The 72089-nt window shown below is 38.3% G+C and overlaps 1 protein-coding gene and 2 long non-coding RNA genes across 3 annotated transcripts; 1 reads left to right on the forward strand and 2 right to left on the reverse strand.

Annotated features, from left to right (window-relative positions):
- The first annotated feature begins 1460 nt into the window (after window positions 1-1460).
- On the forward strand, window positions 1461-3761 carry LOC145803145 (uncharacterized). The gene is made up of 2 exons (XR_014345257.1): window positions 1461-1566; window positions 2699-3761. It is a non-coding gene; the product is annotated as an uncharacterized LOC145803145 (long non-coding RNA).
- Window positions 3762-21917: 18156 nt separating this feature from the next.
- LOC114282696 (kirola-like) lies at window positions 21918-25389 on the reverse strand. The gene is made up of 2 exons (XM_082896484.1): window positions 25139-25389; window positions 21918-22479 (listed from the first exon to the last, which is right to left on the reverse strand). Exons 1-2 carry the CDS (start codon window positions 25323-25325, stop codon window positions 22214-22216), a joined length of 453 nt encoding a protein of 150 aa, XP_082752610.1. The 5' UTR covers window positions 25326-25389; the 3' UTR covers window positions 21918-22213.
- Window positions 25390-26881: 1492 nt separating this feature from the next.
- On the reverse strand, window positions 26882-29338 carry LOC114282709 (uncharacterized). The gene is made up of 3 exons (XR_014345258.1): window positions 28537-29338; window positions 28233-28318; window positions 26882-27062 (listed from the first exon to the last, which is right to left on the reverse strand). It is a non-coding gene; the product is annotated as an uncharacterized LOC114282709 (long non-coding RNA).
- Between the last annotated feature and the right edge of the window lie 42751 nt (window positions 29339-72089).

Genomic DNA, 72089 nt, shown 5'->3' on the forward strand with positions numbered 1-72089 from the left:
TGTCTGATTACCAAGTCTCGTCAAGCACATTACTTACCCATTAATCATTGATGTAGGCGAGTTTTAGGTCATTATCATCCCACCATTCGCCTTCTTTAACCAAAAGGTAGTTATCAGTCTCTACTCGAATCATTCCCAGAGTATACTCTAAATGGCTTTCTAGTTCTTCTTTTTTCTCTCCGAAACCCTCTCCTTTACTACTATCATCAGCCTTTCTGGTGTTGATTTTCAGTTCATCCTCTTTTTCTGTAGTTTTCTCATCGGAAACTTTGCTACTGCTTGACCAACCATGACTGACATTGGAATTTCTTAGATCCCACCATCCTATCTGAACGGTCCCAAGGTCTAATTCTTCAAAGAACTAGAAATTGGACAAGTTTTCCTCTAGGTCGGCCAAGTCATCTAACCCCTGTTCAAGTACATCCTCTCTAACAACATTGATAGAAAATGAGTCAGGCAGAACAACCTCAGGCTTCAGTTGACCAATGGTTACAATATACTAGCTAGGATTATACTCTTCCTCCGATAGTTTGCCAGCCTCAAGCACTGGTACATCGGTTGTTTCCTTTAACACTACGACTATAGGGCTTTTGGGTTTTGGTTAGGTTAGAAGTCCATCAATCATGCACAGATCAGTGCTCTCAGGCATGTGTGCCTCGGGTTTTGGTAGATAAAAGGGTGTGATGTAGATGCTGTGGTCAAAAGTGGATGAAAGTGTATAGATAAAATTGAGGCGAGGTGGTGGTGGGGCTTTATCACGGGGTGGCAATAGGTTGGTAGTGACATTGGGTTTTGGCGGTTGTGGGGGAGCTATGAATTTGTTATCAATGAGATCTTGAATCTCATAACAACGATAGAAACACAGGTTGGTATCACGTCCTGGTTGTTGGTAGAAGGCACAGTATTTGGCAGGGTCATGTTCGGCTGGGAGAGGATCTGGAAGAGGTCAAGTGTCAAGAGGTTTGAGATACCCTCTTTTTACCAAGATCTTCATGGCCTTGGTAAGGGACATATGAAGTGGAGTGAATGTTCTATTTAAGGCTCAGGCTGAGTTTGTTGCTTATGGACCGACATTGACAAAGGGCACGACTATTTTGGTTGTGGTGGTAGCTGTGAGAACCCGAATATAAAAATTAAGTAAATAATTAAATAATAATATTACAATCTCAAATATTTTGGTGGTGAATTCTAAGGTGCAAATTAAATATTATTGGAGGATCCTTTAATTAATTTTTAAACCTAAAATAAGGTGAAATTCATTGATTTAGAAGCAAGATTTATTATTAAAAAAAAAAATAGAGAAGAGGGTGTGACTTGAACTCTAGACCACAAGGTTAATATATAAAACCCTTACCATTTGAGTTGCATATAACTTATATATATGTTTTGTATATTTATATATTTATTTGACCTTTGTTGCCCAACACTAGTATAAAATAAAAACAAAAAAAAACCCTACAATCTTATTTACTCACCCCAAGTAGCAGCAGCCGTTAGTCAAAAAGGGAGGGGAAGAGAGTGGCAAGCAGGCACACCATTAGGTTTCAAGTGAATTCATTGTCTTGGGTATGCATTTTCACCATCTTCCTTCCCTGTTTTCTTGATTCATTATTATCTATGATCATATTTTCTTTGATTGAGTAATGTCGTGAGGAAGCAGTGCAATAGTATGGTGGTTGATTGGGATTTTATTAATATTTTTAGTGCTCATACAAGTAGTGTTGATGGAATTTTAGAACAAGCAACACGTGGGGTATAGGTATTCCTTTTGTGAATTCTAGTGATGGGTTCTCCACTGTTGAAAGTGCTATAGTGGACATTAAATGGCTGTGCATAGTTAAGTGTTGTGTTTGAAGGTTGTACCAGTTGAGTTTCGGGAAATAGGAATCTAAGTGATAACTTAATAATGGAGTATTTCTTAGTACAAACAAAAAAATAAAATAAAATTCTGTTCAGAACAGCAAACTTTAAAAATCAAGAAACCATATCAAATGGATGAATTTTAAATTGAAATTTTTACAGTAGATTAATTACATACTGAATTGTATATCTGATTTTGTTCATAATTTTTGGGGGTCAAAATCCATATAAATTGAGGTATTCAAATCTGTCCAGAAAACCAGTCCAAAACAGGAAATTAGGGAGTGTTGTTCTCTTTGGGTATAAATCCAAAAATTATCAAATTAGTGTCATTAGAACCGGTTACGAGTCTAGTTTCGCACGTTTTTGGCCTTGCATTGATTGCTCGTGTATATTAAGAGAACCATCAATTTCTTTAAAGTGCTGCAGAAAACAACCTGTTTGGATATAATAAATTGTAGAAAATTATTTTGATAAGCAAATCAAGTGAAACCAATTGGGTTTGAAACTTAGGATGTATTAGATCACATCTGGAGGTTATTGGAATTTTTCGAACAACGTGGAGTGGGTTTTGTAATTTTCAAAGTTAGCGAATAGATTGGGAAAACTAGTTTAAAACACTGTTTTATCTTAAAGTTATTTTTAGTTAAGTTTCGATCGGAACCTATGTCTTGGGTGATTTTAGACCTTGAAGAACATGAACTTAGGTAATATTTAAGAGTAACGGTGAGTTGGGTTGAGCCGTGCTAGTGCGTTTTAGTTTGTGGTTACTTAGTTCCTATTTTTTTTAGTATTTTTAAATTAGTTGTGACGTGTAGTTTTTTTATACTTGGTTCAGGGCACTAGTTGGACTTTTACACTCTATTCGAGGGTTATATTATTTCGTTTTCAGGTGAGTAGTTTCATGCTACGTATTTTTATAAATGTTCCCCTACCCTGAACTGTTGGAAAAATTAAATTGTTGTTTTATGATTAAACTGTTTTGATAAATTATTATATTATCAATTGAATCAAATTATTTCTGAAACATGTGTGAACTTGGCATACTGTAAACTATTTGTTTTGGTCTCATGTTTATAATGATGAACTACCATGCTTTGCGAAACTGATGTGTATTGATTATTGGGACCATGTGTGTATTTAGTCCAGGGAAATTATTCCACTGTGTGTGGTGACTCTGGCCACTAGGGAACAGATCCGGGTTGGGCCGTGATGACTCTAGTGCTCAACGATTGTAAGGAACAGACCTTTAAAAACAACTAGGTGACCTTCAATCGGATCGTCTTTGAGAAAAGGCCCAGGTGCCACCCTGAGAATGACTCTTTGTTCGGTATTGGATCCAACGGGGCTTATAGCCTGAGAAATGTGTGGCAGATTATTTGTTTTTATTGGTACCCAGAAAAGTATTGGTGTTCATGTTATAATCTGTTTTAAGTGAAAAATGTCGTTTATCATGTTCTTGCGAGACATGAGTATTTTAAGTGTTGAACTGTGGAACCTTCTTTTTGAAACAGATTGTATTTACCAAACTGTATGCCAATCTAGTTTCTATGATATATAACTTATTTTGGAATTGAACCCTGTTTTCAAAACTGTATTTACTATCCATGTTGCTACTCACTGAGCTATCAGCTGACTTAGTTTTTATCACTTCCAGGTGTTAGAAGGACTTAGAGTGGACTCATGGCATAGCGGGGACTTAATTGCATGGACCTCTAGGGCATTCCTTTAGTTTAGAGTGTTATGTCAAGTTTGTGCATATTTATATTTATTCTTATCGAAGTTCATTTAGGATTATTTTTGATATGTGGGTTGTTTATATCCCATAAGTTTGGATGGTTTTTGATTACGGTTGATTTTGCCGTTTATAATTGTGACATGTCTGGATTGAGTTTTGGTTATTTATTATTGGACTATTGTTCCGTTGTTCAATATGATTGGATTCGTGTTTAGGCTTACGTGTGCCTTGGGCTAAGTCCCTGTGGGCCACGGCCGGTCATGCCCGGATTTGGGGTGTGACAATTGTGGTATCAGAGCTATAGATTTATCAAGTTACATACCTTGCATTTCATCATTTAGACGAGGTCCGAGTCCCTATAGTACTTAGTAGTGTTTGGTTAAGTTAGTTTTATTTAAACTCGTGTTGAATCGTTCTTGATTTCGTTTTGATGGTTAATAGTTGACACCTAGATATTTACACGGATTGTCTATTCTTTAAGAGCCTTTGATGTTTGTATTATTGTGTGTAATCCATTTGGAGAAATAGTAATATTGGGAGATGTCTGTAGATCTTGTCAGATAAAGATGGATGGTAGGATTTTTCTAGTGGATTTGATTTCTTTAGAGATGAAGGATTTTGATGTGATTTTGGAGATGGATTTGTTGACGAAGCATCATGCTTCTATTGATTGTTTTAGAATGGGGGTAGTTTTTGCTATGTTGGGACAACTTGAGTTTTTCTTCCAGGGGGATAGGAAAGGGTCTTCTATCTGTTTTACTTCTTCCTTTTAGGCTAATCGAATGTTGAGAAAAAAGGTGTCATGGTTATTTAACTTGTGTGGTGAGTATCAAACTACCAAAATAGAAGTTAGAGGAGTTGCCTGTAGTGGGTGATTGTGTTGATGTTTTTCCAAAGGATCTACTTGGACTTCCTCTAGATCGTGAGGTAGAATTTTCCATTAACTTGGTCCCTGACACAGCACTTATTTCTAAAGCGCCCTATAGAATGGCATCGTTAGAGTTAAGGGAGTTACAAACTCAGTTATAGGAGTTGTTAGACAAATGTTTAATTAAGGCTAGTGTTTTACCTTGGGGAGCACCTGTGTTGTTTGTGAAGAAGAATGATGGGTCTATGAGGTTGTGTATTGATTATAGAGAACCAAACAAAGTCAAAGTGAAGAATATGTATCCTTTGCCACGTATTGATGACCTATTTGACCAATTGTAGGGAGTTCAAGTATTCTCTAAGGTTGACTTGAGGTTAGGCTATCACTAGTTGAAAGTAAGGGATGAGGATTTTCCTAAGACTGCTTTTAGAACCCGTTATGGGCATTATGAGTTTTTGGCGATGCCTTTTGGTCTCACAAATGTACCGCCGCATTCATGGATTTAATGAATAGAGTATTTAAGACCCAACTGCATAAATTTGTGGTAGTGATTATTGATGACATCCTAATTTATTCGAGGAGTAAGGAGGAGCATGAGCAGCATTTGAGGGTAGTACTGCAGATCCTTAGGAAGAAGAGATTGTGTGCAAAATTTAAGAAGTGTGAATTCTGGTTGAGCAGTGTATCCTTTTTGGGTCATGTGGTGAGTAAAGATAGGGTATCTGTGGATAGCACAAAGGTGGTAGAAAATTGTTGATTGGCCACGACCTACTTCTGTGATAGAGGTACGTAGCTTTCTAGGGTTTGCTGGATATTATAGACAGTTTGTGGAAGGATTCTCCCGTATTGCTTTGCCATTTATAAACCTCACTAGGAAAGAGGTAAAGTTTGAGTGGAATGATGATTGTGAGTGTAGCTTCCAAGAGTTTAATCAGAGGTTGACATCAGCTCCAATCCTTACCTTATCTACTGATGGTAGTGGTTTTGTGATTTATAGTGATGCTTCACGACAGGGTTTAGGATGTGTGCTTATGTAGCATGGGAAGGTGATTACTTATACGTCACAACAGTTAAAAGTACATGAGAGAAATTATCCTACGCACGACTTGGAGTTAGTAGCAGTGATTTTCGCTCTTAAGATTTGGCGACATTATTTACGGAGAGTCATGTGAGATTTACATTGATCATAAGAGTTTGAAGTATATTTTCACACAGAAGGAATTAAATTTGAGGCAAAAATATATATATATATATATATATATATATATATATATATGGCATGAGTTGTTAAAAGATTACGATGTGAATATTTTGTATCATCCGGGAAAGGCAAATGTGGTGGTAGATGCCTTGAGTAGGAAAGTAGTAGTCGAAGATGTAGCTGCTTTGTCTATTGAGAGTTGTTTGGTGAAAGACATGAGATGTTTGAGGCTTGAGGTTGTTACGCCTGGTGATAGGGCTTATTGTAGTCAATTGAAAGTTCAGCTGACCTTGAGAGAACGGATTCGTATAGCATCGGAGATTGACCCCCAGTGTGAGCGTATTAAATGAGAGATGGTAGAGGGTAAGCATATAGACTTTGTGGTTAGTGATGATGGGTTGCTTAGATTCCGTGGCTGAATTTGTGTTCCTGCTGGTGGTGATTTGAGGAAGGAGATTATGGTAGAGGCACATAGTTCTAGTTATAGTTATAGCATTCATCTTGGAAGTACTAAGATGTATCGGGATCTTTATGAACATTTTTGGTGGAATGGTATGAAGGGAGATATTGCAGAATTTGTGGCTCAGTGTTTGGTGTGTCAACAGGTTAAAGTAGAACATCAGAAACCTGCGGGGAAACTACAACCCTTGCCTATACCGGAGTGGAAGTGGGATCATGTTACCATGGACTTCGTGTGCGGATTACCTCGTACTAGAAGTAATCACGATGCAGTTTGGGTAGTTGTTGATAGATTAACCAAGTCAGCACATTTTATTGCAGTACGGATGACCTATTCTCTAGCTCGATTTGCACAGTTGTATGTGAAGGAGATTGTTAGATTGCATGGTGCACCAGTGTCAATAGTGTCAGATCGGGACCCTCGTTTTGTGTCTAAGTTTTGGGGTGCGTTACAATCAGCTATGGGTACTCAGTTAAATTTTAGTTCAGCTTATCACCCTCAGACAGATGGGCAATCAGAGAGAACTATTCAAGCCCTTGAGGATATGTTGAGGGCTTGTGCCTTGGAGTGGAGAGGTAATTGGGATGATTATTTGCCGCTCATGGAGTTTGCCTATAATAATAGTTATCATTCTAGTTTGGGAGTAGCTCCTTATGAGGCTTTGTATGGAAGGAAGTGTAGGTCTCCTTTGTGTTGGTATGAGGTTGGTGAAAGACAAATGTTTGGACCTGATTTGGTGGAGGATGCTACACAGAAAATTATCACCATCAGAGAGAGATTATTGACTGCCCAGAGTAGACAAAAAAAAGTTATGCTGATCATCGTAGGAGAGACTTAGAGTTTCATGAGGGAGATATGGTATTCTTGAAAGTATCACCATGGAAAGGAGTGATCAGGTTTGGAAAGAAAGGAAAGTTGAGTCCTAGATACATTGGTCCATTTGAGGTATTGGAGAAGGTTGGTGAGGTTGCGTACCGTGTTGCTCTACCCCCTAGGTTGGCAGGAGTGCATAATGTGTTTCACGTGTCTATGCTGAGAAAATATGTGCACAGTCCGTCGCATTTGATAGATTATGAGCCGCTTCAGATTAGAGAGGATTTTTCATATGAAGAGATACCTGTTCAGATTTTGGATTCGAAAGAGAAAAGGTTGCGTACAAAGGTCATTAAATTGGTTAAGGTACTGTGGCGTAATCATCTAGTTGAAGAGGGGACTTGGGAATGCGAGGACGAGATGCGCGAGAAGTACCCACATCTATTCTCATAATTTATTCAGGTTAGTTTCGAGGACGAAACGTTTTTTTAGTGGGGGAGAATGTGAGAACCCGAATATAAAAATTAAGTAAATAATTAAATAATAATATTACAATCTCAAATATTTTGGTGGTGAATTCTAAGGTGCAAATTAAATATTATTGGAGGATCCTTTAATTAATTTTTAAACCTAAAATAAGGTGAAATTCATTGATTTAGAAGCAAGATTTATTATTAAAAAAAAAATAGAGAAGAGGGTGTGACTTGAACTCTAGATCACAAGGTTAATATATAAAACCCTTACCATTTGAGTTGCATATAACTTATATATATGTTTTGTATATTTATATATTTATTTGACCTTTGTTGCCCAACACTAGTATAAAATAAAAACAAAAAAAAACCCTACAATCTTATTTACTCACCCCAAGTAGCAGCAGCCGTTAGTCAAAAAGGGAGGGGAAGAGAGTGGCAAGCAGGCACACCATTAGGTTTCAAGTGAATTCATTGTCTTGGGTATGCATTTTCACCATCTTCCTTCCCTGTTTTCTTGATTCATTATTATCTATGATCATATTTTCTTTGATTGAGTAATGTCGTGAGGAAGCAGTGCAATAGTATGGTGGTTGATTGGGATTTTATTAATATTTTTAGTGCTCATACAAGTAGTGTTGATGGAATTTTAGAACAAGCAACACGTGGGGTATAGGTATTCCTTTTGTGAATTCTAGTGATGGGTTCTCCACTGTTGAAAGTGCTATAGTGGACATTAAATGGCTGTGCATAGTTAAGTGTTGTGTTTGAAGGTTGTACCAGTTGAGTTTCGGGAAATAGGAATCTAAGTGATAACTTAATAATGGAGTATTTCTTAGTACAAACAAAAAAATAAAATAAAATTCTGTTCAGAACAGCAAACTTTAAAAATCAAGAAACCATATCAAATGGATGAATTTTAAATTGAAATTTTTACAGTAGATTAATTACATACTGAATTGTATATCTGATTTTTTTCATAATTTTTGGGGGTCAAAATCCATATAAATTGAGGTATTCAAATCTGTCCAGAAAACCAGTCCAAAACAGGAAATTAGGGAGTGTTGTTCTCTTTGGGTATAAATCCAAAAATTATCAAATTAGTGTCATTAGAACCGGTTACGAGTCTAGTTTCGCACGTTTTTGGTCTTGCATTGATTGCTCGTGTATATTAAGAGAACCATCAATTTCTTTAAAGTGCTGCAGAAAACAACCTGTTTGGATATAATAAATTGTAGAAAATTATTTTGATAAGCAAATCAAGTGAAACCAATTGGGTTTGAAACTTAGGATGTATTAGATCACATCTGGAGGTTATTGAAATTTTTCGAACAACGTGGAGTGGGTTTTGTAATTTTCAAAGTTAGCGAATAGATTGGGAAAACTAGTTTAAAACACTGTTTTATCTTAAAGTTATTTTTAGTTAAGTTTCGATCGGAACCTATGTCTTGGGTGATTTTAGACCTTGAAGAACATGAACTTAGGTAATATTTAAGAGTAACGGTGAGTTGGGTTGAGCCGTGCTAGTGCGTTTTAGTTTGAGGTTACTTAGTTCCTATTTTTTTTAGTATTTTTAAATTAGTTGTGACGTGTAGTTTTTTTATACTTGGTTCAAGGCACTAGTTGGACTTTTACACTCTATTCGAGGGTTATATTATTTCGTTTTCAGGTGAGTAGTTTCATGCTACGTATTTTTATAAATGTTCCCCTACCCTGAACTGTTAGAAAAATTAAATTGTTGTTTTATGATTAAACTGTTTTGATAAATTATTATATTATCAATTGAATCAAATTATTTCTGAAACATGTGTGAACTTGGCATACTGTAAACTATTTGTTTTGGTCTCATGTTTATAATGATGAACTACCATGCTTTGCGAAACTGATGTGTATTGATTATTGGGACCATGTGTGTATTTAGTCCAGGGAAATTATTCCACTGTGTGTGGTGACTCTGGCCACTAGGGAACAGATCCGGGTTGGGCCATGATGACTCTAGTGCTCAACGATTGTAAGGAACAGACCTTTAAAAACAACTAGGTGACCTTCAATCGGATCGTCTTTGAGAAAAGGCCCAGGTGCCACCCTGAGAATGACTCTTAGTTCGGTATTGGATCCAACGGGGCTTATAGCCTGAGAAATGTGTGGCAGATTATTTGTTTTTATTGGTACCCAGAAAAGTATTGGTGTTCATGTTATAATCTGTTTTAAGTGAAAAATGTCGTTTATCATGTTCTTGCGAGACATGAGTATTTTAAGTGTTGAACTGTGGAACCTTCTTTTTGAAACAGATTGTATTTACCAAACTGTATGCCAATCTAGTTTCTATGATATATAACTTATTTTGGAATTGAACCCTGTTTTCAAAACTGTATTTACTATCCATGTTGCTACTCACTGAGCTATCAGCTGACTTAGTTTTTATCACTTCCAGGTGTTAGAAGGACTTAGAGTGGACTCATGGCGTAGCGGGGACTTAATTGCATGGACCTCTAGGGCATTCCTTTAGTTTAGAGTGTTATGTCAAGTTTGTGCATATTTATATTTATTCTTATCGAAGTTCATTTAGGATTATTTTTGATATGTGGGTTGTTTATATCCCATAAGTTTGGATGGTTTTTGATTACGGTTGATTTTGCCGTTTATAATTGTGACATGTCTAGATTGAGTTTTGGTTATTTATTATTGGACTATTGTTCAGTTGTTCAATATGATTGGATTCGTGTTTAGGCTTACGTGTGCCTTGGGCTAAGTCCCTGTGGGCCACGGCCGGTCATGCCCGGATTTGGGGTGTGACAGTAGCGACTGACTTAACCTCAAAAGGTTTTACAACTGTGCTTCTATTGGTTTAGCATTGGAACTGTGCCTGAAGGTTTTTCATACAGGTTCTTTGTCGTCGACAATGATTCCCTACTCGATAGCATCTTGTATCTAGATCTCTATTTTATATAGTTCTTTAAAAGTGAACACTGGGAGGACTTTCATCTTCTACAGCATTTTACCATGCAAATTTCTTACCACCAAGCGAATTTGATCTTTCTTTGGTGGTCTATTGGTCATCATTGTTGCCTTGGCCCTCCATCTGGTGATGAAGGCTACAAAACTTTCATTTCGCTCTTGGTAGGTTGCCTTTAACTCCCGAGTGGTTACTTCAATCTAAGTGTTATAGGCATACTTGGTAATAAAGGCCTCAACTAATTCTTCGACTAATTCTTCCCAACTTCATTTCACCAAGTCCTCTAACTTGGCATACCAGATGGCAGTTACACAAGATAAAGTTCTTCTAAGCAAGGAAAGTTTTTGAGGCTGAGTCAAGCCCATGGGTTTTAGGACATTTGAGAAGAGACGAATGTGCACCATAAGGTCACCAGCTCCATCAAACCTGTCAATATGTGGCATTTTAAACTATTCTGGCAATTTGATAGTCTTTTCTGTATACCCATCTTCAATGTCTGCGATAGAGTTGATTCCATGTGACCTTTTAAACAGTTTCTCCAACTTGGCCAGTTTCAGCATAGTCAGATCAAACTCATTTGTTTCCAAGGGAAAGAGCCCTCCCGTTGGTTGTGGAAAAGGAAAAGGTCCTCCCAATGATTGTGCAGGAACCCTCAAGTTTTCTGGTAAGTCGAGTTCAAGAAATTCTTCAGCTATTGGGGTGGGATTGGATGAGCCACCGGAGGTGGTTATGAAGCGAATACCCCAGATAGGCGTCGCAATTCAACAAGAGAATCACCATTGGTGGTCACTATATTGGCCATAGCATCCAAACTTCGTTAAAGGGTCAACAACATGTCCACAATATTTTCTAGAACATGAGCCATCACTGATGCCGATAAACTAAGTGGGAATGATCCAGCTGGTGAAGAAAGGGTACTCTGAACAGTTGATGTGACTTTTGCTCTTCCGTTTCATGTGATTGGTGGCAAAGAAACTAACACTGGCTATCCTTGAACCAAATCTATAATTTTACAGAGTCAACCAACGCTAGTCCATAGAACTTGGGGGATATTAGACTGTTCTGAAACTCTGGTGCCTACCTACCTTGCAAAAATAAAATAAAACCCTTAATCAAATTTCAGCAGCATGCTGACTCAACTGATTACTACTAAATCACATTGAAAACTTGAACTCAATACCGCTGAATCTGAGAAGCCCTATATAGATCTCATACATTGCACATAACACATAGCAGGAAAGAGAACAAACACCCCTACAGGGGTTAGGGTTGCCCTATCCTAGCTTTGAAATGATCTAGGTCTTCACTATTCAAATAAGCAGCATCATACATCTTAGAAATGGGAGAGCATTATGTCCTAATTTTGGAACGTACTATAACTCATTATATGTACAAGGTTGGCTTTACTCTAGGGGTTGAAGTCAAGGTGACGTTACCAAGGAGACCTTTGCGTCATAACCAATGAAGATCCCGGGAAATCAGAAGAGTCAATATAGCCTCTCTTCGAAGTCTGAGAATCTTAGATAGTAGAGCTACCTTTTTGATAGATCCTACAAGGTTATAACATAAGGCCTCAACAGTAATGTAAAGATAGGTATTTGTGTCAAAAGCTTGCATGTGCTCCCACTAGTATCTGGGCAACTCAAGGACTTTAAGTGCACCAATGCATCCAATGCAATAAACATTTAATTGAAAATAAAAGTCATATCATGGAGTTCGACTCTTCATAAAGTCCCCAGTGGAGTCACCAAAAATTGTAACACGCCCGGGGGGTACCCATGCGCGTTAAACAGTTCAAACCCTCAACTTCTTTGATCTAGTCTCACGAGTGCAATGTGAAACATAGATAAGAGTCCAGATTTGGCAGCTTTTATAGAAAATCTATGTTATTGCAAAATCCTTTGCCATAAATGAACTGCATCAGGGTCACCACCTAATATTTTAGAAAAGTTAGGAAACCCGTGACTCGTGCCAAGGCCACTATTCATCGTAACAAAAAATGCTTGGCTCAGAATCTTAGATATGAGAGGAGAAGGTCATTAATTGAGCCACCCCGCTCACCTGATCAAAGATCGGTCTCTACTAAACCACGATATGAGTTTTATTAACGTTATATGTTCATATTTCGATTATTAAATAAATCTTACAATTTACTATGTGAAGCATACAAGTATAGACCATGTCATTTATTTTGGAACAACGTGATTTCATGTATTTTGAAAGAGTTTTGAAGTTATAAAATCCAAAGAAATTGGGTTTACAAACATGAAAAAATCAATATCATTCCAAATTAAACGACACAGCCTCTATCCACTGGTATTCGTACAGTTATATCAAGTATGCACATAGCCTCATGATAGAATACTAAACATAGCAAGAAAAACACACACAAGCGGGATTCTAAAGCACAAAAACTTACATGTTTACCAACATCCCGCGAACACCTACAAAACAAAGTTAGAAAAATATGCATGATCTTACATACAAAATCCTAATGTAATTCACACATGAAATGCAACTAAAGATTCAGCTTCTAAGATATGACATGTAAATCATCTCCAGAACATGAGATAGCGCACATAACCATATAGGAATTGAATAAGTCCGCAAATGCAAACTTAGCCGAATCAAGATGCATGAAACATGAATGCAGAGCATAAATAGGATATAAGGAAAAACAAAAATTTGATGCATATGCTCAAATACAGAAAGCAAGGAAAAGAACAGGATAGAAATAAGCAGGGCGGGGAACTATTACAACACTTTGTATAAATAATTACAAACCAACTTAGAGAGGGAGGAGAAGAATATTACAACAAAATAAAAACCTCACAAAACACTCAAATAAAAAAACAAAAATAAAAGCTTCATGTGTCTTGAGGATTGCCGGAAACTAGTATGCTCAACGCCGAAAGGCCACTCCGTTTTGTATCAAAAGAAACTAACTAGCCGACCAAATAGGCCGCCCAGCCAACTAAGCCTAGCAAAACCGTTCTTGTCGTAACACTGAGAAAAAAACAAACAAGAAATTTATAGGTGTCTCAACTAACCACTTTCGGTTAGCTTACAACAAAACTAATATTCAACTTGAAACAAGAAAATCACTATAAGATTGAAAGCATAAGAAAATGAAAGAACTGAAAACTAACCGCTTCCAGTTAGATTCCAATAAAACAATATGAAACAAGAGCAAGAAAATAAGCAAGAAAATAAATATGAGCTAAACTAAACACTTGGATTACAACAAAACACTATGAAATAGAAAGCAAAAAAGATAATATGAGCTAAACTAAGCACTTGAATTACAACAAAATACTATGAAATAGAAAGGTAGAAAATAATTACGAGATATAAAGTATAAGAAAATCAAAGATATGAAATTCACCTCGTAAAGAAATATTGAACTTCTTGATTTCCAAACTTCCTCTTGATCACCCTCAAAGTTGTGAATTTTGTTCTTAATCCTCAATTCAAGAGCTCGGAATTTGAGCTTTAAAGGTAGCTTTGGACAAGGGTAGGAAATGATCACTTGGAACTTCACAAAGACTATTCTCTCTCTTTGATCAAAGCTCTAGAATTTGACTACAATAACATGACTTGGATAACTTTTGTAATAGAAGATGAGATATAGTGCATAGCTTGAGAAATGGAATGTCACAATTAACACTCAATTTTAGCTAACTCTTGAATTCAAAGCTTAAACTCTCTTCTTCTCTATCTCTAGCCTTCTCTCATTAATCTATCCTTCTCCTCCTCTCAACAATCTAATGTATACATATAGGTAATACAAGTGGAGAAATGATGAAAGACAAGAATGGAGCATTAATGAAGATAATGGAGCAAATGAAGCATTAATAAAGCTAATGGAAGACAAAAGTGGAGCATTAGCTTCAATGGATCAAGCGCTAGGCAATGGAGGATGAGTGTGCATGCATTCAATACATGAATGGGTCAGAAAAATGGGTTTGGGAAGTGTCCACCCAAACCACACAAAACTACTGCAAATCTGTTTGGGTTCGACCAGCCAGACAATCGGGTCGGTCAACTGGCTAGGAGAGAAAAAAAACGATTTGCTTCAGTTCAACTCCATTTCACTCTGGGTGCCTGATAGGACCTAAACACTAGGCCAAAATACGCTTAGGGTGGAGAGGAAACACATTTTGATTTTCATCATTTTTACGAGGATTATCCAAGAAACACATTCTAATTTTCATCATCGAGTAATCAAAAGAAAGCGCCCAAGTTTTTGGGCCCATCAAAATGAGGTGTCTACAATTACAAAATGACATTTATCAAAATTTGTAATCGATTTTATTAAAAACATTGATCGAGAGGCAATTCGGACTTACATAGGCTACAAGCAAGCCAAGGGCATAGGACCCCGCACTTGTGCATGTGTGGATGGCACACATACTGAGATAGGCTATGTGTACACACATGAGTTGTGCGTACACACATGGGTTGTGCGCACGCACATACTCTGTGCGAGTGCACATCCATTCGTGGCAGAGTTAGTTTTGGAAACTCAATCTTTTTGCAACTAACGGTGGAGAAGGCAAGGGAATACAATGGGAAGCCCTTCCTCTTTGCCTATAAAAGGAGCCCCTCCCCTTCCTTTGCAAGGGGTTAGCATTTTGAGAGATTTTTGTAAGTTTTTTAGAGTCCCTCACCCTATTTTCTCCCCTTCTGGCCTTGGCTCCAAAATTCCCACATATACAGGAACTAAAAACAACTAAAATCAACCTAAAGCTTGGAACTTGGACTATAATTCAAAAATCTTTGTTTGAGGGAGGTTTGCCAGCAAGGAAACCTTAGTTTTCTTACACTTCTCTTCGCGTGCCTTCGGTTTAATCAAACCAGCAGGTCAACTTGTTTCTCTCATTAATTTTAGTTCCTCTTGTGTCCTTTATTTCAATAGTTAATCATAGCTAGGGTGTAAGTCCATCATTCCATCATGTAGTTTGTCTATTTTGTTAGATTTCTCGCCTATTCTTGCATATTTTCTTTATGTTTATTAGAACAACATGTTTAGGCTTATTTAATCATATAGAAATCATGCATTAAGCCCGGTTTGATTATCATGTAGTTTAGCATATTTTCCTTTTTTTATTTGTTAGTTGCTTTATTTGCATGTTCATCACCCTAGTAACCTCAAATCGAGCTTAGGGATATCATTTGTATGCTTAGATATATGTTAGGTTCACATTTAATTTACGAATACATGTAAGGTGCTAGTGTAGGCATCCGAGTAAGTTTCCTCCAATCTCATAGCATATGCATTTTCTATATATTGTTCCTAAATAATCCAAGTTAAATGCTTTATTGTCTGTTTTGAATGATTTCTATAAATATTGCTTCTTTTAGTTTATATTTGTGGCCATGATAAAATCAAACCTATTTTCTTGAAAAACCAACATTTTCTATGAAAACCATGGCTTTATTTATTTAATCTAAAGTGAATTATATTTCTTTTATTCAAATCATTTGGTTTTGGGGTAGTAATAATTTTAAGCTTAAAATGGATTGAATATAATAATTATTCACTAAAATCATAAAATAGAGAATTAGTAGAGGGTTAAAAAACCTTAAAAATCCCGAGATAGTGATTTGCAATTAGAATTCAATTTTTAGCAATGAATAACAATCCACAATCAAATACAAGCAGATCTAATTCAATTAAACAAGAATTGAATTATATCTACAAAACAAAACATCAACAAATCAATACAACGATATAATATGGAAAAAACCACAATTGGAGAGTGATAAAAAAAACTATGGGCCAAAGTCACAAAACAATACAATAATAAGACAAAGGAATTACACACGAGAACCCTCAATTACCTAGCAAATCCACCCTCAAATTGAACCAAACCCGATGTGCCTCTTTCACCACTATCTTTACCTCAGAATTGCTTTGCCCAACTTTGAATCTATAACGCCGATGTCAAATTCATAACAATGAGCCACTTCGAAATCCATCAAAGCTTTAGGCTCAAGTTCCTAGAATTTGTAACGCCTTAGATTTTATTAATCGAATATCATTGTCCAATCCATGATTATAGTCCATTTCCAAAATAATAAAAGCGGAAGAAAGAATAAATAGCTAAGAAATAAATGTTCTCTCTCGTATGCACGGTGATGAACTATCTCTAGATCCATAACTTGAGCCCACTTCAAACCTTCTCTCAGGATAACTGCCTTCCAACCTGCAATAGTTGGGTGGCCTATCCTCATGCATAGGTCTCTTACCCTTAGAATGCATTTTAGTAGCTGATGGTCCAACCAAGAATGGTTGTTGTCTGGAACTAGTTGGGTATAGCCTCTTGTTATAGACACTGGTTGGTTTAGGGCGGCTCTGCACATCCCTGTAGTATTGTTTCCCATCAACTAGGAGGCCTTTCAACCTTTTGTAACTTAACCTGCATCTAGGACACATTCTTTGCATGACAGCCGCCTCTAGAGAATCATCATCCAGTGCATCTTCACTAGAGTCTTCCTTTTGATCCGCAAAGTTCTGTCCATTCGCTGGTGAACTTCTAATATCTTTTTTGACAGTAGTTTGGTTGGCAACATGCATCTACACATTTACCTCCTCCAATTCTTTCAAAGATAGGTTTTGGAAGTCAGGCATTCCAATATTGGCTGCAACTTTGCCAATCTCTGGGAATGGGTTAGTGTCGATGCCCATAGCCTTTTCTGCTTTAGTGGGGAACTTCAAACTCCCTTTTCGAATCTGTTCTTGGATCTCATCCCTAAAAGTAATATAGTTTTTAGCTGAATAAGACCAAGAATTGTGCCATTTACAATACATTTTTCCTTTAAGTTTTTCTGGGAAAGGAATTTTAGCTCGCTTTGGTAACTTTAGGAAATTTACAGCAAGCAAATGATCAAAAATGTCATCTGCCTTTGTTAAATCAAAAGAATATTTCATATGAAGGTCTTTCTTTTTAAACTGTTGGTCAATTGTAGTATCCTTTAATGTCTCACAGGCCATAGGCTCTTTCCCTACAATCTCTGCTACATCAATTTTGTAGTTAGGGTCTCTATAATAAGCCTTGTATGATGCATTACTTCGATCTTGTTCTTCCTCAAGTAATGATTCATATATAGACACTTCATAGGTTAATTCTACTAAGTCTCGAAACTCAATTGAGTTGAACTTCTTTCGAAACCTAAACTCTAGACCATTTTGAGCCAATCTCACAAATTTAGGCTCTGGTAGAATGACCCTACACTTGTTTCATGTTTTTTTAAATATGGCAATAAATTGAGCAGCCTTTTCATCAAGCCTTTGACTCAACCTTACCAAGTCTGCCACGGAGACCTCTAGCTCTATTTGGAAGAATTGGGCATGAAATGCCTCCTCCATTTGCTGCCAAGTTTGGATGCAGCCAGGTGTAAGGTTAATATACCATACAAAAGCTGCACCAGTTAGAGAATTTGGAAAAAGTCTTAACTTCATGTAATCATTATTAGTAAATTCACCACATTGGGCTGCAAACCTAGCAATGTGTTCTACTGTTGACTGGTTTCCATTCTCATAAAAGAGAGCAAAGTCTGGTATTCTAAACCCTCTTGGCTATTCATTCACCCTATCCGCCCATTTTGGATATGGATTCCTATACACAGGAGTTTGAACTCCCTGAGCCATAAGTCCACACATGTCTCTGACAATATCAATAATTTGGTCTGTAAGAACCATATTTTGTGGTTATTAGACTACCACTGGAGGAACAAACACAGGATTTGGTGGAATCCCATGTGCTTGATGTCCTCTTGGTCCATAGGGGGGCATATTTGGGACTGGATGTCCCTGTGGTACTTGCTGCTATTGAAGGTATGGTTGACTCCTCTGAACCTGTCCTGCGAAAGGTGTTGCAATAGGAGGAACAGGTATTGTTTCTCTCCTAGATGTAGGAAACCCTTTCAACCCCCCAGGTGTGAATTCGAACAAAGGATTAGCGAACCCTCTTATGCCAGGTATGGCTTTGAACATGGGATTTGGTAACATTCTCATGCCATTTTCTTATGTTGGCCCAGATCCACCAATTTGTATGGCTTTGCTGTTAGGTAATGGGACATTTTGATTTACCACAGGCCTCAAAAGAGGCACATACCATGACTGAGGTACAGGTGATGGTCTTTCATAATTTGGATTACTAGTTTGTCCATTACTTTGCATATGCTGTTTATCTCTTGCCAATCTTTACTGAGAAACATTTGAATTTTCCTCTATATACCTTGTGTTGGTTGGTCGATGGGAATTCATTCGATCCGTAAAGGATGTTGCCCATCTTTCCATTGTGTTCATTAATTGCTATCCCATGGCATCTACCAAGCCTCCCCATAGATTCATTAGCTGGGTAAATGGAACAGTGGATGGTCCAATTCCATGGCCTCATCCAATATTTTGAACATGTGGTACATGCTCCGAAGTGTTGGTCTGTTCGACCATAGGTTCGAATAAGACATGTACTTCCACGGGATGTGTTATCACATTATCCTCTAGATTAATATTTCTATCTCTCCCTCCACTACTTCTTCCAGGCGTTCATTTTCTCCTTGTCTCCTACGTCTAGCCATTTCAATTAGTCCCACCGGGCGTGCCAAAAAATATGTGTTGGCTTTTTTGGCTTTTAAAGGTTAGTATTGCAATTTTAAGCGTGCTAGCAATGATCAAACAGTCCTATAGAAGATCAATTGCCAACCAATTATCAGACGATTGTGTTTTAGTTTTTTCAGCCTCAATGAAGAAGACTTTTACTGGTGGCTTGTAGAAGCATTTAGTAAAAAACAATTAAGTGAAGAATAATTACAGAATTTTATTAAGTAAAATGAAAGACTTACAATAATCTGACCCAGCCTCATAGAGGTTTACAGCAACAAATTATTTGAAACTACTCCTATGAATGAAGTGTAATACGGGAATTTGAAGTACAAAAATGTAAAGAACTTTAAAAACTGGAAAGGAAAAATAATGTAGATAAAACTGATTTTTTTATCTGAGTCTGGATGCTTTACTCTGGAGCCTTCTCTGTTATTTATACTGTCTCATAGTAACCGTCGAAGTGGGCTTCCAACCGTCGAACAGTCCTCCCATGATTACTGAACATGCTACCTCATACTTAGTTCCACTACGCCACTCTTTACAGTTAGACTTCCCTCCTGATTTTGAATTTAAATGCATGAGTAACCGTTAGGGCACGTCATATTGCATCTCTTCGCTGATCCAGTGCTATGCATATCCACAATAACCAATGCTAACTGCCACATGTATGATTACGATTGGAGATTTGAATTAACTTCTCGTATTGCCCTCATCTTGCCACGTGTAAAACTGCGATTGGCCTGTACAAAATATGTAGCCAACACAAATATCATAAGTTAAAAGACTAAAAATATAAGATAGAGAGCCTCAAAGTGTAACATTTCAGCTCAAATCAATTACCTTCCCCTTTTGTATCTTAACTTCTAAACCAGCAATCTCTAGTTATGATGGATCAGATCCTTAACTTAGTTTTCATTGTTAAAATTTTTTTAATTTCTGATAAAATTAAATGGTGACTATTTCGATGTGGGATTAGCAAGTCAGCACAACATGAGTGAAAATGTGTCTTATACTCGAAAAAGGCATAGCGTCCACAGTTATTCTTCAATGATAAAAAATAAGCTCTTTCTTTGGATCCTCTCTTTCCTCTCTCGCTCTCTCCATCATCAACAGCAACCAAGGTATCTCTCTCTCTCTCTCGCTCCCCCCTCTGTTGGTGCTTCATTGAGAGGGGAAACAAATTTTTCCTGATTTTTGTTGTTTAAACAATAGATACAACATATCTATCTATCAACTGAAATTGAGGAAGTAGTTAGCGAGAAGAAAGGGATTGAAAAGGAGAAAAGTTTGGAAATGATAAAGAAAAAGAAGTTGGGAATCGTGTTGGCTGCACTCATTGAGTCTGCAGAAAGGGGAACAGAGGTTGCGAGCTATGTAGCCGATTTGGAGAAGTACCTGGAAAGTGTGGAGATGGAAAAGAAGACAGTGGAGAAGATTGATGTTTTAGTGAAAGAAATGAAGGAGAATGAAAGAAGCTTTGACAGCTTGATTGACGAAAAGGGTTTGATCAAGAAAGATTTGAACTAGACTTTGATAGATTTAGATGATCAGAAGCGAAAAATTGATGAAATAGTTTGAAAGAAAATTGAGATCGAGGAGGCAAAAGTCTGAACTGAGAATGAAATTGTTGAAATACAGAGAGAGAGAGAGAGATGGGTGAACTTAAGAATGATATATCAGCATTGGAAGCTTCATGTAGGAATCAAGCAGAGAAAACCAGACAATTGCAATCTGTAGTTAATCAATATAGAAATGAAATTACTCATTGTAATAAATAATTGAAAAATAAAATAAACATTTTATGCATTAAAACTAACAAACATGTTTTTGAGTTTTTATTTTAAATTTTTTTGAACATTTTGTTCAAACCAAACGTTTTTGCAATTTTTGTTTTTCTAAAAATAAATAAAAAATTAGTTTATAATTTTTTTATGAACATAAAAAAAACAAAACAAAACAAAAAAACAAAACAAAAACGTAGGTTGCGTTTGGCAGAGTTTAGAATTATAATTTGATAGTAGAGTTGTATTTTGAGTTTATGAGTTTTGAAATTATGATTTGAATAAAAAAAAATTTGTTTGGTAATGAGTTTTGAAAAGATTTTTGAGTTCAGTTTTGAATTTTTGATGTGACACATAAATTGAGAAAAATTGTTTAGTTACGAGTTTTGAAAAGAGTTTTCAGAAACTAATTCAAAAAGTTATTACTCATAACCAAACGAACAACTCAAAACTCTATTGCAAATTCTATTTAAAACTCATAACCAAACTCTTTTTAACATTCAATTCAAAAAAATAATTTGTCATTTTGGTGTAAAAAAATTAATTCTATATTTAAAAAATATCAAAAACAAAATTTTTTTTTCCCCCCAAATAACAGGTGGCGATTGGTAATTGCACACAAAAAAATATATATATATTGTTTCGGTCAACTGGCCGGACGACCGGCCGAACGTTGGGGGCGCATCCGGGAGGATGACCAAGTAGGTACAAAATTCAAAAACTTTCCTGCTTTTCAGAATGGTCAAAACGAAAGAAAGATATGCCAAACGTGGAAGAGAAATATATTTTGAAATGTGTGGTGAAATCACATTTTCAAAACTGCATCCAAACGGTGTGTGCAAATGGATGGTTAGAATTATGATATGAGAGCTTCACCAAACACAGTCGTAAACGGTACCAAACGCCATCTTAAAATACCAAAAGTATAGTTATCTATTGCTTTCCAATGATTATTTTTTGTTGAAAAAAATCCCTCATTCTAATAATGAATACAGTGTTGACTATAAAAAACACTTTAATACACAATTAATACTTAGGGATGAAATTAATAGAATATTTGGCACATTGACAAGTTGTATTTTGGCCCAAAAAGTTTGGCTACACTTTTAGCATTCAAAAACCAGTGCATGGAGCATTACAGATTTCAAAACTGCATATTATTTATCAGACAAGCTGAGCAAATAGTCACCACAATGGCTTCACAAACTTTATTATACATTTACTAGTTAACCAATACTTCCATAGCATATATATTTATATGCCCTTTGTTTGGTTGGTGATTCTCTATTTCACAAATTTTCTACTTCTCAGTCTTAATTCACTCACACTCTTCAGATCTTGTGAGAATCTTGAGATATAAGAATCTTCAAACATGATCAAATTAAACGACTGCAAATTAGTTAAGACAAGAGAACAAAGTTTTTAAGAAACAGAATCCTCAGTGGCTTTGTCTTAGGCCTTGAAGAGGTAAGCCTCTATATCCTTACTGATATTAGCCACAAATTCTAGGTACATGGTTGGAGGTGGAGTGTCCTCATGTTGCTTCTCATAAGCCAAAGTCACTTTTATCAAACATCCATCATCCATGTTTGTAACTTGGAGTGTGGACTTAAAGGTCTTGTAAACCTTCAAGACATCTCCCTCAAGTAGGTTGAAAGTAACTGACTTGTTATCCACATCAATGGCTTCTATTCTCTCCTTGGCAGATTCAGAACCCCCTATCAACGGTGTACAAGAAAAGAGTGATCATCAGTGACATAATAACGGCTTAAAGTTTTTGGCCCTAGACTAAAAATAATAAATTTGAGATTTTGAAAAATAAGAACCGTGGGCAATAAATTTTGGGTAAATTATGTAAATAGTCCTTGTAGTTTACACGATGTGTCAATTTCGTTCATGTTTTTTCAATTTGCTTGATTTTGCAACTTTATTTAACAAATTATGTCATTTTAGTCCAATAAATAAGGTTGTTAAGTTTGGTGGACGGAAAGTCTACGAATAGTTTGAAAAACTTGAAAAAGACACTTGAAAATTTGTTGTATGTAGTTCAGTATGAAATAAATTAGACACAGAGAGACAGCTGCCAACAAATTACCAGATCATTCAATTTGAATAGATAGACATGGATCTAAATATATAAGCAGTTTGGTCATTTTGCATAAACATATCTTTATGCACATACTATTTTTGCGGGTGAACTTTTAGACAAAAAGAATTCAAATTTAGATTTATGGCCTGACCACCCTAAATTAAATTCATCTCATAATTATACATATTTATTTTTTAAAAAATAATGATTTATTTTTAAAATTGAACTTGTCATCCAGTTATTTAAAAACATATACTATGCAATTATGTGATAATAATTATCTAATTAATCAAATTATTGATATTAATGATTTATACACAAACACTTGATCAAAATTGGCCTTGTAACTAATCTATTGAATCGAATTAAAGTGATCTACTCCTCTCTTCCAACTAGAGAATCTAACATTTTTACAAGTTGTCTAACCTTGGTAACTTAGAAATTCTCTTAGGCCTTATTTGGGTCTTGTATTAATGGTTGTTAAAGGGCAAAAAAAAATGTGTTTTTTTTTTTTCCATTTTTAGGTTGTTCTTTTCACTTTGCCCATCTAAAATCAAAATACAATTTTAATGGAATTTTCATAAGTATTGATTACTCATATGTAATGTGGACTTCCACTTCTTATCCCAACAAGTCTAAATAATTGTGACCCTTAAAGAGACATACGAGGTTCCCTAATTTTATGTTTACTCTCCGCGGTATTCGTCAACCCTCAAGTCTAGTTCTTGAATCTAGTTTTTCCTTTTCCTCTTTTCTTTCTTTTATTTTTTTTAAAGTATATATATATATAGTGTTCACCATTACCTATCACTACATAATCATATTGTTCGGCAAAGAACATGGCATCATTATTTAATTGTTGTCATGATTAAACTTTTACTTTTAGCAGTGTATATAATTCAAATCGAATCGTAAAAAAAACAAAAATAAATAAATTCGGATATGCAAAATTTTCACAACAAAGTGGCATAGCATTTTTATACACCATAGATTTGGCTATATATATATCCCTTCTAATTGTCTTTCTCATTGGTTCTGGAGTGATTTTTGTTCTATTTGGTTATTTTTAGTTCTTCTCAATTGTTCTGGAGTGATTTTTGTTCTATTTGGTTATTTTCAGTTCTTAGATTTTTAGTAAGAATTTGTAATATATATATATATATATAATAAACTAACCCATTGTAGTCTATTGTTTTTGGAGGTAGTATTTTGTAAAGGAGAGGTTAGGAATTCAACTTCTAGAAGGGTTAATCTAACAATAAATAACTAATTTTGGCCAAGAAAAAAAGCATTGTCGAAAAGTTCTAAGAAATAAACTAAAACAAACAGGAAGGGTAATTTAAGATAAATAAAACTAAATAACATCTAAACTGTGAAAAGCCACACAATCCTAGGATCACCAATCACTACAAGTTTTAGGAATCAAGCTTTTTTTTGTTTATAGAAGTAAAAATTTTGTTTAAAAAAATATTAAAAGATCAATTTCAATGGTTATGTGAGTCGTCATAAGAAGGTCATCTTGAAAAGTTAGAAAATGATTTTTAACAATAAAATTTTAAAAATATCACTAATAAATGTATCATTTAGGAAAAAACAATTCATGCCAAAAAGTTTACTTTATTAGATGAAAATTTTTGTTCTAAAAATTCATGCCAAGAGGTTTACTTTTTGAAATAAAAATTTTGGTAAAGAATAATAATTTATTACTAAATCTTTAATTTGTAATAAAAAAATTTGTCACAATGGCATTTTTAACAATTAAGATATTTCAACTCTAAAAAATATTTGTCTACAATTTTGTCTATAAAATTTGAAATTTTTGTAGTATCACTTCTTTTTTATCTCCTTTCAACTTGAGCAATTTGATCTCTACACTCTACGTCTGATTGCAATTTAGTTCTTTCATTTAAATTAGACGTTAAATTTAACGAGTGTCAGTCTTTCGAAGTGTACATGTGAAAATAATTCAAACTAATTTGGAGGAAGGACCAAGTTGATATTGAACTTAAAATGTACAAATCAAATTATTCAAATGAAAATAATAGGAACCAAAATAAAATTTGAATCAAACTACAAGAATGAAAATTGTAATTTATCCCTTTTTTTTTCGGCATACCTGTTGGAACCATCTTACTTTCAAAAATTGTTACATAGTAGTAGTATTTTGTGCTTTGTTTTGTTATTATATCATCTCTATTTTTGAGACTGCGTGATACATAATATTTATTACTGAGCAAACACACAATCAGCATAGTATTTTAAAAAGATTGAATAATTACTAATCTAACCTGGTACATAGTTCCAAACCTTGACAGAGCCTATAGTAGCCCAGTCACCTTCAAGAACTTGAACACTTTTTATTTTTTCAGGGCAGATCTTTGGGAAGAGGTAGGATTTACAGGTAAAGACCTCAAAAAACTTATCAGCTTTGCACTTGACCTCTGTTTGTCCCTCCAACTTAAAAATTTCAGCCATATTTCAATGCTATATCCGCTGCTAAAAAAATTTACTCAGAAAGGGGTAAGGGTTAGATGTGAAAACTAATACTCTAGCCTAAACTTTATATAGAAGAGTAGTGAAAAAAAAAGCTTTATGGGGATCAAATGGTGTTGATAAGAACAAAATATACTTGTTTCGGGGCCCATCACTACTCGCCCACGATCCTTTTTTTAGATAAACTTGGTCCCTATACGAACATAAAAAAATACCATATTTGTTGATGAAGAAATCTAACAAAGAAAATGACCAGATCCACCACACGATCATTATCTACAAGATAAAGCTCCCTCAGCCACTAAACGGTTGGGGGTCCTCCGACGCCCAAGTCAGTCCTCCAATATTATCAAAATATTTAATGGACAAATACATAAAGAGAAATCGCGTACCTCAACCCATAGAGGTATCGCCTATTTATAATATCTAGTGACTTGTCTAGCAAGTAGTTTGAATATTCCAGAAATCATATCCTAAACAATCTCCAGTTGTTTAGGACTCTGATATCAATAATATTTCATCTCTTAATGAGTTTTGCATAATATAAAACACTAATTCAGTATTTGATGAGGATTTGACAACTATCATAAACGTGATAATCCATAATTGTGCCACGTGGCAGTGCCAGGACCCACATAATTCCTGTGGTTGTTTTTATCCTCTCTCAATTGCCCCCAAACTTTCATTCTCTTTGAGCCTAGTAAAAGAGTAGAACCTTTCTGTTATTACTCCGATAAAAATAACCGTATAATGCTGCCTTGCTAGAACGATATATGGGTACTAGAGCTTATTCTAATAATGCCTAATCTTGCTTAAACTTATTCCAAAAATGCCTAACCCTGCTACGACTTATTCCAAAAATGTCTAACTTCGTTAGGACTTATTCTAAAAATGTCTAGCCTTGTTAGAACTTATTCAAAAAATGTCTAGCCTTACTAAGAACTACCCAAAAACAAATCTCAAAGCTGGACAAACCACTAACTTGCACTACAAAAAAAAAAAAAAAAAAAAAAAAAATTTAGCAACCTTTTTTTAGTCACCAAAAGTGTAATTTTGGTTGCTAAAAGTATCCGCGATATCAATAACATTGGTCGCCGAAGCCTTGTCACTAAATGGTTCGGCGACCAAATAAATTATGGTTGCCTTATAAATAAAACGGCAACCAAATATTTCAGTAAAATTTTGTCGCCATAAATTAACATTTAGTCACTAAAAGTAACCTCAAGCAGATGACATGTTATGCTTTAGCGACATATAAATGCATCGCTAAAAATATCTTTCAGCGAATAAATGAATTGCTTGTTGAATATTAAAACTTTTGGCGATCAATCAAGTTTTGGGTCGCTAAAAAAATTATTCACACAAACTTTCAGCAACATAAACAAATTGTCACCAAAAGTAAATTTACAACTAAAAAACCTGTCACCAAAAAGTTCATTAATTATATTTTTTTTTTTTCAATTTTCCTATTCAGTGTATATTACATAAACCTATAAACATAAAAAAATATATATATATAATTCAAATTAACACACTTGTTCAAATTATCAAATCCAAAACATCCAACATAAGCAAATCCATTACAATCCGAAACTTCAAACATGTACATAATGATTACAAAAAAATTTCCAAGGTACAAAATCCTATGACAAAATATATCCAAAAATTTAAAATGTAATCCTCTTATGCTCCCCGAACTGTGCTCCATCCATTGTCAATCTGTCAAACATATGAAAAAAATTACAATATTAAAATTTTAGTAATAAAATGTTTGGTCTAAAATTTTGATATACCAAGCACAACAGCCAACCCTAATTATATTTCCCAAATAATAAGAACAGTAGCAACAAATGTTTTTATAAAATATCATTCACCAAACATATGACCACCCATATGATAATTTTCTAAATTACAGAAGTTGAGATCAAGTTAATTCGAAAAAGGATCAAGTATGGTGGAAGTTAGCCCCTGTGTCTCCCTAATTGGAAAAAGAATTAATTTCATTAACACAAAATTAATCTCTCTAATTAAACAAATATTAACAGTCACTCCAACAGCATCCGTAAAGGGAATTAAGCAAGAATCACCAAAAAAATAATGGATAAAATAGAGCAACACATCAAAGTCACCATATATAGCACTTTGAGGAGACACTAGTTTCAGACACATGAGACACATAAATCCACTAAGAAAGCAACACAAGTAAACAGCAGTAGCAACACAGCAGCATCAAATAGAGTAAAGACTACAGCAGCAGCACAGCAGCATCAAATAGACTAATCGGGTCGTTGTTTGTTTCTACAAGTTTATTTGGACTTGAGTGACATGCTCATGTTGATGTTTGATTAATTTTGTGGTTGTTTTACAAGTTTGCCTCCTAAACGAACCATTTCAGCCTTAAGTTCTGCAAATTTCCTAACAAAAAGTTGTAACGAGGTGTTGTCTATTTCTACAAGTTCATTTAGACTTGAGTGACATGCTCTCGTGTTGACAATTCATTGTTGCTTGATTGTGTGAATTCGTGTGTGTGTGTGTGTGTGTGTGTGTGTGTGTGTGAGAGAGAGAGAGAGAGAGATAAGTAAATGAAGCATTACTTCCATATTGACTTTAGATAGATTGGTAAAATTAAAAAGAAGGAAATATATCATCCTATGACATTTGGCTATCTCAATTTCACACATGATTTGACTAGTAAATTCGTTATTGAGGGTTGAAACATGAATCTAACAAAGGTAGAGCCTTTGAAGCATAAATGTGTCTCTATGTCACTCTGCTTAGGCCGTTCCAGTTGTTGATCCTCTAGTTAAAGCATCAAAACCTCTAAATCCGTATTCATATTCTTTTATCTACCTAATAATTGCAGTTCTAAAATAGATATTTGAGCATCACCAGTCCCAACAGCGTATCCACCACGAGAATATCAAGCTTCCCCAATCAAGTCCCCTCCCCTTGACACATGTCCAAGAACTTTCACACTTGCAAGAACAAAATCAACATAAGTTTTGAATAAAGAATAAAAATTAATAGTAAAATACATTTAACAGGTTAACTTTAAAAAAAAAAAATAATCACTAAATCCTTCAAACGGAGTTACAATTTGAAGCCCAAATACTTCGAATCACATATGTATAATAACATAAGAAAGGAGAAGTAACATGTGAGGGAAGACAAGAAACCCCATTGATAAACACACCTGATTCCATAGTTTTCAAGAAGCAGTAGAAAATATCATAACATAATTCAAATGGTACCAACTATATCTAATCCAGCACCAATCTGACACAAGCAAAGAATATTCACATTAAAATGTGAGCAAGAAAGGGATATTAAATTAACTAGTAAAATATGAGCAATAAATTAAAAGCAAATCTATATGCATTTTAGTACATCACATCATTGACACCATATAATTTGGAACAAGTCAGGAAGGATTCAAATGATTAAAAAACTATATTTATTAACTTTAGGCCTGCCATTGAGTTTCGTCATGGTTGGAATAGATGACCCATACACATTAGCATCAAGCAGCCCAACATTAAATTGACACATATTGAAAAGTTCCATGGATAAATTAACAGCAAAAAACAAAAACAGAATCCTACTAAAAACATCCATGTCCAAATATTATTTGGTGGTTTAAATCTTGTTATTTTTTTGATAACCAATCACATCTAACCATTTATAATTTTAGTAAGATTGTTAGTATGTATAGAATTATTCATTAAAAACCAACAAGCTAAATTAGAAATCACAATCAATTAATACCCATAAATTAAGCTCCTAAATACATAAAACATGGTATGAAATTTATATTAACAATTCCACCTTCAAATGTACAGAATCACATTCCTACAATGACCAAATTATATGAATCAACTTCAACTATTCAAAGAAAAATAAATAAATTCAACTTTAGTCTTTTGGTGCACATGTGTAGAGATAGTCCCAAGAAATCATAGCAGGCCACCTTCTATTTGTATATTTATTATATATATATATATATATATATATATATTCCACTATGTAAGCCCCCTTCTCATGTGTAGACAATAAACAAATCAAGCAAACCTGGTAGTGTTTTCTCTACATTTCTTGGAGTGAATTTCCTATGCTTTGAAAACCAAAATCAACGAAACAAAAAATAAAATTAAAAATTTGCTAAAACAGGTGTTTTCAAAAATGTAATGAAACAATTCAGTACATCATAAATTGCAGGGCATAAATGTTTTCACATTATATAAACCCTAATTTTTCTTCATTGGCTTTCACTATAATTCTTTGAGCTCTAAACAAATCAAGCAAAATTTGGCACTATTTTCTCTAAATTTCTTGGATTGCAACCTATCTTTTTGTTTCAAAACCAAAACTCATAGAAGATAAAGTAATTACAGGATTGAGTTTGGTGGAGGAATATTTATTACCTAGGTGAGTAATATTTATCCACATTCTCAAATTATAAAAAAAACAAATCATAGTAACAAAAACAAAAACAAATCAATGTTAAACTCGAAAACAGAGCATAACCCATATATCATTTGAAACAAAAAGTACCATCCAATGATATTCACATCAATATACAGATCAATCGAATGAAAGATCCAAGCTTGCAATAACAAATTAAATTGAAAATTTTAAAAAGAAATAAATCAAAATTACCTTAAGAATGAGAGGCCGAGGAGAAGGCTTTTGGGTATCTTTCAGTGAGAGAGAAGAGGAAAAGATTCAACACAATCTGAATCTTCAGGGGCTTGATGGGTCTATTTAGAGTAGAAAATTATGGGTTTTTCTTAATTTAATTTTTTTATATATTATAAAAATCAATTGGTTTATTATAGAGATCTAAGAGATATAATTTATATCTTGTTTTTATTTCTAAATATACAAAATGGTTTTTTCGCAGGAAGCAGTGAACAAATATGGCCACATACGAGTACTTACCCACAACGAACACCAACCGATAAAACTTGTCTTCTCCAAAAAAAATATGAAGAACAATAACAGAGAGAGGGGAGATAGCAGCAACCATAGAGAGGGTCACGATCGGTGCTGCTCGCGATCGGCTATGCAAGAGACGGAGGGGCAGCACCGTTCGAGTGAGTGTAGTCAGCGGCACCCTCTCTGTGGTCGGCAACGAAATAGAGCGAGAGGGAGAAAGGGAGGGAGAGAGAGAGAAGAAGAAGAAGAAAAGAAAACATACCTTTTGTTGTTTGAGGGCTTGAGAGAGAGAGAGAGAGAGAGAGAGAGAGAGAGAGAGAGAGAGAGAGAATGAAATGGAGCTTCAGGGGTCAATTACTTCTTTATTCACAGAGACAACTACTTCTAACAATTAAAAATTAGGGCAAATACCAAACGGTGTAGTTTTGACAGATTAATTATTGGCGACTAAATTAATTAGGTCACCATAAATGTCGTTTACATTTTCCGTGACGAAGCAATGGGTGTCGCCAAAAACAATACAGTTGGCAACTAAATGTTTTGTTGCCATATATTAGTTTGGTCACAGAAACTTTTCCCTTGCTCCCGCGCATAAATTTCACTTCCCGCCAAACTCAACAACGACCAAATATTTAGTTCATCGCCAATAGTTTAGTTTTTTGCGACCAAAACATATATGGTCACCAATTATGTACATTTGGTAACTAATTTTTATTTTAGTTGCCAAAAAGCGTCTCCAAAATTGTTTTTTGTTGTAGTGTTGCTTCTTGCCAAGCAAAATCCCCTCAGTAAGGAATAATAGAGTTGGACCAACTACCAACTATGTTCTTTGCGAGCAAAATCCACTCAGCAAAGAATCCCAAAGTTGGACAAACTACCAACTTCCTTCTTGGCAAGAAAAAATTCACCAAGCAAGGAATCTCATAGTTGGACAAACCACTAACTTGCTTCTTAGCGAACAAAATCCACTCAACAAGGAATCACAAAGTTAGACAATCACCAGTTACCTTTTTGGCGAGCAAAATTGGCTCAGCAAGGAATTCCTAAGTTGATCAAAACCACCACTTAACTATAACCGAGCAAAATCAACTCGGCAAAGAATTCCTAAGTTGATCAAAACCATATATTAATTTACCTCTTGCTGAGAAAAATCTGCTCAGCAAGGAATTCCTAAGTTGATCAAAACCATCAACTTACCTCTTGCCGAGCAAAATTTGCTCAACAAGGAATTCCTAAGTTGGTCAAAACCACCAACTTACATCTTGTCAAGCAAAATCAACTTGGTAAGGAATTCCTAAGTTGATCAATACCATTATCTTACATCTTATTGATCAAAATCAACTTAGCAAGAAATTTCTAAGTTGATCAAAACCATCAACTTACCTCTTGCCGAACAAAATCTACTTGGCAAGAAATTCCTAAGTTGATCAATATCGTCAACTTACCTCCAACTAAGCAAGATCTGCTCTGCAATGAATTCCTAAGTTGATCAAAATCGTCAACTTACCTCTTACCGAGCAAAATTCGCTTGACAAAGAATCCTGAAATTGAACAAAACCTTCAACTTCTTTCTTGTCGAGCAAAATCAGCTCGATAAGGAATTCCTAAGTTGACCAAAACCATCAGCTTATCTCTTGTCAATCAAAATCTGCTTGGGAAGGAATTCCAAATTTGATCAAAACCATCAACTTACCTCTTGTCAAACAAAATCCGCTCAGTAAGGAATCCAAAATTTGAGAAAAACCCTAAACTTCCTTCTTGGTGAGCAAAATCAGCTCGGCAAAGAATCTCAAAGTTGAACAAATCCCTCAACTTAGTCCTCGGAGCAAAATCAGCTCGACAAGGAGATAAAATTTTCAACCAATGGGTAGCGCAATTCATCTTGCCTCCATGATCCGTAAAGCGTGGACTTCATCTCAATATACTATTCAGACATATTCTAGTTCATCTCATCTACTCCTTTGCCTCCAAATTTTTGGTGTAACCATGTCACGACAAAGATTTTCAAACCATATAACCAAGTTCGGATGCATACGGATGTAACTTCGTTCAACGATTAAACTGAGCTATAGAATGGTCCACCGAGCTACATGAGTTGACCGAGCTATCTCATAAGAAAACGTTGCCAAGCTTGTAGACTGGACTGGCTCTTAGTTGCTTTGGGAGGCAGTGCATGTAACTTTGTTGCAAAGTTGCCAACAACCCAACTGGGCTAAAGTTTTATTATTGGAATTTCAGTTTGGCTGGATTTAACCACAACATACCGTAGTAAGGAGGAGGTGTTGATAATGGTGCACCAACACCTCTAAAAACAAGATAATCACAACTTGGTTATCCGGAATGCAAAGATTATATGCCCGGTAGTTGAAATTATTTTATAGCAGTTTTTCATTGCCCTCAAGTTCACAACAATTTGATGCATGGTCCCTTAGCGTGGCAGTGACAAACTCCTTGCCCATCAACTATCCTTTGCATGCTTTGTGAATAAACTATTTGTTCACCCTCACAATCATTCTTGCTTAGGGCTTTTTTTTGTTCTTGCTTGGATTGCGACTAAAGACCAAATGACTAACCTACAGAATTGTCGAGATTTCTCTTTGCCCTGTCTTCTTCTAGTCGTTTGGTGTGACTCTATTGCTCATCAGTGACATTGAGGCTACCCAGTATCATCGTTGTGCAGTCAAGTTTTGCATGGTCGGTTGTTCAATCCTTTAGCCCAGTTCCGAAAATATGTCAAGGTTGAAACCATAGTTCTATGGGTTGAGGGACGCTGTTCTATTTTGCCAAGCAATTCTATTTTGTCGAGCAATAGAGATACCGTTCAACATGAATAGCCAAGGTACATGTGAATAAGATCGCACTAAGTGTTGTGTTGCCTCAAACTACCATTGACTGTTACTGTAAAATTATAGAAACTCGAACAGTGCTGTTGCAATATCTGTGTGTGTGAGAGAGAGAGAGAGAGAGAGAGAGAGAGAGAGAGAGAGAGAGAGTATTATATTATGTATGTATTCAATATTGTGTAGAATAATAATATAACAATATATACAAGACTCCTTTATATAGGATGAAAGAAACCTAAGTATGATAATGAATATAATATGGTATGTATGATAGACAGAATATATAATTATTATATTTAACACTCTCCATCAAACTCAAATAGGTTTGGAGAGAGAACCTAAAATATGAAATAAAACTAAAAAAAATAAAATAAAAAGCAAATAGATTGCAAATTCTGAATGGGAGCGTAAGAGCACTTGAGATAGATCAAGAGCGCTGGAGATAGATCAAAGGTCAGAGCTAATGCCGAGAGACAATTTATGGTCTTGTAGGATAATTATAGAATAAGAACGAGTGTTGAACCAATAAAACGTGGCACACACGTAACATATAACGCAGTGCTAAATGAGGATGTCAATAGATGAACCATGTCTGCCAAAAGGCGGCTTGGAAAGGAACCATGTTCGCCAAGAGGTGGCTTGAAAAGGAACAAAATGTACCAAGGGGGCAGCTTAGAGAGTGTACCAAGGAAGACAGCTTAGGGAATGCACCAAGGGGGTGGCTTGGGGAGTGCGCCAAAGAGGCAGCTTAGGGAGTGCACCAAGGGGACGGCTTGGGTGGCTTGCATAGTATATAACTATTCTCACCATGATATAAGTATAATATCCCCCTCAAACTCAAATAAGTTTGAAGACAAAAACTTATTTGAGGTTGAAGTAGTGGAAAAGACAAAGTGGGGCAATAGCACAAAAAATAAATAATAATAATAATAATAAAGGATTGCGAGTAAAGTATATATATATATATATATATAATAGCGATATTTGGGGTAGGAATAAACTAGCGGATAAAGGAAGATATCACCACGAAACAATACTGAAAGGAAAATATGGCAACGGAATTGGCTGAGGTCCGACAGACGGCCAACGTAAGTTTGCTGCTTGTTGAGAAAAGTGAAGAACACCAAGAACTTCATCTATAGTTCTGATATCATGTTATAATATTTAATAGCGAGAGAACATTATATCATATATATATTTAATATTGTGTGGAATAATGATGTAACAATATATACAAAATTCTTTTATATAAAAGAAAAAAAAACTAAATATAATATAATATATAATAAATAAAATATATAATTATTACATTTAACCAGGGTTATGCATGGCATATTTATTTTCCTGCCTTTCAGGGCTCTGACATCATTGCACAAATATTAAGCCCACTAAAACAGATAGTGAAAACTAATGAATTATTTGAGAAGTGTTAGATTAATATATTTTTTGACTTTTTATAAATAAAAAAAATATAAAATACGAATTGAGTTTAAAATGATGTGATATAGAGGTGATGTAACCTAAATAAGAGATTGTGACCCAAATAAGATAATGTGCTACAATAGCATACACTATTTTAACACATGCCAAGCAAGCACTAACTTTCAAAATGACCCAGAAAATTCCTATAATCTCTTCTAGCCACATAATTATAAAGCATTCGTTTGGAATGTGGGTTAGTTTTTTAGCTTTTTGACTTTTTAACTATTTTAGTTTGGGCCTAAAAAGTCTCATTTGGGATGGACTTTTTGATTTTTTTGACTTTTGTAAACAAAAAAAATGAAATAATTATAATTTAGATGTGAAATTTTGCCTTATTAAACTAAAAAGTCTATTTTTTTTTTATTAAAATAACCCTGACCCAACCCAAAATCAAAAAGCATGTTTCAAGATGGCCGTAGCGGGCCCAAAAAACACAATACGGAACATATAATTTTCAAAGTCTTTCCCTGCACAATTTGATTGTTAACATAAAGTAAAAAAAAAAAAAAATGAAGAACCAATCTTTAATGTCCATGCGTCACATATTAATATTTTTTATGTTGGATTCAGTCGTAGTCCAGATTGTCTCAATTGTACAGATATAAAATATATATATATATATATATATGTCGTATTTGTTGATGAAGAAATCCAACAGAAAAAAGATAATCAGATTTATCACATGATTACCATCTACAAGATAAAACTCTCCTAACCGTTAAACGGTCTCTGACACTAAAGTCAATCTTTCAATATTAATAAAATATTTAATTGACAAATTCATAAAGAGAAATCGCGTATCTCAACTCATGTAATATTACCTATTTATAAGATTCAATGACTTGCCTAGTAAGTATTTAAATATTTCAGAAGTCCTATTCCAAATTATTTAGGACTCCTATATCGATCATATTTTATCTCTTGATAAGTTTTGCATAAGATAAAACATTAATACAATATTTGATGATGATTTGACCACTGCTATACACGCGATAATCCATAATTATGCCACGTGACAATGTCAGTTTAAATTTTATTTTACTTTATTTATTTATTTTTTATATCAAAGTTCCGAGTCCGATACACTTACAAACATGAATAATCATATCTTTGACATTTTTATATTTGAATATTTTCACCGCATTACGTGACTTGGATTGCATTGGGATAAAGACAAACAATGTTGGGCACGAAGACAACTACTTGCACATGTCTTTATTTAGGTATTTTAAGACCTTCCATTGTTTTGTTGTCATTTTATTTATTTATTTATTTTAATCGGTGAAAAAAAGAATTTTTATTGATGGACGAAAAACAATTCATCCAAAATATCAATAAAAGAAGAGCAAGAGGAAAAATACTACTTGTTACTTGCTAGGTAACTACATACTAGTGAATCTAAGGGCCGTTTTGAAAATTGATTTTTTGAATGATTTTTTTTATAAAAAAACGTGTAAAAAAATAAGAAAAATAATAATTATTTTTTTTTATAGTGATATTTAGGCCTTTTGATTAAAATAGTAAGTTGTCAAAATAGGCCTAAGTGAATAAATTAAGGGTCCAGCTTGTCTTTAGCTGGAGATCAAGATTAGACCCTCCAATCCCCTCCGTGGGTTCACTTTTGGATTCCATTTTGATGATCTGAACTGTGATATTTTAGAGTTCATTGAGTACATTATCTCTGTAAAAAATCAAGTCAATCAGATAATGAAAACTACATGTTCGAATCAATTTTGTATAAAAAAAATGGACTGTGAAAAAATAAACGGTTCATATAAAACTGATTCGAACACGTAGTTGTCATTATCTGATCAACTTGATTTTGCACATGGATAATGTACTCAACCAATCTTAAAATGTAAACGGTTCAGATTATCGAAGTAAAGTCCAAAAGTGGGCCCACAAAGTGCACTGGAAGGTCTAGTCTTATCGCTAACTGGAGACAAGTTAGACCCATAAATTAATGTCGAGGCCTTGTCTAGGAAGGACTAAAATGACTAAATAAGTATAAAATGACAAAATAGGTTACTTCAACTAATAAGATAAAATGTCATATCAAAATTATAATCATTTTATTTTTTCTATCATAATCATCACGATTCACATCCAAACTAAAAAAGAAACTAAAATTTCTTCCCACACAAAACTAATTTAGTCAAGTTATATTAGTCACAAAAAAAGAAAAAAGAAAAAAGACTAAAGTTATGTTTGGTTTTGGCTTTTTGGGTAAAAAAGCACAAAGGGCAATATTGGATACATAAGTCAATAAGATAAAATATCACATTCAAATCATAATCATTACACTTTTCTCTTACAAAAATCAGAAAAGTCAAAAACAAAAACCAAATGAGACTAAAAAAATTAGACTAAAATACGCAAAGAATCAAGTTATTTTAGCTCTTCCCAAACAAAAACTAAATTAACTCTTTCCAAACAAAGACCGATTATTTTTCTTGTTCAATCAGCAATAAGATTTGAATTGAAGTGTTGGTAAGGGAATACTTTATTGATAATATTTAGGGGGAAAAAAATTCTCCGATTGTGGATTGTATAAAGACTGATTACATGTTCGACTCTGATGATTGGGAGTTTTTGATGCAGAGAGGGTAGCATTGGTTTATTTACCCGAGTTGGACCCAAGAAGGTTAGGAAATTTCTATTGATTTTTAAATTATTAGTTAAATATGATAGTTTTATTTTAGTATAAGAAAAAATTTAAATTATTTACTCCCCTGTCCTAAAATATTAGCCTCTTATTCTATTTTTTATTATCCCAAAATATTAGTCTCTCTTCAAAAATCAAGTGCAAAAATAATATAAATTCCCTATTTTGCCCTTCTTTTAAATTAATAAAAAATATAAAAAGTACAATTATGAAATTGATATTCCAAAAAAATGTACTATCAAAAGGGTAATTTTGGAAAATCAATTTTTTCAAATGCAATAATTGTACTATCAAAAAAAGTTAAATTCCCCAAAAGAAACCATTATTTTGAGACAGATGGAGTAATTTTTATATATTGTGTTTTTTTATGTTATGCTTTTCTTATTCTAGATTAGCAGGAAATAATCTATTCGGTAGTTACCTAACTTCCCTTACAAATTTTAGGTTAATATATATCACATTGCAAACTTCAGGGTTATTTAGGCCTAGTTTGACATAATTTAAAAAAGTTAAAAAGTTAAATAGTCACTATCTTATTTAAATCACATCATCTTATTTAAGTCATATCACCTCTCTACCACATCACTTCAAACGCAACCCATATTCCACGTTTTTTTTATGAAAAGTCAAAAAGTACACTTATTTAGATCATCACAAATAACCCCTTAATTTAGAGTTATAGGCCCTATAGCCACACATGTCTCTCCAGTCCATACCCAAGTTGAATTCGAGAGAAACCCTTCTTAGGGCTCGCTTTCCCTTAATTCTAAATCTCTGAATTAAAAGGTGTTATTCAAGTTCGTGCTATATCAATAATTTGAACTATTTGATTGGTTAATCTTTTGGTTATCAAATCTCTCCTAAGGGGAGGTTTTGAGTTCTACTCCTAGAAGTGGAATGGGAAAACAAGATTTTCTTACAAGATGTATGGATGTTAGTTTTAGCTCTTCAAATGTGCTAATCTAACAATAAATCACTAACTTTCACAGATCAAAAATAATAATAATAATAATAATTTAAATTATTTATTTTTATAAATTCCTTTGTGTATATTATTCACACACAAAAATTAGATCGATCTAATGACCATAACTTATTCAATTTGTCGCATTAGGTATACACAAAAAAGAAAAAAAGAAATATCGATCTAATTTTTATTTTTACAAATAATATGCACAAAAAATTATACAAAATAAACAGTTTATATCATTAAAACTGGACCTTTAGTGAACCATACGATCTCAAAAAATACTAAATAGAAAACTATATTTTCTCTTCATCATCGAAATTCGTCTTCCAAGTACAGTGTGGTCAGTGGCAGAGCTAGAAAGTTAAATTACGAGGGCATTTATTAATTACAATATTCAAAATTTTTACAAAAAATATTGCACGCAAGTTTTTACAATTGATTTTGTGAAACATCAAAAAAAATAATGTTATTTATAACTAGTGTATCATGGATAATATAAAAAAATATGGATATAATTCTTAAAATAAATTATATAATGATAAATTATTTTTTTATACAAAATTTGATTAAAAATTCAATATAATAGTAATATCATGTTATCATTAGTATGCGATATCACCAATTAATAGTAAATAAACATATAGAGAGTAATCCTCACATGTCAAATGTAACTAACAATCCAATAAATTTCATATCTTTATAGTGAGATTACTTATACTTGCATGTCAATTATAATGACATCACCGTTAAATTTAAAATTTTCATAAATAATAAGGTTTACAGTAGTCTCTTTATTTTCAATTAAAACAACTATTATTATTTTCATAATTTTTAAAATGTCATTAACATTTCACTATAATAATATTTTTGTAATTCTTTTTGTTTAAAATATTTTCTTTATATTTGTAAAAAATAAAAAATAAATAAATAATCACAAAATCCGGGGGGCACGTGACCCCCCTGGTCCTTACGTGGCACCGCCACTGAGTGTGGTGCTTTCAAATGGCTCAAGCTTCTAAGGCTGAAATAAATGGATTTGAAACAATTAGAAAATGGGTTGATTTCTCTCTAGTCTGTGATCGGACTGAAGAATATTGTTGGATCCGTGGGGTCTATTACAGATCTCGTTTCGATAATCTAAACCGTTACATATGTAGAACTCATCGAGTACTATATTTTTTTAATAAAATCACGTTGATCGGATATTAATAGTTACGTGATCAAATCATTTTTGTATTAAAAAACAATAGACGGCGAAAAAATAAACGGCTGACGAAAATCTTATCTGATGAAATAACTATTGATATCCAATCAAGGTAATCTTTTACTGATATATATCTAGTATTCGACAAGTTCTAAACATTGAACAATTTGAATTATCGAAACAGAACCTGTGGTGGGCTCCCATGAGCCCAACAGTACTCTTCAGTCGACTGAAGGAAAGCTCAGCCCATTAGAATACTCTAGAAGAAATATGGACGAGTGGCAATATGTTATTGGATGATAGTCCTCTTACAGGGCCAAATCATCAGCAGAAATATTTGAATTTCAATCTCATCAACCAATCCCGAAGGATTACCCTAGTGATTAAGACTTGAATCTTGGAACTTTAAAACTTCCTAATGGTTGATTTGGGAAGTGGATTGATTTTTTAATTTTTTAATTTTTTAATTATTTTAATTTGGAATTAAAAAGTCTAATTTGAAAAAGGTTTTTAAATTTTTTGATTTTTTTGTGAGAAAAAAAATATAATGATCATGAGTTAAATGTGATATTTTATTTTATTAGACTAAAAAATTTATTTTATTTTTTGTAATTATTTTAATTAAAAAAAAATCTCAAAACTAACTTTCCAAACGGAAGCTAAGCAGAAACAATTCTCATAAGGGAAACCATACCCAATCCTTTAATTGGACTACTACGACGTCCCACATTGAGGAGCTATAAAGACAACTTGAGGGTCCAAACAAACAATTGAAAGAAAGAAAGCGATGCCAAAAATGAGAAAAGATGCATGGTCCGGCCTTGATATTCGAAATGGAATTTTTATTATCTCAATAATTGGATAAGAGTTGTTAGTCCTCATCCCTCCTACCCAAAGTTGAATGTGAAAGTCATGCAGTGAGATTCCAACATCTAGGGTTCGTCCATATCCGCTTTGCTCGCAGTGAGATTCCAACATCTAGGGTTCGTCCATATCCGCTTTGCTCGCTGGATTAACTTGATATTTTCGCATCAGATACTCGCAGACTCACAGTGGTCCTCAACAAGACTGCATTCTTTTGCTTCTGTCTTAATTTTAATTTTATTTTTTCGGATAAATTACGCTTTGACCCCTTAAAGTTTCACTCATTTCTTACTTTAGCCCTTTAAGTTTGATTTTTTTCACTTTGGCTCTTTATGTTTACAAGGATTTTTCCTACTTTGGCCTTTCATGTTTGTAATCATTTCCATTTTAGCCCTTCATGTTTGCAATCTTTCCTACTTTACTCTTAGAACTTTACTCTTAGACTAACTTTCATCTAAAATAGTAACAGAATTTGTCACATCACTAACACATCAGCTCCATATGTGATGTAAAAAATTCACTAATGATGCAAAAAATAAAAAATAATTTTTTTTTTTTTTTTGTCTTTAGTGAACTTTTTTTTTTCAAATTTATTTACATTATTACATTATAGATACATCTAAATTAGATGCAACTAAAAAAATAAAAACAAATTTAACTAAAAAAAGAAAAAAAAAGTTCACTAAAGACGAAAAAAACAATAGTAAACTTTCAATTTCAGAATTGACAATACAAGTATTTGAGTCGGTATATTTTCATTTTTTTTTTCATCTTTGGTGAATAGTTTTCATCACACATGGAGCTGATGTGTTAGTGATGTGACAAATTCTGTTAGTTTTTTTTATGGAAGTTAGTCCATGGAGCTGATGTGTTAGTAATGTGGCAGATTGTGTTACTTTTTTGGATGGAAGTTGGTCTAGGAATAAAGTGGAAATGATTGAAAATATGAAGGGTCAAAATGGGATGGATTGCAAGCATGAAGGGCTAAAGTGGAAAAAATTAAACTTAAAGGGCCAAAGTGGAAAAGATTGTAAATATAAAAGGCCAAAGTAAGAAAAATTAAACTTAAAAGAACCAAAATAAAAAATGGATGAAACTTTAAAGAGGCAAAGTGTAATTTATCCTTTTTTATAAATTATTTCGAGATTGAGAATGCATTAGAACAAGTAGAGAATTGGAGATAAAAAATTCTGATCACACTCATCATTTTTTACTTTGATCGGTAGAGCACCGTTTGGAGTGAACTAAATAAATCATGCCTTCATTTGGGAAGAAGAATATGGGGCTTTTTTGGCTATTTTAGCCACAAAAGACAAAATATATTATTTTAGCCACAAAAAACAAAACATCACATCCAACCTGTACGGGAAAGAAATAAACTTTCTCGTATAATCCTGTTGATCAAGTCTGCGCTCTTCCGTACGACGTCGCTTTATCCCCTGAAAATACAAACGTGAGCTAGCCGGCAATTGTATGCCGGATACCTCTCCAATGCCTAAGTCAGTAAAACAGACAAATAGACAAAAGCTCTGTGTATTCGAGAATCAAAGTTGTGTTACCTCTCCATAGGTGATGTTATGAGCTTTTATAGGTTTCGTGTGGCACAATCCTAGTAGGACTTTTACTCTCCTCCATGTAGAGTCCTCCTAGGAATCACATTCCTGAAAGATAATGCTTATCCTTCAACACCCTCCTCACTGTTTGAACCAAGTGAGATGGTTTTACCATGGTCGGACTTCAATATGACCGACGTAAGCATGACTATGCTAAATCGCAGACTAGACCGAGCTAACCTTAGCTCGGCTCTTCCATTCACCGTTCTTACCCCGGTTTCTTCAATATTAACCATTGTATGTTCAGGCCGAGATAACAAAACATCATGGTCCTGACCGAGCTAACAAATAGCCAGGTTCTGACCGGGCTAACCATAATATGCCATGACCGGGCCAACTCTGAGTACGGCAACTGGGCTAATCGCCACGCTTCTTTAGACCGGAATAACTTCAAGGCTCTTTTGGACCGGGATAATAAGGCGTTCTCAGGATCGGGCTAACTCCAAGCCCCGTTCATCCAGCCCTTCTTTCCGTTGCCCAATGAACGGCCCATTACCTAGCTCGACCCAATTTATATATAAATTACCCTTTTAATTGCCCCTTAATTCCATCTGCATAGCATGATAAGGATTACCTGTTACCAGCCGAGCTAAAAACTTTCCTTACGATCGAGCTAAACTCTTTGGCCTTTCCAGCAGAGCTTAAAAAACCCTTTAGCCTTTCCAGCCTAGCTAAAACTCTTTAGCTTTTCCAGCCTAGCTAAAACTCTTTAGCTTTTCTAGCCGAGCTAAATTTACACCGGGTTCTATCTGTCCGGTCAAAGTGTCTCTTCAATCACTGCAACTGAATCACTTCTTATCCCCAAGGACACGTGGCATGCTCTTATTGGCTGAAGGCAGTTGTTACGCCGTCCTCGTACCTCATGTTTTTTTGAACAGTTCCCGCATTTTCGTCCTTCCTTCTACACAAAACAGACCTTTATTTTGAATCACTCTCACACTATTCATCTCCTTCTCTCTCTATCGTCTCTGAGCCTCTTTTGTTCTTCAATTTGTAACTGCGAAACTGTTGCCTCCTAGTGCCATTTCCATCGTCCAGTGCTGCTTGACTTGGTAAATTACTCAAATCTCTCTTGTTTTTGTTGTTTTTGCACTTGTTTTTTATAATCCATAGCATAGTGTTTGTGTTTTTGCAAAACATATTATTACCATTTTCTGCTTGCGCTTGCGTTTTCTGGAAAAAAACTTAGTAATAGAATCACTTGTATTTACGAAATAACCTGAGAAACACTGGTTTCGATCCAAAACCACATGTAACCGAACTAGGAAGTTGTTTGCAGTCAATGTCAGTCTAGCCAGACTAACCAACCGAACTAACTCTTCATGACATACAAGTAGTTTCACCAAGTTAAACCATCTTTTCACTTATTTTAGCCGAGATATCGATCCATACTAGGTTTGCGCAATAATCTGCCTGAGAGCCTAAACCACGACCGAGCTGCAACTTGGGGCTAAACTAGCCTTCTTAGTTCAAACCCCCAGATGCTCAACCGGGCTAACAAATCCCTTGCTAAAACTGAGCTAACAGACCTCTTGCTCAAACCGAGCCAAGACACGAAGCATTTCGCATAGTCGAGCTAGGACTTCATTTATCTTGCCGTTATTTCTTCTTAGCACGATCCCACGATCTGTGCTTAACACCTTTGTTTTTTACCTTGCAGACTTAGGTTGCCCAGGCATTCCCTTGAGCACTCAACTGAGCTACTCAGAATCATTTTACGACTGAGCTAACACCCACGTATAATTTATTCATAACTTAAACCACAAATAGGAAAGTATAGGCTTTTAGTTGACTCTCCTGGTGCTATGGCTGAATTTCGCAAGGACTACCAAATCCTAGATGATGTCCACCTTTCACTGGCAGAGCTAGACACCGTCCCTTGGGGAAAGCAAGGCTTTGTCCCTTTTAACATTATCTCAATCGTAGAGTGCGGTCTACGTTTCCCTGTACAGCCCTTCCTCTGTGAATTCCTTAGGAAAACCAAACTCTACCCTACCCAACTTTCCACCAATTCCTACCATATAATAAATGGCATTACCGCGCTAAACGACCGGGCTGGTCTTAACCTCGGCCTAGCCGAGCTCTTTAATCAATACTCAATAGGATCGGCCGAAGACGGCTGGGTTTACTACTTACGAATAAGACGCCGGCGTGAAAAGATAATAAAAGATACTCCAGACAAAGATGTGAACGACGACGATTTCTTCTGGGTATCTGGGAATTTTGAGGACCAACAAGCCCAGATCCCTGGTGACAGAATAAACTGGAACAAGGAGGTAGTCGGTAGGTTTACCTCGGCTCCATTGTACGTCTTTCTTTACTTCGGTTTTCAATATTTGAACCGAGCTAACAGTTGTCTTCTTTTTATGTAGACTCGAACTTCCTCAAGTCACAGTACAGCTACCCCAACCTAGCTATACTTCGTGTCGCGCTGCGATATCCAAACCGAAATTGGACCGAGCTACTGAATTTCCAGCCGACCTATCGATACAGTGGCAAGCGAAAGACCAAGGTAACTGATTTCTTGTTGGAGGCTTCGCCTGAACCGGACCCAACCTTGCCCCAAATCAGATTAATCCCTTTAACTGCTGAGGAAGAGATGGCCAAGAAGAGAGTCGTACGAGCCCTTCTGACTGAAACAAATCCGACCGAAGTACTGCTAGCCGGTCAAACTCAGGAGACCGTGGTGGCCCTACCATCTCACCAACCCTCATCATCCCGCCAAAGGAAGCGTGCCTGGACTACTCCAATCGAGCAACGTTTGGTTGATGAAGACGAAACCGTGGTTTCTCAAACCACTCCGCCAAGCCCTCCACCGAGCCCACAACCGGAGCGCTCTGACTGAGCTACCTCCTCCAAGTGGGCTCCTAAAATCACCTTTTCAGAACCGTGCTATCACGGATTCGGACTCAGTGGTCACAGAAAAAGACCACCTAATGGCCTTGAACTTGGCTAAAGGTGTTTGTCTTCAAGCTGACATGAGGCACCACAACCACCTGACCGAGCTGAAGGCCCTTCGCTCGTCCACAAAATCCATGGTGCTAGTAAGTTGCCCTTTTACTTTATTTTTTCTAAAGAAATTTGTCCAACTTTCAGCTCAGTTATACTAAAAAAGTGTCTTACCATCCTTTTGCAGGCCATACAGAAAAACCACATCGCTCACAAGCGAGTGTTGGAACTAAGGAAAGCAACAAGGTAGGCCATGGCAGAAGCTGAAGCCAAAACGGCCGAGCTAGAAGCATCTCAACAGAAGACCGCCGAGATAGAGGCCGAGGTCACCCGTCTGACCGGACTAGTTACCTCGACTAACGGTGATAAACAAAGGTCCCTGACTGTGTTGAAAGATAAATACTTGCGTGAGCTGACCAAGCTTGAAGGCAAGAAGAACGCTGAGATCGCTGAGCTGCAAAAGAAGGCAGATGACGCGGATGCTCAAGGTTTCAAGGAGAGGGAGGCTCTTTACATTAAGCAATGTGAGGCAGCCAAAGACTTGTTCTTTAAATGCGGATGGAGGGTGGCCATGGCCCAGCTCGGTCATGGACTAGAGGCCGAGGTTTTCAACCCTCCTCCGTATTTTATCCCGGGTTCGATGACGGAGTACGCTGCATCCGTTTAGCAATAGTTTCTTCAGTCTGAGGATGATGAAGAAGAAACCGAGCCAGACAATGCTCCGGTCGTTCTAAATAATGCCCCGGTCGGTAATGAACCTATTGTTCAGTCAACTGAGTTGGAGCCACTGGTTGAAGATCTGACGACCGAGATACCAGATGAGACCGGGCTACCAGATGAAATCGGACTCTGAGTTGTGCTTGACGCAAAAATAGATGACCTTTTTGCTTGATTCTGTACCTTTTTTTTTTTAACCTTTGGACAATTGTAACCGGGCTGAAGTAACATCCTTCTGTACTAGTGAACTTTGAATGAAGTCTGCTTTTTTGTTCCAACTCTTATTTCGGTTGATCTCTATGCTTGTACTTTTACTTTCTAACTGATGTCTTGCATGAGGTTCAACATTCTCTTGCCGAGATACTTTATCTCGGTCTTAACTTTGCAACTATAAGTATACATGCCAATCACTCTTTAGTCGAGATCCCTACCTCGGCTGAAGAATACTAAAAGTTGGTTTAATCCAGCCAACCACTCTTTAGACGATGTCCTTACTTCGGCTGAAGAGTACTAAGAGTTGGTTTAGTCCAGCCAACCAATCTTTAGCCGAGATCCTTACCTCGGCTGAAGAGTACTAAGAGTTGGTTTAATCTAGCCAACCACTTCTTTAGCCGATATCCTTACTTTGGCGAAAGAGTACTAAGAGTTGGTTTAATCCAGCCAACCACTTTTTAGCCAATATCCTTACTTCGGTGAAACAGTACTAAGAGTTGGTTTAATCCAGCTAACCATTCTTTAGCCGATATCCTTACTTCGGCTGAAGAGTACTAAGAGTTGGTTTAATCCAGCCAACCACTCTTTAGCCGATATCCTTACTTCGGCGAAAGAGTACTAAGAGTTGGTTTAATCCAACCAACCATTCTTTAGCCGAGATCCTTACCCCGGCTGCAGAATACTAAGAGTTGGTTTAATCCAGCCAACCTCTAGATTGGTTTTTCCAGCCAACCAAGAGTAAAGTGTTTGGTTATTCCGACCAAACGTCCTGTAGCTTGGATCCTTATCTTGGGCTTAGGATGGTGTTGGTTTTTCCAGCCAACCTAAAGTAAAGTGTTTGGTTATTCCGACCAAACGTCCTGCAGCCTGGATCCTTATCCTAGGCTTAGGAGGGTGTTGGTTTTTCTTGCCAACCTAAAGTAAAGTGTTTGGTTATTTCGACCAAACGTCCTGCAGCCTGGATCCTTATCCTGGGCTTAGGAAGGGTGTTGATTTTTCCAGCCAACCTCTAAGTTGGTTTTTCCGGCCAACTATGCTTTCAATGCCCCTAGCCTACTAAAACAACTTTTACAGAATAAAAACACTGATGCTGAAAAAAAAACTACTTGTTTTATTGGGGAAAAGAAAAATTACAAGTATTTTAAAGTAAAGCTAAAAATAAAATAGTTTGAGATTGGCAGTGTTCCATGGTCTGGGAATTGCTTTGCTGTCTTTGTCTTCCAAGTGGTAAGCACCTTTTCCTGCCAATCCGACCACTTTGTAAGGTCCTTCCCAATTAGGCCCTAATTTGCCATCTCCTAAGACCAAGGTGTTTTCCATTACTTTGCATAGTACCCAATCTCCAATTTTGAATTGTCTTGGATGTACCGTCTTGTTGTATTTCCTGGATAACTCTTGTTGGTATGAGGCAATGTGAACCAGTGCTTTTTATCTTCTTTCTTCGGCGAGGTCGAGCTCCAATGCTATGGCTTCTCCATTCAAGTTTGGATCAAAATTATTGCTTCTAATTATGTGGAGGCCAACTTCCAGCAGGATTACTGCTTCCATGCCATAGGCTAAGGAAAATGGTGTTTCTCCTGTTGATCGTCGAGGTGTGGTGCGGTAAGCCCATAAAACATGAGGAAGTTCCTCAGCCCATTTGCCTTTTGCTCATTCTAACCTTTTCTTCAGTCCATCCAAGATGACCTTGTTTGATGCTTCCGCCTAGTCGTTGGCTTGGGGATATGCCGGTGTAGAATTGTAGAACTCTATCTTGTATTCTTGACAAAAGCCTCTAAAGATTCTGCCATTAAACTGAGTGTCGTTGTCTGATATTAGGGCTTTAGGTATGCTGAATCGAGTAATGATATTCTGCCAGACGAACTTCTTCACATCTTTTTCCTTGACTGATGCCAATGCTTCTGCTTCCACCCATTTTGTGAAGTAGTCTGTTGCTGCGAGAAAGAACTTCCTGTTACCGGGTGCTGTTGGAAGTGGTCCTACTATGTCCAAGCCCCATATTGTGAAGGGCCATGGACTGGTCAATGGTAGGAGTTCTCTGGCTGGCTGATGTATTTGGTGTGAGAACTTTTGACATTTCTCGCACTTCTTCACATACTTCTCCGAGCCTGCTTGCATGTATGGCCACCAGTATCCTTGTGAAATGGCTCTGTAGGCTAACGATCTTCCTCCTTGGTGGCTTCCGCACATGCCTTCGTGTATCTTGAACAAGAATACTTCTACTTTGCTGGGGTGGACACACTTTAGATAAGGTCCTGTGAATGACTTTTTGTACAATGCCATAGATGGGGAGAGCCAAAATCGCTGTGACTTTGCCCTAATTTTGTTGGCTTCTTTCTTTTCTTCTGGTAAGACACCATCTTTTAAGAATAGTATGATGGGATCTATCCTTGAGGGGCCTAGTTCGGCGCAACATACCTCTTCTGCTTCGGGATCTTCAATGCTTGGTCTTGGTAAGTAGTCAATTAGCAACGGATGAGGGATGGATGTATCTGCCATTGAAGCAAAGCCTGCTAGTTCGTCTGCTCTGCTGTTTTCCTCCCTGCCAATCTGTTCTATCCTCACTACTTCAAATTTCTTGATCTCTTTTCTGACTAAGTCTTGATACTTAGCCATCCTGTCATCCTTTGCCTCGTAGTCGCCTAAAATTTCGTTTTCCACCAGCTGTGAGTCGCTGTAAACCATTAGCTCGGTGGCCTTCATGTAGGATGCTGATTTGAGACATGCAAGAAGCACTTCATACTCCGCTTCATTGTTTGATGCTGGGAAGCCAAGGTTGACTGCTTGTTCCACAACTAGGCCGTTCGGTGAGATGAGGACTATGCCAAGTCCTGCACCATGTCGGTTGGATGCTCCGTCCACAAAGAGCTTCCACATCTCTCCAACGAATAATTTTCAGCAAGTGGAGGGATCAGATGATGCCGTGGGGTCAAGAATGTTGCTGGTGTCTTCTTCAAGGTCCATACTTGTTGTCTGCCCCTCGCTATTTGATTAAACCAAGTCTTTATTTATTGGTGAGTCTTGGCTTGGTGTAGCATGGTTCATTAATGCCTTGCTCTCTTTACTCTAGTTTGCCTTGGGGTCCGACTGAGTATCCTGCACCAGGGGTTGCGTTATTCCGGCGTCAACTTCCATCCCTAGTTCGGTTGCATTAGTCAGGTCGACTGGGCATATATGATGACTTCTATGAGTAAATTCTACGACAAAGTCTGCCAAAGCTTGGGTCTTTATCACGGTTCTAGGTTGGAACTTGATGTCAAATTGTCCCAACTCTACTGCCTACTTCAAGATTCGCCCAGAAAAGTTTGCCCTCTCAAACAAAGCTTTTAATGGGAAAGCTGTGAGGACAACTATGGTATGGGCGTGAAAGTAGTGCGACAACTTCCTTGAGGCCATCATCAAGGCCAAGGCCAGCTTTTCCAGTGGCAAGTACCTTGTTTCGGCGCCTAGCAATATCTTGCTGACATAATAGATGGGCAGATGTTGGATTCCTTCCGCATGGACCAACACTGCGCTAATTGCGTGCTGAGAGACTGCCAGGTACAGGAAGAGTTCTTCTCCAGGTATTGGGGTGACAAGCAGTGGTGGAGAAGACATGTATTCTTTCAAGTTTTCCAGAGCGCGGTCGCATTCTTTGTCCCACTCGAACTTGGCTTTTAATGCTTGAAAAAATGGTCGTAGTCTGTCTGACGACCGGCTAATGAATCGGTTGAGTGCAGCTGCCATGCCGGTGAGATGCTACGCTTCCTTTACTAAGTTAAGCCTCTCCAGATCCTGAATAGCTTTGATCTGGGAGGGGTCTGCCTCTATACCCCGGTTGGTCACCAAGAAGCCCAGGAATTTGCCAGATCCTACACCGAACGCGCACTTAGATACATTAAGGCACAACTTGTGCCTCTTCAGGATCTGGAACATCTCACCTAGGTCCCTTAGATGGTCGTTCTCATCCTTGCTCTTGACCAACATGTCGTCGATGTAAGCCTCCATTGTTCTGCCTAACAACGGCTTAAACATCTTGGTGATCATTCTCTGGAATGTTGCCCCTGCGTTCTTTACACCAAAGGGCATGGCCTTGTAGCAATACAGTCCCCTTGGAGTTGTAAAGGACGTGACCTCCTGGTCTGGTTCGTACATGGCGATCTAATGGTAGTGTAATAACCCGACCCTCGTACATGTTTTCTGATATATTTTCAGTCCTTGTTTTATACTTTTAAATGTTTATTGTAAACTTCCAAGAGAAATTAAGGGTATGTAAGTGAAATCCATAGTTAAGGATGTCTATCTGTTCTCCAAGAATCGTATATGTTACACTTAGAATATTTGAATAAGAAATTGGAAGCCTTAGGGGCTTAATTATCTGAAATTGATTTTATATATGTGGTCAGCATAATTTTTATGTAATATTAAGCATGGCCACGAAATTTCAATTTCGGAATGATTAAACGATTAAATTTTATGTTTATTCAAATCTATATAAGCATATGGAAATATCTTGAATTAAGACTTGAGAACTTCTCCATTCAACATCTCCTGGGAGAGAAAAGAAAGAGTGTGGAGAAGAGGAATTAGGGGGAAACACAATTCAACAAGAAAGATTGCCAAATTGAGGAAAGTTGTGGGATTTGAATCAAGGTAAGCTCCATCCAACCCATTTGACCTTCACTTGGACTCAAGGAAGGATGATTTCTTGTTTTGACAACTTAGGGTTTGTATTATGTAGGAATTATGGTTGATTAAAGGAGGTTTCTTATCAATTGGTTGTTTTGTCACCTAATTTAGGTGTTATGTGAAGGTTACACTTCAATTTTTAGTTTTATGCTAACCCCATGAAGATATATATATATATATATATATAAGATGTCATGTGTTATGAACATAAGGTCATTTGCAAAAGTGATGAAGCTTCTAATCATGTTTACTTTGTGTGGTTTAGATGATAATTCATGTTATAGTAAAGTTAGGTCAATATATTTCATTAATTTTACCTTGATTGGCATGTATAATGAGGTGGTGTTGCTGAATTTTAAGTTGAAATCGAACTGCCCCAAAACAGGGACAAGGCCGCTCCAGCGGAGGTCTGGGCGCTCGAGCAGAAAGGAAGGAAAAATTATATGTTCTGTTTTGCGTGCTTGACCCTCAGTTATTTTTAGATTATTTTTTTTATGATCTTAAAATGGTTATAAATTCAATGGAAGTTTAACGAATCAGGACCTAATTTATCAAAGAAAGGAAGAACTAATATGCAAGTTTGAATGTGTGTAGGACACACTCCAGGAGGAAGTAGCACGTCGTCCCAACACTGTGAGTAGTAATATGCTTTACATGTACCTAATGATTGTCATTAGCATCTTGTTCATACACGATATGTAATTATGTTTATGTTTTGACATATGTATATAAAGAAATGGAGAAGATGAAGTGTTTTCATTCTTTAAGATTATGGGCCTTTGGCCATACGGTATAAGTAACTACGTTATGAAACAAAGTGCTACACGGGACTAAGTGCTACAACGTGAGTCACCGCTACAACCCGTGTGAGACACCTCTTGAGTTCATACAAGAAGTTACAAAGGGCTTAACGCCAATTTACAAGGGCTTAATGCCAAGTTACAAGGGCTTAATACCAAGTTACAAGGGCTCAATGCCAATTTACAACGGCTTAATGCCAAATGATTCAAGGGCTCCATGCCAATTTATTCAAGGGCCTTGCGCCACTATGTTTATGGGCTTCGTGCCACCATGATTAAGAGTTTGTGCCACACTAGACAAGGGCTTTAAGCCAAAACATTATGTTCAAGCCAATATGTCCCAAGATAAGTTCTAAGACCATTATGAATAAGTACAGATTCAGACTCGCTATATGAATGTTGCATTAGTATACGAAAGTACATGTTTGAAGCTTTGGATATCAGGTTGGAACTGTAATTAGAATTTTAAAATTTCAGAAATTGCATGGTCCGCTTGAGCGGGGGAATTCCTGCTCGAGCGTAAAAATTAACCTCTCAGTAGTTTTCAGACTTTTCGCTGTTTGCTCGAGCGGGGGAATTCCCGCTCGAGCATAAAAATCGACCTCCCAGCACTTTTGTTAAATTGTACAGTCCGCTCGAGCGGCAAAATGGGCGCTCGAGCGGGAATCCATTTTCAGAATCATTTGGGAAGTTGCATTTAGTTCATATTTATATCCACATCTCTTTCCAAAGTGTTTTAGACATGATTTGTGGATCAATAAGTGTCGACAAGCCACGAATCTATATGTATTCTTTTACTATGACTCAAGTTAGGCATTACTTTAATTATGTATTACTATTCACTGAGCTTGGCTCACCTTTTGATATGTCTGTTTCTGTAGGTAACCCACCAGGAGGTCAGCCCTGACCCAGGACGTCCATTCTTTCTGTCAACCTTTCTGAGTCCGGGCATTAGACGAGACTACTCATTTTTGTGAAGCTTTGCTAAGATGTTAACTTGTATTTTAACTACTCATTAAGGTTGATTGAACATGACTTAAATGTTTTGTAATTGCCCTTCCTTAGGGCTGGGACTGTATACGTATGTATGTAACTGATGCTTAATGTATAGTTTTGGCTTGTACTGTTTGTTCTAATGTTCATGATGCATGTGGTCCTGGCATATTAGAGATAGCTCAATGGAGTTTGGTATATTATTTTAGTTCTAATGCTTCCGTTAAGGCCCCGTATACTATGTATACTAGTGTTGTGTCCGTTTCTGTATAGGTCATGCCCAAACTTTTAGGGGCGGGTTAGGGGCGTGACAGGTAGCCTCTGTACGCATCAAGAAAGCTAAGTCGGTTATGCCCCGCCGTTAGGTCTACCAGTTGATCTATCCGTGGTAGGGGGAAGCTGTCCTTTGGGCATGCTTTGTTGACTGTCTTATAGTCGACGCAGACCCGTCATTTGCCATTCTTCTTTGGCACCTTGACTGTGTTGGAAATCCATCTGGGTAGTGCACCTCTCTTATAGCTCCTGTCTCTAGCAGATTTCCCACTTCTTCCGCTACTATCTCGGCGTGGTGGAGTGCCGATCTGCGAGTGCGCTGAATGATTGGTCTGGTGGATGGATGGACATTGAGTTGGTGACAGATGAAGTTTGGATCAATGCCTGGCATGTCGTACGTTGTCCAGGTGAACACTTCGATGTTAGAGGTCAAGAATTCCAAGACCTCCAATCTCTCAGTGCTGGACAACGACGAACCGAGCAAAAAGAACTTATCCGGGTTCTTTTCATCTATTCTTACCTCTACCAAGTCTTCCACCATTTTTTGATCAGCTGTTTTGCCTACATCTGCGAATAGTTCATTGCTCTCAGGTTCTTCCACCGAATGAACATATCCCTTGGCAGCGCGGCTGCCATTAACCGTGACAAAGCATTGCTTGGACATAATTTGGTCTTCAAAGACCTCTTCAGTTACCTCGGCTTCGTTGGGGAATCGCATTACTTGATGGTAGGATGAAGCTACCGCTCGCATGGCATGCAACCATGTTCTTCCCAAGATTATGTTGTAAGTGGAAGGGACCTTCAACACCCAAAATTCCACTTGTTTTATCACGCTTCCTGCCCTGACTGGCAGGATAATTTTGCCGACTGGCCATTCTGGCACTAAGTTGAATCTGATCAGGGGGGATACAGCTGGGGCCAGGTCTTTGTCCTCCAATTTTAGTTGTTTGAAGGTGTCGTAGTACATGATCTCACACGAGCTACCTTGGTCTATCAAAATTCGCTTGACGTCGTAGTCCTTGATGCGGAGGGTGATGACCAGTGCATCGTTGTGAGGGCAATATATTCTTTCCAAGTCCTTGTCTGAAAAAGATATAACGTTCGTGGCCATTGTTCTCCCTTTTTTGATGGTAGTGTAGACACCCCATTTTTGACCAACCTTAAGACTCAGACGTCACCAGTTGAGCGCTCGGTGATGTTGCATATTGTGCTCGTTCTGAGGTTTCAGAGTCTCAACTGCGAGCCTTGCCTCCAGACTTCGAGGCTCTTTTGTGCTTTGTCTCGGTTTGTGAACCAGGTCCTGCTTTCTCTGTTTTCTCTTCCCGAAGGGAGGGAGAGGTCTCATAGACCATCTCTCAGTGGCCGTAGTCTACGTTTCGTGGTCGTAGGCCATTTTTCCTGTTTGGAGCCCAGTTTCCGGTTTTCGAAGCCGTCGGCCGTGTGCCTCGGTTCGGGACTGCTTAACTACCTCTGTTTGCTCCGGTTTTTGGCACACACCTTGTTTCCTCTCTTTTGAGGGACACTGTGGCCCGAGAGACCACCTTCGTGGTCATACGCCACTTCCGGTGCCTAACAGCCTGTTTTTGGGACCCCGAACCGCGCGTTTTGGCCCCCGAACCTTGGTTTTGCATCCATTTTGTTCCATTTTTGGTAGAGACCCTATTTTCACTGTTAGGGAGGGGGTAGTATGGTGGTCGGCCACCTTTTCCCCTAAAAAATCAGTTTTCTCATTTTCTCTCTCCAAAAGCCTGTTTTTCTGACAGAAAGCTGGCTTTTCTCTCTTTTGAGCCACTTTTTCTGGCTTTTCATACCACAGCTGCGTTGCACTCATCTGGGAGGCCACCTTTTTGGCGTGGCCGACCATAATTTTTTGTTGACCTTTTTGACCCCTGGTCGGCTGACCAGGGGGAGTGGCCGGCCAGCCACCTTAGCTAGTCGGCCAACTTCTCGCTTTTTGCTCTTCTTATGTGCAACACAACTGTGGCAGCTGTTTTGCACTTGACCCACTGTCCGAGGGTTTTGTCCCTGTTTTGGTCCTTAAAAGGGGGTTTTGACCCCTTTGCTTAGGGAGGAAGATGGTTTGGCCCCTTTGGTCAAGCTTCTTGAGGAAGCTTGACCCTTTGATTAAGCTTCCTTTAGAAGCTTTGAACCCCTCTCTTGGCTTCTCCAAGAAGCCTCACCCTTCTCCCTCTATATAACACACTCCACCTCCATTTGCAAGGGTTAGAGGCTTTGGGCTGAGATATATACATACAAACCTCCATCTTTCCACTTTAAGCCTCCAAACATCCTCGTTCTTGGCCATTTTACACTACAACTCCTATCCTACCACCTCCACCATCCATTCCAGCCCCTTGAAGCTGGTTTTTAGAGGTTGAAGGTTCACCAACTTGGTCCAGAAGCTGCTGGAAACCTGCTCTTCAAGGGTAAGTGCCTATTTCCCTTAAACTCACATTTTTTTGCATGATTGGTTAGCCTTATTTGTAAGCATTTCTGGGCTTCAACCCAAACTATAAAGTGTCTTATTTTGACCCCCTCTTCAACTTTGTTTAAGGGCACTTTGCTGTTTGAGGTCATTTACTTCCCCTTATCCTCTATCTCTCTTTTAGGGCTATTTTTGCATCCTATTTTAGCCTTACTTGTGAGCATTTTTAAGATTTTCTATAAACTAGAAAAAGTCTTTTTTTGACATCCTCTTCAAGTTTTGTTAAGGTCCCATTTCCGTTTGGGGTCATCTTCCCCCTATGTATGCTTCATTCCTTCATGATTAAGGCTATGCATTAGAGCACTTGCATTGGCCATGGTTTGGCCTCTTAACCACTAAAATCCAGTGGGCTTTTAGTGGCTTAGATACATTTTTGAGGGCCAAAATTAGAGGGGGGTGACCCCCTCTCTCCTTGTCTTGTTTGGGGGTCTTTTGGGCCTTCCAAAGGGACCCTATTTTGCATGCATCGAAGTCTTGTTTCAGGCCTCATTCTGTGAGTTTTGGGGTCTTCCTTGGCTCTGTCCAAGGCCCTTTTAGCCATATTTTATACCTACAATGCATGCGTAGAGCAATCCCATCCAAGGCTCTTCAAAGGAGCCTTTCTTTGCATGTTTCCTAGATTGATTTCAGGGGCTATTTGGTGAGTTTTAGGGCTGTCATAATCCATTTCCAAAGTTGGTTTTTCTATGGTAAGTGTCTATCTTGTATGTGTTTAACAACCCCTTGCAAGGCCCTCCAAAGAAGCCCCTCTTTTTTGCATGAATTGGCTGCATTTCAGTGATTATTTGGGCATATTTTGGCATGTTTTATTCATTGTTTTTGGCTGGTTTGATGAGTTCTCATTTGCTTCATATACATGCCATGTAAACCATGCTTGCTAGCCAATGTTGCATGCTATTTTAGTCCATCATGTTAGCATCTTTTGGCTATGCTCTAAACTAGAAATGTGCATGTTTTGGGACTGCCTTGACTCTGTCTTTTGACTTCATGATCAAATAATGCTTGCTTTGTATACTTGTGGTTCAATACATGTGCCTAGTTTTGAGTTTCGAGGCTTATTCCATGCATCGGGTGCCATATTTCCATGTTTCGGGACCATTTAGCATCATGTTTCAGCATTGGAAATTACATGTTTGTGTGCCATCTTTCATCCCTTGCCATGCTTTGGTAGAGTAGTATTTTATGCCTTAGGTTCGGTCCTCGGTATGCGTGCATGTGTGCACGCATTTCGGTTGTCTCTTTTCCATCTCATGGCCACTGATGCGAGTGTGGCTTAGGTCAACTCATGTTGGTGTAAGTCCATCGTTCATTGTGTATGCCATTTCGGTCCATAGCATTGTGTATGCTAGGTTGTATGTTAGAGCATTGTGTATGCCATGTTACGTCGCGCATTGTGTATGCTATTTCATAGCATTGCGTATGCTAGGTTGTATGTTAGTCATATTGTGCATGCCATCTCATTTGCATTGTGTTTGGGATAGAAGTTAGCCCGAGCACGGGAAATGAGGGACGTTTTGTACTCCGAGTGACGGAACGTGTCTCAATTCTCTGTCGCCGACACTCCGGATTACCCATGATGGAGTTTAGGTCTTGTTGTGTTTTCATGTGCATTCATTTCATATTGAGTCGTGCAATTTGACTCCTCGGCCATCATGCATCGATATGCGTGATTGGTGCCACGAGGATCGAGGACTACACTCCCTGAAGAGTAGTCATGCATACATATGTGAAATACTTTGCCATGCCCCTTTGTTGCTCTTTGTTGCAGTAAATCAAAAATCAGCGGCCTTCTGGAGCGTTGCACAATATTCCGAAAACAATTGCAAACAGAGGCGAATCGGGGCATCGCAAGGAATTTCCCGACCAAGGCAACTCGAGCATGCATCATTCGTCATTTGGAACAGAGCTGAGGCAGTCCATAGGCTTACATGCTGATTTATCACTTTCCTAGTTAATTTGTTAATTAATTAGGGTTTTGTAATATTTTTATTATTCATTCGGACTGTATTATTCTTTCGGACCCTTTGAGCGAGGGCACAATTGTAATAAGTGTGCGTGAGTGTGATGTATGTCTTCCAACTCCACGTCTTTCTCCTTTTTATTTACCAGCTTATGATGGTTAGATTAGGGCATTTTTCAATTAGCATACAGTATGATAGCATGTCTGCATTCATTCATCTGTCTTGCATGCATCGGGCTCGGCGCATCATACTAACTGCATTTATATTTCAATTCCATGTTGAATACATGTTAGCTGTAGCATCACCATATGCCATCTTTAGAATAGCCGAGCCTATCTTAGTTGCATTTTGCATGTGTTGCATTAGGCATTTCTGTATAGTTAGGTTCATGCATGGATTTCTAACATAGCTTTTGTTTTGGCTTGGAGTACTTGGTAAGTTTTATGCTTTAGCATCCTTGCATGTGTGTAATGACTGCCATGATAGCATGCTTACCATGAGGCTAAGTGCTTATATGATATAACTGCCTGAATGTCTGTGGGTGAAGGTTGGGTTATTTGGATTGGAACAATTCATCAATTGTGAGTTTTAAGCCCACTAGATAGTGGCAAATCATCTTGTTTTCTAAGCCCACCTGAGGGTGGCAAATCCACGTCATAGCCTACTTGTGAGTAACAAACCATTTTCAAAACAAACATGAGATGTTTTGTTCCAATTCAGGCGATCCAGTCTATACTTATATGCTGTGTGTACCACATAGTAAATCTTATCTAATAACTGGAATAAAAACACATAATGTTTTCAAAACTAGATATCATGGTTAGTAGAGGCCGATCTTTGATCGGGCGAGCGGGTGTGCTCACGAAGTGACCTTCCCCAATCGTAGCCAAGGTCCTGAGCCGAGGCAACTTTGGTGATGACGGACATATGGCCTTAGGCAACGAGTCGGGATTTCCTAAATTTTCCAAAATAAAATATTTAGGTGGCGACTCTGTATTTGGCAAAGCAGTCCATGTTTGGCACTTCTTTCAAAAAATCTGTTTTCAAAAACGATTTGCCGGATTTGGACTCTTTAATGATTTCATCGGTCTAGCATTGCACTCTGCGAGATTAGATACAGGACCGTGACATTGAGTCCTGAACTGTAGTGAGCCCAATGAACAAAACGGGGGGACATTTCCTCCCGGGACGTTCGGGGACGTCTACAGTTTCTGGCGACTCCGCTGGGGATTTATAGAACTTGACTCGAACTCATGATATCTTGTTTTGACAACACTTATGTGTTTCTTTGCATTGCATTTGCATTGGTGCGCCTAGGACACCGTGTTTGCCATCTGCTACTCCTGAACGGTTTGCCGGAGGCTCGCTTCGAGAAGCGTGCCATAAGGCTGACTGGTTACGGGCTCTACCAGTATGGGAGCACAAACCACGATTTTACCGGGGCACCCTTTTTGACCATTGGACCTAGTGCGTATTCGGAATCCACAGTGACCATTCTAAATTAGGACAGGTTGCTTACCCGATCATAGGTTGTTTGAAACCGCTGCGTGCGTAGTGAAAACCTAGCTCCCGACAAAATAAGACAGGGAAACCCTACCCCTCCATAGGGGTGTTTTGGCTCTCACTTGCTTGCTATGTGCTTTTAGGGTGTGTCCCTACAGGAATGCATGTAACAGTTTGCAAGTCTCGGTATCAGGCCTGCAAGCATCAGTATTTGGGAATCAGTTTTACCTGAGGGTATCAGTTCACCGGCAGAATTTTGGGCAGAATTCAGTAGAGAGCACACACATTCAACTATGCTCATATCTGTTCAGGTGAAATCAGACTGAGATGCTGCATGTTTTCTCTTTTGCCAGGGTGGTCTTAGAACTATAGCTTCAGAAGGCTCTGATATCCCCCGAGGTTCATCGGACTTGTGCTGATAGACTTTGTCAGGTCAGAGATTCAGTTCAAGGGCAAATCAGTGTTCCTCCGCCAGAGGCAGGGTAAAAGGGGCCAGTTAGGCACAGATCACCGGTTCAGCAGTTACCAAATCAGTGGCCCTTATCCACCCCAACAGTGAATAGTCAGGCTGAGGCCTCAGTTTTTATCAGTTTTTAGTCACCCCACTAGTCAGTCAGCCGAAACAGCAGAACATGGCAGGGATGGAGGAAATGATGCGTCAACTCCAAGATAGTATGAAACTCATGCAGCAAGACGCTGTCCGGCAGATGGAATTTGCCAAACAGCATGCTGCAATCATGGCCCAACAGGCTGAACTAATCACCAGGCTGCAACAGCAAAATGGAGCATCTGCTTCGCACCAAGCCCCTCCCCCACCAGGAGTTCCAGCACCCGAGGAGGCACCAAATGTCCAGGGAGATGCCAACATTCCGACAGGACCAGCTCCGCCCCCAATCCTACCCCAATTATCCAAAACACCCACAAACCTGCCGGATTCTCCCTTTGAGTCCGAGGTGGACCCCACAGCATTGAAGGTGAGCAAGCTTGAAAAGCTGTTCAAAAAATCTCAATGCGTCAAGTCCATCCCGGACATTGAGGATGGGTATACCGATGCGGCCGTGACGCTGCCAAACCGCTTTAAAATGCCACATATTGACCATTTTGATGGGTCCGGGGATCCCATGGTGCACTTACGGCTGTTTTCAGACATATTAAGGCCGATGGGCCTCACCAGACTACAGAAGCTTTCATTGTTCGGCCGGACCCTGTCAGGTGTGACCGCTATCTGGTATGCAAAATTAGAAGACTATGTCAAACGGAATTGGGATGAGATGGCCGAGGCCTTCGTTGTGCAGTACTCCTATAATACGTAAATCGAGGTCACAACCCGTGATCTTGAGACAACAAGGCAAGAGCCTAAAGAGAGTTTTTCTGATTTCGTAGCCCGCTGCAGGGCCAAGGCCTCAATGATGACCCTTAGGCCCACTGACAAAGATCAAATTCGGATGATTGTGCGCAATCTCCAGCCCAAGCTTATGCAGAAAATGATCGTTCTCCCCTTCCCCATCTTTTCAGACTTACATGAGATGAGAGTACAGATCGAGGACGCTATGAAGCAGGGCCTTATTGACCAGGAAAAAGAGCAGCCCAGGAGGGCATTTTCCCGCAGTTCAAATGCGACCACCAGTGGTGATGCAGCTGCAAGATCTTTTGAAGTGGGCATGGTTACCACCTCCGCATCAAAAACAGCTACCCCATTCACCGGTGCGTCCGGAAGTAGCTCACAAGAAACCAAATATCCACCTCGAGTCAAGAGGGTTTTTACCCCACTTCATATGCCTTTGTTAAAGGCTCTAGAGGTCTTACTCCGGAAAGGACATTTGAAGCCGTTGGAACAACGGCCCCTACCAGATCCTATCGCTGCAAAGCATGACCAGACTAAATACTGTGCCTACCATCAACAAACCGGTCATGACACCGACAGTTATTTTCGTCTGCGCCATGATGTACAAGATCTGTTTGACAACAGGGTCATTGCCGCACCAGGTCCTGCAAAGTCTATCGGCACTTGATCAGTGAACTTGTGGGGGATAATGTGATTATGTGATCGGGGGATGAACCAGCTACGGGTGGTGCTCTATTTACTCCAGATGTGGCGTGTGGCACGCACTGTTTTGAGCATTTGTGAATGCTAGTTTTTGTATTTTCTGACTTGGGTATTGGGTCAATTTTGTTGTTTTGTGCATAGTCAGTCTTTTTGTACTGTGTTAGTTGGGTCTGTCTTGTTGTATCGAGTCAGTCCTGTTTTGTTAGAGTCGGGTGGTTTCAGGGGTGTTACCTCGGGCATCACTTGCTTGTTTTGTGTTTGTCTTTTTGTTTTCTTTTGAGTCTGTTTCTGCCTTGGGGCCAGTTGTGCTAACAGTTATGAATGAACAACAGTGATTTTCACATTCTTGTATTCGCTCCTGCCTTGTGCCAGTTGTGCCGGAAGTTCTGAATGAAATGGCAGTGCTTTTCGCCTACTTTTCTGTGCCTCAAAACTCATTGCATTGACCTAAGCTTTTCAAAACTTTTTCGTACACTATGGTAAAAACGAAGAGGAAGGAATTCCCTGGGTTTTGCAAAAAGTTGATCAATTGAGAGAAAGAGAGCATGCTAAGCCCTTAATGAATGAAATCATGCTTGTTATGTGAGTACTGAGAAGGATCCTGGCTTGATCCAGATTGGTTCAACATTGTCTTCACCGCGAGCGACTAGTCGTTTTCTTAAAAGATTTCAAAAAAATTTTTGCGCGGTCCTACGAAGACTTGTGTGGAATCACTCTTGAGATTGTGCAGCTTAGGATCGCTCTCAGCCTCGAGACTCGATCCCTCTTAATTTCAAAACCTTGAACTTGGATTCAGAATGTTCCAAGGCCAATCATGATGTGTGGCCAGATTTGAAGCAGCCCGCGAACTAGGGGCAAGAAGAGTTAGATCAAGAAGCTTGTGAAGCTAGATCAGGAGCACCCCTCAAACTAAAGGCAAAAATGTTAGATATGCTCGAAAAAGTCAAAGACGAAGATTGGCAAGAATGCCAAACCCCAGAAGGGAGGAAAGAAGAAGACATTGCTGAAGGACAACCGAGTTCCTATCCATAACACTAGGGGCAAATTCACCCTCCATTGGATGGACTTCTACATCATCAGTGAACAACAGCCATTCCCCTGGATTCAGATGACTTTAGGATCTCAAAACCATTTGACATGGACAAAGCTACACCTTTACCCTTGAGAGGTTCGCTGGGCCGAAAACCCGGAAGGGCGACCCAGGCAAAAGTTAGAGCAAGAAAAAGAAGAAAAAGAACAAAAAAGAAGAAAAAAAGAAAAATGCAAAGAAAAGAAAAGAAAAGAAGAAAAAAGAAAAATGCAAAGAATGAAGAAAAGAAAAGAAGAAAAATGAAGAAATGAAAAGAAAAGAAAAACATAGCTCGTAAGGTTGAAAACTCGGAAGGGTGGCCTTGGCAAAAGTTAGAGCGCAAAAGTAGAGGTTAATACCCGAGTACACCTTAACCCCGAACTACGTAAGGCTTGATTCCCATCTTTGGGATACGTAGGGAACTTTATCCTGAAGTCCAGCCATAAAACACTTCAAATTGATTGTGCCCTTGTAATGGTTTTGACCATCTTCGCCTTCTCTGTATCCGAGAATTTGGTTGTGTTCGTCACTCTGAGGACTGACTACAATGCGCTGCGGTGCCATTCAAACAAGGGGCAACTTTCCGTTGCCATTCAATGCGTCGCGGTGCCGTTCAAACAAGGGGAAACTTTCCGTTGCCATGTAGCTCTCTTCAAGCAAGGGGCAATTTTCCTTCGGATATGAAGTTATGCATCTCAAGAGTAGGTTCTGTGCTCGTTGAGCAGTGACCATCTGCAAAAATAGTTTTTGAGAATTTTTTAATGAGGTTGACTAGTTCTCTCGAAAATTGTTCCATTCTTTTAAAACTGGACCGTTTCTTGGACCCAAAATGGAAAATTTTCAGTGCTCATAACCTAACTTGTATGAATTCAAATCAGAAAATCGAACAAGCATGTTAATCTAACTCTCATGTCAGTCAAAATTGTTTTAGTCGAAAACCAAAACAAAAAAATTGGTCAAAATGATGAACTAGAGGCACAGTTGAGTCAGGCTTCCTGTCTTTTCCCCGTTGCCAATGCCTTTGCCAGAAAGGGCACCATACTTGCCAAGAAAAGTACTCTCCCTGCCAGAAAGGGCACAACTGAAACTGTTAACAAAAGAGTTGAAAGCTCTCTCATCCTCCAAGCAACGAGGTATCAAGCCAAGTGCGAAGCATGAACTGGAATGGATCAAGATATCCCACTCCCTCATCTGGATAGATCTAACCACGTCCAAACTCCCCGGCAGAGCATCGACAGCCGATGTCAGCTGCAGATTCGCTACACGCTTAGTTGCAGCGCAACCCCTCTGTGGGAGGAGCTCACTAGCTGTGCGTAGAAAAAGAAGAATCTAGCTGAGTGCTAGGGGCAAGAGCCCACAACTTTTTGTTTATCCATCAACCACCCTGGGGAGGGATAAAAATGAGAGAATAAAGAATAAAGAGATGTACGATGAGAGAAAAGTGAGAAAAGGGTTTTGTGAGAAAAACCGAGCTTGAAGGCCGAGTGATGTGAGAATCACAAATGAGAAAGGGTGGGAAACAATACCCAGAGAAACAGGCTCCCTGTGCACGTCTGAGTGTCGTGTCTTTTTGTTTTACCTCGATTCTTGTCTTGAGTCCTTTTTTTTTAGTGTCTGTATTTGTGTTTAGGTTGTTTACCTTTTGTTTTCCGTTGTTGAGTCGTGGTGCGCTATGTTCAGTCGTAGGCTCAATGCCCCAGTCAAAAACTCATCTCTCAATTTCAAAAATAAAAAATCGTTTTGTGCTCAGAGTGCCGTGCCGTTCTCCACATTTGTGTAAAACAAGATTTTGTTCTTTCAAAAACCGCAGGGTTCAACCCAGGTCATGTGGGAACAGTAAAACCAGGACCTATTTGATGCTAAATGGGTTCCAGACTACAAAGCAAAAGAAAAAAGGGAAAAATTTCGGGTATCTGAGTTTGTTTCAACTTCAGTAAGTTCCGAGATTGCATTCCGCGTGTACCTTTTCAGGTCTTGCCAATGCTCCGAAGTATGAGTGTGCCTCTACCTCAAGCTCAAGATCAAGTCTACTTTATGCCAGAATGGCGATCAGAAGTGCACTCTCTGAGTACCATTCCCTGCCAGAGGCATCATGGCCTTGTTTCCAATGAGTTCCTGGGAGACCAACTGCGACAGTAGAAACTAGAGTTCGAATGGCTGATGCCTAGAATGTAAAGGTTCGGGATTTCCAGGACTAAAGCCTAGTTTAAATACCCAGGGGTGTATCCCCGGCTTGAAATCTATGTGGATGCCCATAGGTTGAGATAGCGTGTATGCACCTCAATTCTGGATACTGAACCAACCTAGTCTGTCACCCCGTTGGAGAATAGGGAAAGTTGTGAATATGATCAGGAAGAAAGGCGGCATCCAAAGTGTTCTACGTGAAGAATCCTTGTTAGTATTTCAGAGCCATTGTACTGTAAGTTGAAGGTAAGTGTTCAAAGAGCACGAAGGGAGATCCCCATCAGAGTAGAGTGGTTCATCGCCACTCACCCCATGAGGTGCTTTCTAAAGTGCCGCTAGGTTTGTTTATTGCATTCCTTGAACATCATGCATTGTATTGCATTGTACCTATCAAGTTTCTTTCTCATTCATGCACGATATTGTATGTATGGTTCATTCAAAGAGGTTCCGTTTGAGATCATTTATTTAGTGTATCAGTCGCACTTCATTCAGTTAGTGTATCAAACACACTTCATTTATTTAGTGTATCAATCACACCTCATTCACCCTTGGTGTATCTATAACACTTTCTTCATTCGCTTAGTGTATCAATCACACCTCATTCACCCTTAGTGTATCTATCACACTTTCTTCATTCGCTTAGCGTATCAATCACACTTCATTTTCAGTATATCTATCATACTCTATTCACATAGTGCATTTATCACACTTTGTGTTCACCTTTAGTATATCTATCATACTCAGTTCACATAGTGCATCTATCACACTTTGTGTTCATTTTCAGTATATCTATCATACTCTGTTCACATAATGCATCTATCACACTTTGTGTTCATTTTCAGTATATCTATCATTCTCAGTTCACATAGTGCATCTATCACACTTTGTGTTCATTTTCAGTATATCTATCATACTCTGTTCACATAGTACATCTATCACACTTTGTGTTCATTTTCAGTATATCTATCATACTCAGTTCACATAGTGCATCTATCACACTTTGTGTTCATTTTCAGTATATCTATCATACTCTGTTCACATAATGCATCTATCACACTTTGTGTTCATTTTCAGTATATCTATCATTCTCAGTTCACATAGTGCATCTATCACACTTTGTGTTCATTTTCAGTATATCTATCATACTCTGTTCACATAGTGCATCTATCACACTTTGTGTTCATTTTCAGTATATCTATCATACTCAGTTCACATAGTGCATCTATCACACTTCGTTTCCACATTTAGTATATCAATCGTATTTTGTTCACTAAGTGCATCTATCACACTTTGTGTTCACCTTTTGTGTATCCATCACACTTGTTCACTAAGTGCATCTATCACACTTCGTGTTCACCTTTTGTGTATCCATCACACTTGTTCAGTAAGTGCATCTATCACACTTTGTGCTCACCTTTAGTGTATCTATCATACTTGTTCACTAAGTGCATCTATCACACTTTGTGTTCACCTTTTGTGTATCCATCACACTTGTTCACTAAGTGCATCTCTCACACTACGTGTTCACCTTTTGTGTATCCATCACACTTGTTCACTAAGTGCATCTATCACACTTTGTGCTCACCTTTAGTGTATTTATCATACTTGTTCACATAGTGCATCTATCACACTTTGTGTTCACCTTTAATATATCTATCATACCTTGTTCACATAGTGCATCTATCGCACTTTGTGTTCACCTTTAGTATATCTATCGTACTCTGTTCACATAGTGCATCTATCACACTTTGTGTTCATTTTCAGTATATCTATCAGACTCAGTTCACATAGCGCATCTATCACACTTCGTGTCCACATTTAGTATACCAATCGTATTTTGTTCACTAAGTGCATCTATCACACTTCGTGTTCACCTTTTGTGTATCCATCACCCTTGTTCACTAAGTGCATCTATCACACTTCGTGTTCACCTTTTGTGTATCCATCACATTTGTTCACTAAGTGCATCTATCACACCTTGTGTTCACCCTTTGTGTATCTATCACACGTGCTTACTCACTTTGTGTATCTATCACGCGTTCGCTTTGTGTATCTATCACACATGCACACTGTATTCGCAGTGAGAATATCCGTAATTCTCTTACACCCTTTCTGCATATAATGTAGTTGTTGCTTTGCATTCTTGCTTAAAATTGTTGCATGTTATGCTTCGTTACAGCTTTCTTTGCATGATCATGAGTTATATTTGGCTTTGTGCATATCGCTTTGCATTTTGCCCCTTGCCTGTGGGCATGCCTGCAGGCACATCTGTGTTATCTTGCCTGTTTGTCTAAGTCTTCGGCCTTGTCAAAAATGGGTCGTTCTCTGGGCTTTGACATTCACTCTCGTCACGTATGACTTCCGAGTTCTGTCAAAGAGGGGCAACTGTAGACACCCCATTTTTGACCGACCTTAAGACTCAGACGTCACCAGTTGAGCGCTCAGTGATGTTGCATATTGTGCTCGTTCTGAGGTTTCAAAATCTTGGCTGCGAGCCTTGCCTCCAGACTTTGAGGCTCTTTTGTGCTTTGCCTCGATTTGTGAACTAGGTCCTTCTTTCTCTGTTTTCTCTTCCCGAAGGGAGGGAGAGGTCTCATAGACCATCTCTCAGTGGCCGTAGGCTACGTTTCGTGGTCGTAGGCAATTTTTCCCATTTGGAGCCTAGTTTCCGGTTTTCGGAGCCGTCGGCCGTATGCCTCTGTTCGGGACCGCTTAACTACCTCTGTTTGCTCCGATTTTTGGCACGCACCTTGTTTCCCCTCTTTTGAGGGACACTGTGGCCCGAGAGACCACCTTCGTGGTCATACGCCACTTTCGGTGCCTAACAGCCTGTTTTCGGGGCCTCGAACCGTGCGTTTTAGCCCCCGAACCTCCGTTTTGCATCCATTTTGGGCCATTTTTGGTAGAGGCCCTATTTTCACTGTTAGGGAGGGGGTAGTATGGTGGCCGGCCACCTTTTCCCCTGAAATATCAACTTTCTCATTTTCTCTCTCCAAAAGCCAATTTTTCTGACAGAAAGCTGACTTTTCTATCTTTTGAGCCACTTTTTCTAGCTTTTCAAACCACAGCTGCGTTACACTCATCTGGGAGGCCACCTTTTTGGGGTGGCCGGCCAGAATTTTTTGTTGACCTTTTTGACCCCTGGTCGGTCGACCAGGGGCAGTGGCCGGCCGGCCACCTTAGCTGGTCGGCCAGCTTCTTGCTTTTTGCTCTTCTCAAGTGCAACACAGCTGTGCCAGCTGTTTTGCACTTGACCCACTGTCCGAGGGTTTTGTCCCTATTTTGGTCCTTAAAAGGGGGTTTTGACCCCTTTGCTTGGGGAGGAAGATGGTTTGGCCCCTTTGGTCAAGCTTCTTGAGGAAGCTTGACCCTTTTTGGTTTAGCTTCTTCAAGAAGCTTGGCCCTTTGATTAAGCTTCCTTTAGAAGCTTTGAACCCCTCTCTTGGCTTCTCCAAGAAGCCTCACCCTTCTCCCTCTATATAACACACTCCACCTCCATTTGCAGGGGTTAGAGGCTTTGGGCTGAGATATATACATACAAACCTCCATCTTTCCACTTCAAGCTTCCAAACATTTTTTTCTTGGCCATTTTACACTACAACTCCTAGCCTACAACCTCCACCATCCATTCCAGCCCCTTGAAGCTGATTTTTAGAGGTTGAAGGTTCACCAACTTGGTCCAGAAGCTGCTGGCAACCTGCTCTTCAAGGGTAAGTGCCTATTTCCCCTAAGCTCACATTTTTTTGCATGATTGGTTAGCCATATTTTCAAGCATTTTTGGGCTTCAACCCAAACTGTAAAGTATCTTATTTTGACCGCCTCTTCAACTTTGTTTAAGGGCACTTTACTGTTTGAGGTCATTTACTTCCCCTTATCCTCTATCTCTCTTTTAGGGCTATTTTTGCATCCTATTTTAGCCTTACTTGTGAGCATCTTTAAGATTTTCTATAAACTAGAAAAAGTCTTTTTTTGACATCCTCTTCAAGTTTTGTTAAGGTCCCATTTCCGTTTGGGGTCATCTTCCCCCTATGTATGCTTCATCCCTTCATGATTAAGGCTATGCATTAGAGCACTTGCATTGGCCATGGTTTGGCCTCTTAGCCACTAAAATCCAGTGGGCTTTTAGTGGCTTAGATACATTTTTGAGGGCCAAAATTAGAGGGGGGTGACCCCCTCTCTCCTTGTCTTGTTTGGGGGTCTTTTGGGCCTTCCAAAGGGACCCTATTTTTCATGCATCGAAGTCTTGTTTCAGGCCTCATTCTGTGAGTTTTGGGGTCTGCCTTGGCTCTGTCCAAGGCCCTTTTAGCCATATTTTATACCTACAATGCATGCGTAGAGCAATCCCATCCAAGGCTCTTCAAAGGAGCCTTTCTTTGCATGTTTCCTAGATTGATTTCAGGGGCTATTTGGTGAGTTTCAGGCCTCATTGTGCATGCCATCTCATTTGCATTGTGTTTGGGATAGGAGTAAGCTCGAGCACGGGAAACGAGGGACGTTTCGTACTCTGAGTGACGAAACGTGTCTCAATTCCCTGTCGCCGACACTCCGAATTACGCATGATTGAGTTTAGGTCTTGTTGTGTTTTCATGTGCATTCATTTCATATTGAGTCGTGCAATTCGACTGCTCGGCCATCATGCATCGAGTACTACACTCCCCGAAGAGTAGTCATGCATACATATGTGAAATACTTTTCCATGCCCCTTTGTTGCTCTCTGTTGCAGTAAATCAAAAATCAGCGGCCTTTTGGAGCGTTGCGCAATATTCCGAAAACAATTGCAACCAGAGGCGAATCGGGGCATCGCAAGGAATTTCCCGACCAAGGCAACTCGAGCATGCATCATTCATCATTTGGAACAGAGCTGAGGCAGTCCATAGGCTTACATGCTGATTTATCGCTTTCCTAGTTAATTTGTTAATTAATTAGGGTTTTGTAATATTTTTATTATTCATTTGAACTGTATTATTCTTTCGGACCCTCCAAGCGAGGGCACAATTATAATAAGTGTGCGTGAGTGTGATGTATGTCTTCCAACCCCACGTCTTTCTCCCTTTTACTTACCAGCTTATGATGGTTAGATTAGGGCATTTTTCAATTAGCATACAGTATGATAGCATGTCTGCATTCATTCATCTGTCTTGCAGGCACCGGGCTCGGCACATCATACTAACTGCATTTGTATTTCAATTCCAAGTTAAATACATGTTAGCTGTAGCATCACCATATGCCATCTTTAGAATAGCCGAGCCTATCTTAGTTGCATTTTGCATGTGTTGCATTAGGCATTTCTGTATAGTTAGGATCATGCATGGATTTCTAACATAGCTTTTGTTTTGACTTGGAGTACTTGGTAAGTTTTATGCTTTAGCATCCTTGCATGTGTGTGAATGACTGCCATGATAGCATGCTTACCATGAGGCTAAGTGCTTATATGATATAACTACCTGAATGTCTGTGGGTGAAGGTTGGATTATTTGGATTGGAACAATTCATCAATTGTGAGTATTAAGCCCACTAGATAGTGGCAAATCATCTTGTTTTCTAAGCCCACCTGAGGGTGGCAAATCCACGTCTTAGCTTACTTGCGAGTAGCAAACCATTTTCAGAACAAACGCGAGATGTTTTGTTCCAATTCAAGCGATCCAGTCTATACTTATATGCTGTGCGTACCATATAGTAAATCTAGGCTAATAACCGGAATAAGAACACATAATGTTTTCAAAACTAAATATCATGGTAAGTAGAAGCCGATCTTTGATCGGGCGAGCGGGGGTGCTCACGAAGTGACCTTCCCCAATTGTACCCAAGTTCCCGAGCCGGGGCAACTTTGGTGATGACGGACACGTGGCCTTAGGCAACGAGTCAGGGTTTCCTAAATTTCCCATAATAAAATATTTAGGTGGCGACTATGTATCTGGCAAAGCAGTCCATGTTTGGCACTTCTTTCAGAAAATCTATTTTCAAAAACGATTTGCCGGATTTAGACTCTTTGATGATTTCATCGGTCTTGCATTGCACTCTGCGAGATTAGATACAGGACCGTGACATTGAGTCCTGAATTGTAGTGAGCCCAATGAACAAAACGAGGCGAGATTTCCTCCCGAGATGTTCGGGGACGTCTACAGTTTCTGGCGACTCCGCTGGGGATTTAGAGAACTTGACTCGAACTCATGATATCTTGTTTTGACTACACTTATGTGTTTCTTTGCATTGTATTTGCATTGGTGCGCCTAGGACACCGTGTTTGCCATCTGCTATTCTTGAACGGTTTGCCGGAGGCTCGCTTCGAAAAGCGTTCCATAAGGCTGACCGATTATGGGCTCTGCTAGTATGGGAGCACAAACCCCGGTTTTACCGAGGCACCCTTTTTGACCATTCGATCTAGTGCATATTCGGATTCCATAGTGACCATTCCAAATTAGGACAGGTTGCTTTTGGAACCGCTGCGTGCGTAGTGAAACCCTAGCTCCTGACAAAATAGGACAGGGAAACCCTACCCCTCCACAGGGGTGTTTTGGCTCTCACTTGCTTGCTATGTGCTTTTAGGGTGTGTCCCTACAGGAATGCATGTAACAGTTTACAAGTCTCGGTATCAGGCCTGCGGGCATCAGTATTTGGGAATCAGTTTTACCTGAGGGTATCAGTTCACCGGTAGAATTTTGGGCAGAATTCAGTAGAGAGCACACTCATTCAACTATGCTCATATCTGTTCAGGTGAAATCAGACTGAGATGCTGCATGTTTTCTCTTTTGCTAGGGTAGTCTTGGAACCATAGCTTCAGAAGGCTCCGATATCCCCCGAGGTTCATGGACTTGTGCTGATAGACTTTGTCAGGTTAGAGATTCAGTTCAAGGGCAAATTAGTGTTCCTCCGCCAGAGGCAGGGTAAAAGGGGCCAGTTAGGCACAGATCACCGGTTCAGCAGTTACCAGCTCAGTGGCCCTTATCCACTCCACTAGTGAATAGTCAGGCTGAGGCCTCAATTTTTATCAGTTTTTAGTCACCCCACCAGTCAGTCAGTCGGAACAGCAAAACATGGCAGGGATGGAGGAAATGATGCGTCAACTCCAAGAAAGTATGAAACTCATGCAGCAAGACGCTGTCCGGCAGACGGAATTTGCCAAACAGCAGGCTGCGATCATGGCCCAATAGGCTGAGCTAATCACCAGGCTACAACAGCAAAATAGAGCATCTGCTTCGCACCAAGCCCCTCCCCCACCAGGACTTCCAGCACCCGAGGAGGCACCAAATGTCCAGGGAGATGCGAACATTCCAACAGGACCGGCTCCGCCCCCAATCCTACCCCAAATATCCAAAAAATCCACCAACCTGCCGGATTCTCCCTTTGAGTCTGAGGTGGACCCCACAACATTGAAGGTGAGCAAGCTTGAAAAGCTGTTCAAAAAATCTCAGGGCGTCAAGTCCATCCCAGACATTCAGGATGGGTATACCGATGCGGCCGTGACGCTGCCAGACCGCTTTAAAATGTCACATATTGACCGTTTTGACGGGTCCGGGGATCCCATGGTGCATTGTAGACGCGGCCGTGAGGGACCCCGCTACAGTTCGGACTCGATTTGTGTCGGTTCTAAATCTGAACCAAAGAGTCCAAATCTGGCAAATCGTTTTGAGAAAACAGATTTTTAGAAAAGAAGTGCCAAATATGGACTGCTTTGCCAGATACAGAGTCGCCACCTAAATATTTTGTTTTGGGAAATTTAGGAAACCCTGACTCGGTGCCAAAGGCCACGTGTCCGTCATCACCAAAGTTGCCTCGGCTCGGGAGCTTGGGTACAATTGGGGAAGGTCAGCTATGAGCACCCCCTCTCGCCCGATCCGAAGATCGGCCTCTACTAACCGTGATATCTGTTTTTGAAAACGTTATGTGTTCTTATTCCAGTTCTTAGCCTAGAATTACTATGTTGTGCGCACAGCAAACAAGTATAAACTAGATTGCCTAATTTGGAAATAAGCATTGCTTATCCGTTTGTCTTGAAAAACACTTTGGAATTTGGTACTCGCAAGTAGGCTAAAACACGGATTTCAATGAGCTATTCCAACTTAGACAATCCAACCTTCACCCACAGGCATTCAAGCAGTTATATCACATAAGCAGCTAGCCTCATGGTAATCATGTTATCATGGCAACACTCACACGCATGCAAGGATGCTAAAGCATAAATACTTACCGAGTACTCCGAGTCAAAACAAAAACTAGTTAATAATCATATGCATGATCCTAGCTTATGTTAAGATGGCTAATGCAACACATGCAAGATGCAACTAAGATAGGCTCGGCTAGTCTATAA

The sequence above is a fragment of the Camellia sinensis genome, chromosome 11 (genome assembly GCF_055761805.1).
Source record: "Camellia sinensis isolate YWXY chromosome 11, ASM5576180v1, whole genome shotgun sequence".
Classification (NCBI taxonomy): domain Eukaryota; kingdom Viridiplantae; phylum Streptophyta; class Magnoliopsida; order Ericales; family Theaceae; genus Camellia; species Camellia sinensis.

Bases quoted from the DNA above. Each gene is read 5' to 3' on its own strand.
- LOC114282696 (XM_082896484.1), bottom strand. From the start codon at position 25,325: ATGGCTGAAATTTTTAAGTTGGAGGGACAAACAGAGGTCAAGTGCAAA. The intron at 22,480-25,138 runs GTTAGATTAGTA...CACCGTTGATAG, and splicing joins GGTTTGGAACTATGTACCAG to GGGGTTCTGAATCTGCCAAG.